This window comes from Sesamum indicum, linkage group LG5 (assembly GCF_026168435.1).
Source record: "Sesamum indicum cultivar Baizhima isolate 11 linkage group LG5, ASM2616843v1, whole genome shotgun sequence".
In the NCBI taxonomy this organism is placed as follows: Eukaryota; Viridiplantae; Streptophyta; class Magnoliopsida; order Lamiales; family Pedaliaceae; genus Sesamum; species Sesamum indicum.
In genome coordinates, this window is record NC_142661.1 from 6,209,401 (window position 1) to 6,281,489 (window position 72,089).

At 37.2% G+C, this 72,089-nt stretch overlaps 2 protein-coding genes across 2 annotated transcripts; both read left to right on the forward strand.

Annotated features, from left to right (window-relative positions):
• The first annotated feature begins 25,089 nt into the window (after nucleotides 1–25,089).
• On the forward strand, nucleotides 25,090–27,413 carry LOC105178976 (uncharacterized). The gene is made up of 2 exons (XM_088880315.1): nucleotides 25,090–25,393; nucleotides 25,756–27,413. Exons 1-2 carry the CDS (start codon nucleotides 25,090–25,092, stop codon nucleotides 27,411–27,413), a joined length of 1,962 nt encoding a protein of 653 aa, XP_088736441.1.
• Nucleotides 27,414–43,172: 15,759 nt separating this feature from the next.
• On the forward strand, nucleotides 43,173–45,496 carry LOC148788061 (uncharacterized). Its single transcript, XM_088880316.1, has 2 exons — nucleotides 43,173–43,476; nucleotides 43,839–45,496. Exons 1-2 carry the CDS (start codon nucleotides 43,173–43,175, stop codon nucleotides 45,494–45,496), a joined length of 1,962 nt encoding a protein of 653 aa, XP_088736442.1.
• The last annotated feature ends 26,593 nt before the right edge of the window (nucleotides 45,497–72,089 follow it).

The window sequence follows — 72,089 nt, forward strand, 5'->3', positions numbered from 1 at the left end:
TGCTAACCAAAGGATGAAATTATGTCTGGGGATCTTCAATGAACCTGATAGTAGTGAAGACCATCCTACTTTTGGTCCAGGTGGGCAGAAAAGTCTGTATAGTGATTGTGTGGTGAGTCGTCCCTCTGGGAATCTCCAGTTGATCCTGTCTTCCCCTCCGTGAATCTGAGGTAATGTGTAAATGATCTCCATACATTCCTAATCAGTTATAAAAGGCCACTGCCATTGTCCCTCATCAATAACTACTTGAATGTTTTGCACAGTTTTATTAAAGCAGGTTTGTTTCCCTTTTATACAAACTTGTAGTTATTATTATGCTTATCAAATTTACCACACAAATCCTTTGGTCTAGACCAACGTTTGGGTCAAGTTTCGTCGAATTCTGAAAACGTTCAAAATATAGTTGTTTTGCACAGTTTTATTAAAGCAAGTTTTATTCCCTTTTATACAAACTTGTAGTTATTATTACGCTTAACAAACTTACCACACAAATTCTTTGGACTAGACCGACATTTGGGTCAAGTTTCGTCGAATTCTGAGAACGTTCAAAATTTAGTTGTTTTGCACGGTTTTATTATAGCAAGTTTGTTACCCATTTATACAAACTTGTAATTATTATCACGCCTAGCAAATCTTCCACACAAATTCTTGGGTCTAGACCAATGTTTGGGTCAAGTTTCGTCAAATTCATAGAATATTCAATATTTAGTTGTTTTGCATGGTTTTATAAGAGCAAGTTTGTTTCCCTTTTATTCAAACTTGTAGTTATTATTACACTTAGAAAATTTACCACTCAAATTCTTTGGTCTAGACCAACGTTTGGATCAAGTTTCGTCGAATTCTAAAAACGTTCAAAATATGCCTGTTTTGCACGGTTTTATTAAAACAAGTTTGTTTTCCTTTTACACTAATTTGTAGTTATTATTACGCATACCAAATTTACCACACAAAGCCTTTGGTCTAGACCAACGTTTGGGTCAAGTTTCGTCGAATTTTGAAAACGTTCAAAATATAGTTGTTTTGCACAGTTTCATTAAAACAAGTTTGTTTCCCTTTTATACAAACTTGTAGTTATTATTATGCTTAGCAAATTTACCACACAAATCCTTTGGTCTAGACCAACGTTTGGGTCAAGTTTCGTCGAATTCTGAAAACGTTCAAAATATAGTTGTTTTGCATAGTTTTATTAATGCAAGTTTTATTCCCTTTTATACAAACATGTAGTTATTATTACGCTTAGCAAACTTACCACACAAATTCTTTGGTCTAGACCGATATTTGGGTCAAGTTTCGTCGAATTCTGATAACGTTCAAAATTTAGTTGTTTTGCACGGTTTTATTATAGAAAGTTTGTTACCCATTTATACAAACTTGTAATTATTATCACGCTTAGCAAATCTACCACATAAATTCTTGGGTCTAGACCAACGTTTGGGTCAAGTTTCGTCAAATTCATAGAATATTCAATATTTAGCTGTTTTGCAAGGTTTTATAAGAGCAAGTTTGTTTCCCTTTTATTCATACTTGTAGTTATTATTACACTTAGAAAATTTACCACTCAAATTCTTTGGTCTAGACCAACGTTTGGGTCAAGTTTCGTCGAATTCTAAAAACGTTCAAAATATAGCTATTTTGCACGATTTTTATAAAGCAAGTTTGTATATGGGTTATGTTTCGTCGAATTCTGAAAATATTCAAAATATAGCTGTTTTGCACGGTTTATTAAAGCAAGTTTGTTTTCCTTTTATACAAACTTGTAGTTATTATTACGCTTAGCAAATTTACCACAGAAATTCTTTGGTCTAGACCAACGTTTGGATAAAGTTTCGTCGAATTCTGAGAACGTTCAAAATTTAGTTGTTTTGCACGATTTTATTATAGCAAGTTTGTTACCCATTTATACAAACTTGTATTATTATCACGCTTAGCAAATCTACCACACAAATTCTTGGGTCTAGACCAACGTTTGGCTCAAGTTTCGTCGAATTCTGAAAACGTTCAAAATATAGTTGTTTTGCACAGTTTTAGGGTAAAGGTAAGTTTCATTAAATAAAAAGGAGTACAGTACAACAATCAAGTGGTGTCTCCCTCGACAGACCAAGGGATACGCCAAAGTCTATAGAGCGCACATGTGCTAATTGAACATGATAGATTAATACTAAGTATTCTCTATCTAACATCACCAACTATGCAGGTAGCTAATACACGTTCCAGCCGTTGGGTGTGTTCAAAGCGTCTCAGGTTCCTCTCTCGCCAGATGTGGTATATGCATGCACTAAGTAAGGCTCGATAAGCAATATTAACGATATGCTTTCCCCTCCACTTCCTCGACGCCCATTCCACGTCTCTTTTCCACTCGCGATTGGGCCAAGAGAATCGAATATGTTGGAGTACAGCTGCAAGGCATTTTCTGCTATATTGACATCGGAAGAACATGTGAGTGTGTGTCTCCGTTGTACCCTCATCACAAAGGATACATCCACCTAAGTGGGTCATCCAAGCTTTATCGGTAGTCGGTAGCTTCTCCTGAATTGCTAACCAAAGGATGAAATTATGTCTGGGGATCTTCAATGAACCTGATAGTAGTGAAGACCATCCTACTTTTGGTCCAGGTGGGCAGAAAAGTCTGTATAGTGATTGTGCGGTGAGTCGTCCCTCTGGGAATCTCCAGTTGATCCTGTCTTCCCCTCCGTGAATCTGAGGTAATGTGTAAATGATCTCCATACATTCCTAATCAGTTATAAAAGGCCACTGCCATTGTCCCTCATCAATAACTACTTGAATGTTTTGCACAGTTTTATTAAAGCAGGTTTGTTTCCCTTTTATACAAACTTGTAGTTATTATTATGCTTATCAAATTTACCACACAAATCCTTTGGTCTAGACCAACGTTTGGGTCAAGTTTCGTCGAATTCTGAAAACGTTCAAAATATAGTTGTTTTGCACAGTTTTATTAAAGCAAGTTTTATTCCCTTTTATACAAACTTGTAGTTATTATTACGCTTAACAAACTTACCACACAAATTCTTTGGACTAGACCGACATTTGGGTCAAGTTTCGTCGAATTCTGAGAACGTTCAAAATTTAGTTGTTTTGCACGGTTTTATTATAGCAAGTTTGTTACCCATTTATACAAACTTGTAATTATTATCATGCCTAGCAAATCTACCACACAAATTCTTGGGTCTAGACCAATGTTTGGGTCAAGTTTCATCAAATTCATAGAATATTCAATATTTAGTTGTTTTGCATGGTTTTATAAGAGCATGTTTGTTTCCCTTTTATTCAAACTTGTAGTTATTATTACACTTAGAAAATTTACCACTCAAATTCTTTGGTCTAGACCAACGTTTGGATCAAGTTTCGTCGAATTCTAAAAACGTTCAAAATATGCCTGTTTTGCACGGTTTTATTAAAACAAGTTTGTTTTCCTTTTACACTAATTTGTAGTTATTATTACGCATATCAAATTTACCACACAAAGCCTTTTGGTCTAGACCAACGTTTGGGTCAAGTTTCGTCGAATTCTAAAAACGTTCAAAATATAACTGTTCTGCACAGTTTTATTAAAACAAGTTTGTTTTCCTTTTATACAAACTTGTAGTTATCATTACGCTTACCAAATTTACCACACAAATCCTTTGGTCTAGACCAACGTTTGGGTCAAGTTTCGTGGAATTCTGAAAACGTTCAAAGTATAGTTGTTTTGCACAGTTTTATTAATGCAAGTTTTATTCCCTTTTATACAAACATGTAGTTATTATTACGCTTAGCAAACTTACCACACAAATTCTTTGGTCTAGACCGATATTTGGGTCAAGTTTCGTCGAATTCTGAGAACGTTCAAAATTTAGTTGTTTTGCACGGTTTTATTATAGAAAGTTTGTTACCCATTTATACAAACTTGTAATTATTATCACGCTTAGCAAATCTACCACATAAATTCTTGGGTCTAGACCAACGTTTGGGTCGAGTTTCGTCAAATTCATAGAATATTCAATATTTAGCTGTTTTGCATGGTTTTATAAGAGCAAGTTTGTTTCCCTTTTATTCATACTTGTAGTTATTATTACACTTAGAAAATTTACCACTCAAATTCTTTGGTCTAGACCAACGTTTGGGTCAAGTTTCGTCGAATTCTAAAAACGTTCAAAATATAGCTATTTTGCACGATTTTTATAAAGCAAGTTTGTATATGGGTTATGTTTCGTCGAATTCTGAAAATATTCAAAATATAGCTGTTTTGCACGGTTTATTAAAGCAAGATTGCTTTCCTTTTATACAAACTTGTAGTTATTATTACGCTTAGCAAATTTACCACAGAAATTCTTTGGTCTAGACCAACGTTTGGATAAAGTTTCGTCGAATTCTGAGAACGTTCAAAATTTAGTTGTTTTGCACGATTTTATTATAGCAAGTTTGTTACCCATTTATACAAACTTGTATTATTATCACGCTTAGCAAATCTACCACACAAATTCTTGGGTCTAGACCAACGTTTGGCTCAAGTTTCGTCGAATTCTGAAAACGTTCAAAATATAGTTGTTTTGCACAGTTTTAGGGTAAAGGTAAGTTTCATTAAATAAAAAGGAGTACAGTACAACAATCAAGTGGTGTCTCCCTCGACAGACCAAGGGATACGCCAAAGTCTATAGAGCGCACATGTGCTAATTGAACATGATAGATTAATACTAAGTATTCTCTATCTAACATCACCAACTATGCAGGTAGCTAATACACGTTCCGGCCGTTGGGTGTGTTCAAAGCGTCTCAGGTTCCTCTCTCGCCAGATGTGGTATACGCATGCACTAAGTAAGGCTCGATAAGCAATATTAACGATATGCTTTCCCCTCCACTTCCTCGACGCCCATTCCACGTCTCTTTTCCACTCGCGATTGGGCCAAGAGAATCGAATATGTTGGCGTACAGCTGCAAGGCATCTTCTGCTATATTGACATCGGAAGAACATGTGAGTGTGTGTCTCCGTTGTACCCTCATCACAAGGGATACATCCACCTAAGTGGGTCATCCAAGCTTTATCGGTAGTCGGTAGCTTCTCCTGAATTGCTAACCAAAGGATGAAATTATGTCTGGGGATCTTCAATGAACCTGATAGTAGTGAAGACCATCCTACTTTTGGTCCAGGTGGGCAGAAAAGTCTGTATAGTGATTGTGTGGTGAGTCGTCCCTCTGGGAATCTCCAGTTGATCCTGTCTTCCCCTCCGTGAATCTGAGGTAATGTGTAAACAATCTCCATACATTCCTAATCAGTTATAAAAGGCCACTGCCATTGTCCCTCATCAATAACTACTTGAATGTTTTGCACAGTTTTATTAAAGCAGGTTTGTTTCCCTTTTATACAAACTTGTAGTTATTATTATGCTTATCAAATTTACCACACAAATCCTTTGGTCTAGACCAACGTTTGGGTCAAGTTTCGTCGAATTCTGAAAACGTTCAAAATATAGTTGTTTTGCACAGTTTTATTAAAGCAAGTTTTATTCCCTTTTATACAAACTTGTAGTTATTATTATGTTTAACAAACTTACCACACAAATTCTTTGGACTAGACCGACATTTGGGTCAAGTTTCGTCGAATTCTGAGAACGTTCAAAATTTAGTTGTTTTGCACGGTTTTATTATAGCAAGTTTGTTACCCATTTATACAAACTTGTAATTATTATCACGCCTAGCAAATCTACCACACAAATTCTTGGGTCTAGACCAATGTTTGGGTCAAGTTTCGTCAAATTCATAGAATATTCAATATTTAGTTGTTTTGCATGGTTTTATAAGAGCAAGTTTGTTTCCCTTTTATTCAAACTTGTAGTTATTATTACACTTAGAAAATTTACCACTCAAATTCTTTGGTCTAGACCAACGTTTGGATCAAGTTTCGTCGAATTCTAAAAACGTTCAAAATATGCCTATTTTGCACGGTTTTATTAAAACAAGTTTGTTTTCCTTTTACACTAATTTGTAGTTATTATTACGCATACCAAATTTACCACACAAAGCCTTTTGGTCTAGACCAACGTTTGGGTCAAGTTTCGTCGAATTTTGAAAACGTTCAAAATATAGTTGTTTTGCACAGTTTTATCAAAACAAGTTTGTTTCCCTTTTATACAAACTTGTAGTTATTATTATGCTTAGCAAATTTACCACACAAATCCTTTGGTCTAGACCAACGTTTGGGTCAAGTTTCGTCGAATTCTGAAAACGTTCAAAATATAGTTGTTTTGCACAGTTTTATTCATGCAAGTTTTATTCCCTTTTATACAAACATGTAGTTATTATTACGCTTAGCAAACTTACCACACAAATTCTTTGGTCTAGACCGATATTTGGGTCAAGTTTCGTCGAATTCTGAGAACGTTCAAAATTTAGTTGTTTTGCACGGTTTTATTATAGAAAGTTTGTTACCCATTTATACAAACTTGTAATTATTATCACGCTTAGCAAATCTACCACATAAATTCTTGGGTCTAGACCAACGTTTGGGTCCAGTTTCGTCAAATTCATAGAATATTCAATATTTAGCTGTTTTGCATGGTTTTATAAGAGCAAGTTTGTTTCCCTTTTATTCATACTTGTAGTTATTATTACACTTAGAAAATTTACAACTCAAATTCTTTGGTCTAGACCAACGTTTGGGTCAAGTTTCGTCGAATTCGAAAAACGTTCAAAATATAGCTATTTTGCACGATTTTTATAAAGCAAGTTTGTATATGGGTTATGTTTGGTCGAATTCTGAAAATATTCAAAATATAGCGGTTTTGCACGGTTTATTAAAGCAAGTTTGTTTTCCTTTTATACAAACTTGTAGTTATTATTACGCTTAGCAAATTTACCACAGAAATTCTTTGGTCTAGACCAACGTTTGGATAAAGTTTCGTCGAATTCTGAGAACGTTCAAAATTTAGTTGTTTTGCACGATTTTATTATAGCAAGTTTGTTACCCATTTATAAAAACTTGTATTATTATCACGCTTAGCAAATCTACCACACAAATTCTTGGGTCTAGACTAACGTTTGGGTCAAGTTTCGTCGAATTCTGAAAACGTTCAAAATATAGTTGTTTTGCACAGTTTTATTAAAGCAGGTTTGTTTCCCTTTTATACAAACTTGTAGTTATTATTATGCTTAGCAAATTTACCAGACAAATCCTTGGGTCTAAACTAACGTTTGGGTCAAGTTTCGTCGAATTCTGAGAACGTTCAAAATTTAGTTGTTTTGCACGATTTTATTATAGCAAGTTTGTTACCCATTTATACAAACTTGTATTATTATCACGCTTAGCAAATCTACCACACAAATTCTTGGGTCTAGACCAACGTTTGGCTCAAGTTTCGTCGAATTCTGAAAACGTTCAAAATATAGTTGTTTTGCACAGTTTTAGGGTAAAGGTAAGTTTCATTAAATAAAAAGGAGTACAGTACAACAATCAAGTGGTGTCTCCCTCGACAGACCAAGGGATACGCCAAAGTCTATAGAGCGCACATGTGCTAATTGAACATGATAGATTAATACTAAGTATTCTCTATCTAACATCACCAACTATGCAGGTAGCTAATACACGTTCCGGCCGTTGGGTGTGTTCAAAGCGTCTCAGGTTCCTCTCTCGCCAGATGTGGTATACGCATGCACTAAGTAAGGCTCGATAAGCAATATTAACGATATGCTTTCCCCTCCACTTCCTCGACGCCCATTCCACGTCTCTTTTCCACTCGCGATTGGGCCAAGAGAATCGAATATGTTGGCGTACAGCTGCAAGGCATCTTCTGCTATATTGACATCGGAAGAACATGTGAGTGTGTGTCTCCGTTGTACCCTCATCACAAGGGATACATCCACCTAAGTGGGTCATCCAAGCTTTATCGGTAGTCGGTAGCTTCTCCTGAATTGCTAACCAAAGGATGAAATTATGTCTGGGGATTTTCAATGAACCTTATAGTAGTGAAGACCATCCTACTTTTGGTCCAGGTGGGCAGAAAAGTCTGTATAGTGATTGTGTGGTGAGTCGTCCCTCTGGGAATCTCCAGTTGATCCTGTCTTCCCCTCCGTGAATCTGAGGTAATGTGTAAACAATCTCCATACATTCCTAATCAGTTATAAAAGGCCACTGCCATTGTCCCTCATCAATAACTACTTGAATGTTTTGCACAGTTTTATTAAAGCAGGTTTGTTTCCCTTTTATACAAACTTGTAGTTATTATTATGCTTATCAAATTTACCACACAAATCCTTTGGTCTAGACCAACGTTTGGGTCAAGTTTCGTCGAATTCTGAAAACGTTCAAAATATAGTTGTTTTGCACAGTTTTATTAAAGCAAGTTTTATTCCCTTTTATACAAACTTGTAGTTATTATTACGCTTAACAAACTTACCACACAAATTCTTTGGACTAGACCGACATTTGGGTCAAGTTTCGTCGAATTCTGAGAACGTTCAAAATTTAGTTGTTTTGCACGGTTTTATTATAGCAAGTTTGTTACCCATTTATACAAACTTGTAATTATTATCACGCCTAGCAAATCTACCACACAAATTCTTGGGTCTAGACCAATGTTTGGGTCAAGTTTCGTCAAATTCATAGAATATTCAATATTTAGTTGTTTTGCATGGTTTTATAAGAGCAAGTTTGTTTCCCTTTTATTCAAACTTGTAGTTATTATTACACTTAGAAAATTTACCACTCAAATTCTTTGGTCTAGACCAACGTTTGGATCAAGTTTCGTCGAATTCTAAAAACGTTCAAAATATGTCTGTTTTGCACGGTTTTATTAAAACAAGTTTGTTTTCCTTTTACACTAATTTGTAGTTATTATTACGCATACCAAATTTACCACACAAAGCCTTTGGTCTAGACCAACGTTTGGGTCAAGTTTCGTCGAATTTTGAAAACGTTCAAAATATAGTTGTTTTGCACAGTTTTATTAAAACAAGTTTGTTTCCCTTTTATACAAACTTGTAGTTATTATTATGCTTAGCAAATTTACCACACAAATCCTTTGGTCTAGACCAACGTTTGGGTCAAGTTTCGTCGAATTCTGAAAACGTTCAAAATATAGTTGTTTTGCACAGTTTTATTAATGCAAGTTTTATTCCCTTTTATACAAACATGTAGTTATTATTACACTTAGCAAACTTACCACACAAATTCTTTGGTCTAGACCGATATTTGGGTCAAGTTTCGTCGAATTCTGAGAACGTTCAAAATTTAGTTGTTTTGCACGGTTTTATTATAGAAAGTTTGTTACCCATTTATACAAACTTGTAATTATTATCACGCTTAGCAAATCTACCACATAAATTCTTTGGTCTAGACCAACGTTTGGGTCCAGTTTCGTCAAATTCATAGAATATTCAATATTTAGCTGTTTTGCATGGTTTTATAAGAGCAAGTTTGTTTCCCTTTTATTCATACTTGTAGTTATTATTACACTTAGAAAATTTACCACTCAAATTCTTTGGTCTCGACCAACGTTTGGGTCAAGTTTCGTCGAATTCTAAAAACGTTCAAAATATAGCTATATTGCACGATTTTTATAAAGCAAGTTTGTATATGGGTTATGTTTCGTCGAATTCTGAAAATATTCATATAGCTGTTTTGCACGGTTTATTAAAGCAAGTTTGTTTTACTTTTATACAAACTTGTAGTTATTATTACGCTTAGCAAATTTACCACAGAAATTCTTTGGTCTAGACCAACGTTTGGATAAAGTTTCGTCGAATTCTGAGAACGTTCAAAATTTAGTTGTTTTGCACGATTTTATTATAGCAAGTTTGTTACCCATTTATAAAAACTTGTATTATTATCACGCTTAGCAAATCTACCACATAAATTCTTGGGTCTAGACCAACGTTTGGGTCAAGTTTCGTCGAATTCTGAAAACGTTCAAAATATAGTTATTTTGCACAGTTTTATTAAAGCAGGTTTGTTTCCCTTTTATACAAACTTGTAGTTATTATTATGCTTAGCAAATTTACCAGACAAATCCTTTGGTCTAAACTAACGTTTGGGTCAAGTTTCGTCGAGTTCTGAAAACGTTCAAAATATAGTTGTTTTGCACAGTTTTATTAAATCAAGTTTTATTCCCTTTTATAAAAACTTGTAGTTATTATTACGCTTAGCAAACTTACCACACAAATTCTTTGGTCTAGACCGACATTTGGGTCAAGTTTCGTCGAATTCTGAAAATGTTCAAAATATAGCTGTTTTGCACGGTTTATTAAAGCCAGATTGCTTTCCTTTTATACAAACTTGTAGTTATTATTACGCTTAGCAAATTTACCACAGAAATTCTTTGGTCTAGACCAACGTTTGGATAAAGTTTCGTCGAATTCTGAGAACGTTCAAAATTTAGTTGTTTTGCACGATTTTATTATAGCAAGTTTGTTACCCATTTATACAAACTTGTATTATTATCACGCTTAGCAAATCTACCACACAAATTCTTGGGTCTCGACCAACGTTTGGCTCAAGTTTCGTCGAATTCTAAAACGTTCAAAATATAGTTGTTTTGCACAGTTTTAGGGTAAAGGTAAGTTTCATTAAATAAAAAGGAGTACAGTACAACAATCAAGTGGTGTGTCCCTCGACAGACCAAGGGATACGCCAAAGTCTATAGAGCGCACATGTGCTAATTGAACATGATAGATTAATACTAAGTATTCTCTATCTAACATCACCAACTATGCAGGTAGCTAATAGACGTTCCGGCCGTTGGGTGTGTTCAAAGTGTCTCAGGTTCCTCTCTCGCCAGATGTGGTATATGCATGCACTAAGTAAGGCTCGATAAGCAATATTAACGATATGCTTTCCCCTCCACTTCCTCGACGCCCATTCCACGTCTCTTTTCCACTCGCGATTGGGCCAAGAGAATCGAATATGTTGGCGTACAGCTGCAAGGCATCTTCTGCTATATTGACATCGGAAGAACATGTGAGTGTGTGTCTCCGTTGTACCCTCATCACAAAGGATACATCCACCTAAGTGGGTCATCCAAGCTTTATCGGTAGTCGGTAGCTTCTCCTGAATTGCTAACCAAAGGATGAAATTATGTCTGGGGATCTTCAATGAACCTGATAGTAGTGAAGACCATCCTACTTTTGGTCCAGGTGGGTAGAAAAGTCTGTATAGTGATTGTGTGGTGAGTCGTCCCTCTGGGAATCTCCAGTTGATCCTGTCTTCCCCTCCGTGAATCTGAGGTAATGTGTAAATGATCTCCATACATTCCTAATCAGTTATAAAAGGCCACTGCCATTGTCCCTCATCAATAACTACTTGAATGTTTTGCACAGTTTTATTAAAGCAGGTTTGTTTCACTTTTATACAAACTTGTAGTTATTATTATGCTTAGCAAATTTACCACACAAATCCTTTGGTCTAGGCCAACGTTTAGGTCAAGTTTCGTCGAATTCTGAAAACGTTCAAAATATAGTTGTTTTGCACAGTTTTATTAAAGCAAGTTTTATTCCCTTTTATACAAACTTGTAGTTATTATTACGCTTAACAAACTTACCACACAAATTCTTTGGACTAGACCGACATTTGGGTCAAGTTTCGTCGAATTCTGAGAACGTTCAAAATTTAGTTGTTTTGCACGGTTTTATTATAGCAAGTTTGTTACCCATTTATACAAACTTGTAATTATTATCACGCCTAGCAAATCTACCACACAAATTCTTGGGTCTAGACCAATGTTTGGGTCAAGTTTCGTCAAATTCATAGAATATTCAATATTTAGTTGTTTTGCATGGTTTTATAAGAGCAAGTTTGTTTCCCTTTTATTCAAACTTGTAGTTATTATTACACTTAGAAAATTTACCACTCAAATTCTTTGGTCTAGACCAACGTTTGGATCAAGTTTCGTCGAATTCTAAAAACGTTCAAAATATGTCTGTTTTGCACGGTTTTATTAAAACAAGTTTGTTTTCCTTTTACACTAATTTGTAGTTATTATTACGCATACCAAATTTACCACACAAAGCCTTTGGTCTAGACCAACGTTTGGGTCAAGTTTCGTCGAATTTTGAAAACGTTCAAAACATAGTTGTTTTGCACAGTTTTATTAAAACAAGTTTGTTTCCCTTTTATACAAACTTGTAGTTATTATTATGCTTAGCAAATTTACCACACAAATCCTTTGGTCTAGACCAACGTTTGGGTCAAGTTTCGTCGAATTCTGAAAACGTTCAAAATATAGTTGTTTTGCACAGTTTTATTAATGCAAGTTTTATTCCCTTTTATACAAACATGTAGTTATTATTACGCTTAGCAAACTTACCACACAAATTCTTTGGTCTAGACCGATATTTGGGTCAAGTTTCGTCGAATTCTGAGAACGTTCAAAATTTAGTTGTTTTGCACGGTTTTATTATAGAAAGTTTGTTACCCATTTATACAAACTTGTAATTATTATCACGCTTAGCAAATCTACCACATAAATTCTTGGGTCTAGACCAACGTTTGGGTCCAGTTTCGTCAAATTCATAGAATATTCAATATTTAGCTGTTTTGCATGGTTTTATAAGAGCAAGTTTGTTTCCCTTTTATTCATACTTGTAGTTATTATGACACTTAGAAAATTTACCACTCAAATTCTTTGGTCTCGACCAACGTTTGGGTCAAGTTTCGTCGAATTCTAAAAACGTTCAAAATATAGCTATATTGCACGATTTTTATAAAGCAAGTTTGTATATGGGTTATGTTTCGTCGAATTCTGAAAATATTCAAAATATAGCTGTTTTGCACGGTTTATTAAAGCAAGTTTGTTTTCCTTTTATACAAACTTGTAGTTATTATTACGCTTAGCAAATTTACCACAGAAATTCTTTGGTCTAGACCAACGTTTGGATAAAGTTTCGTCGAATTCTGAGAACGTTCAAAATTTAGTTGTTTTGCACGATTTTATTATAGCAAGTTTGTTACCCATTTATAAAAACTTGTATTATTATCACGCTTAGCAAATCTACCACATAAATTCTTGGGTCTAGACCAACGTTTGGGTCAAGTTTCGTCGAATTCTGAAAACGTTCAAAATATAGTTGTTTTGCACAGTTTTATTAAAGCAGGTTTGTTTCCCTTTTATACAAACTTGTAGTTATTATTATGCTTAGCAAATTTACCAGACAAATCCTTTGGTCTAAACTAACGTTTGGGTCAAGTTTCGTCGAGTTCTGAAAACGTTCAAAATATAGTTGTTTTGCACAGTTTTATTAAATCAAGTTTTATTCCCTTTTATAAAAACTTGTAGTTATTATTACGCTTAGCAAACTTACCACACAAATTCTTTGGTCTAGACCGACATTTGGGTCAAGTTTCGTCGAATTCTGAAAATGTTCAAAATATAGCTGTTTTGCACGGTTTATTAAAGCCAGATTGCTTTCCTTTTATACAAACTTGTAGTTATTATTACGCTTAGCAAATTTACCACAAAAATTCTTTGGTCTAGACCAACGTTTGGATAAAGTTTCGTCGAATTCTGAGAACGTTCAAAATTTAGTTGTTTTGCACGATTTTATTATAGCAAGTTTGTTACCCATTTATACAAACTTGTATTATTATCACGCTTAGCAAATCTACCACACAAATTCTTGGGTCTAGACCAACGTTTGGCTCAAGTTTCGTCGAATTCTAAAACGTTCAAAATATAGTTGTTTTGCACAGTTTTAGGGTAAAGGTAAGTTTCATTAAATAAAAAGGAGTACAGTACAACAATCAAGTGGTGTGTCCCTCGACAGACCAAGGGATACGCCAAAGTCTATAGAGCGCACATGTGCTAATTGAACATGATAGATTAATACTAAGTATTCTCTATCTAACATCACCAACTATGCAGGTAGCTAATAGACGTTCCGGCCGTTGGGTGTGTTCAAAGTGTCTCAGGTTCCTCTCTCGCCAGATGTGGTATATGCATGCACTAAGTAAGGCTCGATAAGCAATATTAACGATATGCTTTCCCCTCCACTTCCTCGACGCCCATTCCACGTCTCTTTTCCACTCGCGATTGGGCCAAGAGAATCGAATATGTTGGCGTACAGCTGCAAGGCATCTTCTGCTATATTGACATCGGAAGAACATGTGAGTGTGTGTCTCCGTTGTACCCTCATCACAAAGGATACATCCACCTAAGTGGGTCATCCAAGCTTTATCGGTAGTCGGTAGCTTCTCCTGAATTGCTAACCAAAGGATGAAATTATGTCTGGGGATCTTCAATGAACCTGATAGTAGTGAAGACCATCCTACTTTTGGTCCAGGTGGGTAGAAAAGTCTGTATAGTGATTGTGTGGTGAGTCGTCCCTCTGGGAATCTCCAGTTGATCCTGTCTTCCCCTCCGTGAATCTGAGGTAATGTGTAAATGATCTCCATACATTCCTAATCAGTTATAAAAGGCCACTGCCATTGTCCCTCATCAATAACTACTTGAATGTTTTGCACAGTTTTATTAAAGCAGGTTTGTTTCACTTTTATACAAACTTGTAGTTATTATTATGCTTAGCAAATTTACCACACAAATCCTTTGGTCTAGGCCAACGTTTGGGTCAAGTTTCGTCGAATTCTGAAAACGTTCAAAATATAGTTGTTTTGCACAGTTTTATTAAAGCAAGTTTTATTCCCTTTTATACAAACTTGTAGTTATTATTACGCTTAACAAACTTACCACACAAATTCTTTAGACTAGACCGACATTTGGGTCAAGTTTCGTCGAATTCTGAGAACGTTCAAAATTTAGTTGTTTTGCACGGTTTTATTATAGCAAGTTTGTTACCCATTTATACAAACTTGTAATTATTATCACGCCTAGCAAATCTACCACACAAATTCTTGGGTCTAGACCAACGTTTGGGTCAAGTTTCGTCAAATTCATAGAATATTCAATATTTAGCTGTTTTGCATGGTTTTATAAGAGCAAGTTTGTTTCCCTTTTATTCAAACTTGTAGTTATTATTACACTTAGAAAATTTACCACTCAAATTCTTTGGTCTAGACCAACGTTTGGATCAAGTTTCGTCGAATTCTAAAAACGTTCAAAATATGGCTGTTTTGCACGGTTTTATTAAAACAAGTTTGTTTTCTTTTTACACTAATTTGTAGTTATTATTACGCATACCAAATTTACCACACAAATCCTTTGGTCTAGACCAACGTTTGGGTCAAGTTTCGTAGAATTTTGAAAACGTTCAAAATATAGTTGTTTTGCACAGTTTTATTAAAACAAGTTTGTTTCCCTTTTATACAAACTTGTAGTTATTATTATGCTTAGCAAATTTACCACACAAATCCTTTGGTCTAGACCAACGTTTGGGTCAAGTTTCGTCGAACTCTGAAAACGTTCAAAATATAGTTGTTTTGCACAGTTTTATTAAAGCAAGTTTTATTCCCTTTTATACAAACTTGTAGTTATTATTACGCTTAGCAAACTTACCACACAAATTCTTTGGTATAGACTGACATTTGGGTCAAGTTTCGTCGAATTCTGAAAACGTTCAAAATATAGCTGTTTTGCACGGTTTATTAAAGCAAGTTTGTTTCCCTTTTATACAAGCTTATAATTATTATTATGCTTAGCAAATTTACCACACAAATCCTTTGGTCTAGACCAACGTTTGGATCAAGTTTCGTCGAATTCTAAAAACGTTCAAAATATAGCTGTTTTGCACGATTTTTCTAAAGCAAGTTTGTATAAGGGTTAAGTTTCGTCGAATTCTGAAAATATTCAAAATATAGCTGTTTTGCACGGTTTATTAAGGCAAGTTTGTTTTCCTTTTATACAAACTTGTAGTTATTATTACATTTAGCAAATTTACCACAGAAATTCTTTGGTCTAGACCAACGTTTGGATCAAGTTTCGTCGAATTCTAAAAACGTTCAAAATATAACTGTTCTGCACGATTTTATTAAAACAAGTTTGTTTTCCTTTTATACAAACTTGTAGTTATCATTACGCTTACCAAATTTACCACACAAATCCTTTGGTCTAGACCAACGTTTGGGTCAAGTTTCGTCGAATTCTGAAAACGTTCAAAATATAGTTGTTTTGCACAGTTTTATTAATGCAAGTTTTATTCCCTTTTATACAAACATGTAGTTATTATTACGCTTAGCAAACTTACCACACAAATTCTTTGGTCTAGACTGATATTTGGGTCAAGTTTCGTCGAATTCTGAGAACGTTCAAAATTTAGTTGTTTTGCACGGTTTTATTATAGAAAGTTTGTTACCCATTTATACAAACTTGTAATTATTATCACGCTTAGCAAATCTACCACATAAATTCTTGGGTCTAGACCAACGTTTGGGTCGAGTTTCGTCAAATTCATAGAATATTCAATATTTAGCTGTTTTGCATGGTTTTATAAGAGCAAGTTTGTTTCCCTTTTATTCATACTTGTAGTTATTATTACACTTAGAAAATTTACCACTCAAATTCTTTGGTCTAGACCAACGTTTGGGTCAAGTTTCGTCGAATTCTAAAAACGTTCAAAATATAGCTATTTTGCACGATTTTTATAAAGCAAGTTTGTATATGGGTTATGTTTCATCGAATTCTGAAAATATTCAAAATATAGCTGTTTTGCACGGTTTATTAAAACAAGTTTGTTTTCCTTTTATACAAACTTGTAGTTATTATTACGCTTAGCAAATTTACCACAGAAATTCTTTGGTCTAGACCAACGTTTGGATAAAGTTTCGTCGAATTCTGAGAACGTTCAAAATTTAGTTGTTTTGCACGATTTTATTATAGCAAGTTTGTTACCCATTTATAAAAACTTGTATTATTATCACTCTTAGCAAATCTACCACACAAATTCTTGGGTCTAGACCAACGTTTGGCTCAAGTTTCGTCGAATTCTGAAAATGTTCAAAATATAGTTGTTTTGCACAGTTTTATTAAAGCAGGTTTGTTTCCCTTTTATACAAACTTGTAGTTATTATTATGCTTAGCAAATTTACCAGACAAATCCTTTGGTCTAAACTAACGTTTGGGTCAAGTTTCATCGAATTCTGAAAACGTTCAAAATATAGTTGTTTTGCACAGTTTTATTAAATCAAGTTTTATTCCCTTTTATACAAACTTGTAGTTATTATTACGCTTAGCAAACTTACTACACAAATTCTTTGGTCTAGACCGACATTTGGGTCAAGTTTCGTCGAATTCTGAAAACGTTCAAAATATAGTTGTTTTGCACGGTTTATTAAAGCAAGATTGTTTTCCTTTTATACAAACTTGTAGTTATTATTACGCTTAGCAAATTTACCACAGAAATTCTTTGGTCTAGACCAACGTTTGGATAAAGTTTCGTCGAATTCTGAGAACGTTCAAAATTTAGTTGTTTTGCACGATTTTATTATAGCAAGTTTGTTACCCATTTATACAAACTTGTATTATTATCACGCTTAGCAAATCTACCACACAAATTCTTGGGTCTAGACCAACGTTTGGCTCAAGTTTCGTCGAATTCTGAAAACGTACAAAATATAGTTGTTTTGCACAGTTTTAGGGTAAAGGTAAGTTTCATTAAATAAAAAGGAGTACAGTACAACAATCAAGTGGTGTCTCCCTCGACAGACCAAGGGATACGCCAAAGTCTATAGAGCGCACATGTGCTAATTGAACATGATAGATTAATACTAAGTATTCTCTATCTAACATCACCAACTATGCAGTTAGGTAATACACGTTCCGGCCGTTGGGTGTGTTCAAAGCGTCTCAGGTTCCTCTCTCGCCAGATGTGGTATATGCATGCACTAAGTAAGGCTCGATAAGCAATATTAACGATATGCTTTCCCCTCCACTTCCTCGACGCCCATTCCACGTCTCTTTTCCACTCGCGATTGGGCCAAGAGAATCGAATATGTTGGCGTACAACTGCAAGGCATCTTCTGCTATATTGACATCGGAAGAACATGTGAGTGTGTGTCTCCGTTGTACCCTCATCACAAAGGATACATCCACCTAAGTGGGTCATCCAAGCTTTATCGGTAGTCGGTAGCTTCTCCTGAATTGCTAACCAAAGGATGAAATTATGTCTGGGGATCTTCAATGAACCTGATAGTAGTGAAGACCATCCTACTTTTGGTCCAGGTGGGCAGAAAAGTCTGTATAGTGATTGTGTGGTGAGTCGTCCCTCTAGGAATCTCCAGTTGATCCTGTCTTCCCCTCCGTGAATCTGAGGTAATGTGTAAATGACCTCCATACATTCCTAATCAGTTATAAAAGGCCACTGCCATTGTCCCTCATCAATAACTACTTGAATGTTTTGCACAGTTTTATTAAAGCAGGTTTGTTTCCCTTTTATACAAACTTGTAGTTATTATTATGCTTAGCAAATTTACCACACAAATCCTTTGGTCTAGACCAACGTTTGGGTCAAGTTTCGTCGAATTTTGAAAACGTTCAAAATATAGTTGTTTTGCACAGTTTTATTAAAGCAAGTTTTATTCCCTTTTATACAAACTTGTAGTTATTATTACGCTTAACAAACTTACCACACAAATTCTTTGGTCTAGACCGACATTTGGGTCAAGTTTCGTCGAATTCTGAGAACGTTCAAAATTTAGTTGTTTTGCACGGTTTTATTATAGCAAGTTTGTTACCCATTTATACAAACTTGTAATTATTATCACGCCTAACAAATCTACCACACAAATTCTTGGGTCTAGACCAATGTTTGGGTCAAGTTTCGTCAAATTCATAGAATATTCAATATTTAGCTGTTTTGCATGGTTTTATAAGAGCAAGTTTGTTTCCCTTTTATTCAAACTTGTAGTTATTATTACACTTAGAAAATTTACCACTCAAATTCTTTGGTCTAGACCAACGTTTGGGTCAAGTTTCGTCGAATTCTAAAAACGTTCAAAATATAGCTATTTTGCACGATTTTTATAAAGCAAGTTTGTATATGGGTTATGTTTCGTCGAATTCTGAAAATATTCAAAATATAGCTGTTTTGCACGGTTATTAAAGCAAGTTTGTTTTCCTTTTATACAAACTTGTAGTTATTATTACGCTTAGCAAATTTACCACAGAAATTCTTTGGTCTAGACCAACGTTTGGATAAAGTTTCGTCGAATTCTGAGAACGTCCAAAATTTAGTTGTTTTGCACGATTTTATTATAGCAAGTTTGTTACCCATTTATAAAAACTTGTATTATTATCACGCTTAGCAAATCTACCACACAAATTCTTGGGTCTAGACCAACGTTTGGGTCAAGTTTCGTCGAATTCTGAAAACGTTCAAAATATAGTTGTTTTGCACAGTTTTATTAAAGCAGGTTTGTTTCCCTTTTATACAAACTTGTAGTTATTATTATGCTTAGCAAATTTACCAGACAAATCCTTTGGTCTAAACTAACGTTTGGGTCAAGTTTCGTCGAATTCTGAAAACGTTCAAAATATAGTTGTTTTGCACAGTTTTATTAAATCAAGTTTTATTCCGTTTTATACAAACTTGTAGTTATTATTACGCTTAGCAAACCTACCACACAAATTCTTTGGTCTAGACCGACATTTGGGTCAAGTTTCGTCGAATTCTGAAAACGTTCAAAATATAGCTGTTTTGCACGGTTTATTAAAGCAATATTGCTTTCCTTTTATACAAACTTGTAGTTATTATTACGCTTAGCAAATTTACCACAGAAATTCTTTGGTCTAGACCAACGTTTGGATAAAGTTTAGTCGAATTCTGAGAACGTTCAAAATTTAGTTGTTTTGCACGATTTTATTATAGCAAGTTTGTTACCCATTTATACAAACTTGTATTATTATCACGCTTAGCAAATCTACCACACAAATTCTTGGGTCTAGACCAACGTTTGGCTCAAGTTTCGTCGAATTCTGAAAACGTTCAAAATATAGTTGTTTTGCACAGTTTTAGGGTAAAGGTAAGATTCATTAAATAAAAAGGAGTATAGTACAACAATCAAGTGGTGTCTCCCTCGACAGACCAAGGGATACGCCAAAGTCTATAGAGCGCACATGTGCTAATTGAACATGATAGATTAATACTAAGTATTCTCTATCTAACATCATCAACTATGCAGGTAGCTAATACACGTTCCGGCCGTTGGGTGTGTTCAAAGCGACTCAGGTTCCTCTCTCGCCAGATGTGGTATATGCATGCACTAAGTAAGGCTCGATAAGCAATATTAACGATATGCTTTCCCCTCCACTTCTCGACGCCCATTCCATGTCTCTTTTCCACTCGCGATTGGGCCAAGAGAGTCGAATATGTTGGCGTGCAGCTGCAAGGCATCTTCTGCTATATTGACATCGGAAGAACATGTGAGTGTGTGTCTCCGTTGTACCCTCATCACAAAGGATACATCCACCTAAGTGGGTCATCCAAGCTTTATCGGTAGTCGGTAGCTTCTCCTGAATTGCTAACCAAAGGTGAAATTATGTCTGGGGGTCTTCAATGAACCTGATAGTAGTGAAGACAATCCTACTTTTGGTCCAGGTGGGCAGAAAAGTCTGTATAGTGATTGTGTGGTGAGTCGTCCCTCTGGGAATCTCCAGTTCATCCTGTCTTCCCCTCCGTGAATCTGAGGTAATGTGTAAATGATCTCCATACATTCCAAATCAGTTATAAAAGGCCACTGCCATTGTCCCTCATCAATAACTACTTGAATGTTTTGCACAGTTTTATTAAAGCAGGTTTGTTTCCCTTTTATACAAACTTGTAGTTATTATTATGCTTAACAAATTTACCACACAAATCCTTTGGTCTAGACCAACGTTTGGGTCAAGTTTCGTCGAATTCTGAAAACGTTCAAAATATAGTTGTTTTGCACAGTTTTATTAAAGCAAGTTTTATTCCCTTTTATACAAACTTGTAGTTATTATTACGCTTAACAAACTTACCACACAAATTCTTTGGTCTAGACCGACATTTGGGTCAAGTTTCGTCGAATTCTGAGAACGTTCAAAATTTAGTTGTTTTGCACGGTTTTATTATAGCAAGTTTGTTACCCATTTATACAAACTTGTAATTATTATCACGCCTAGCAAATCTACCACACAAATTCTTGGGTCTAGACCAACGTTTGGGTCAAGTTTCGTCAAATTCATAGAATATTCAATATTTAGCTGTTTTGCATGGTTTTATAAGAGCAAGTTTGTTTCCCTTTTATTCAAACTTGTAGTTATTATTACACTTAGAAAATTTACCACTCAAATTCTTTGGTCTAGACCAACGTTTGGATCAAGTTTCGTCGAATTCTAAAAACGTTCAAAATATAGCTATTTTGCACGATTTTTATAAAGCAAATTTGTATATGGGTTATGTTTCGTCGAATTCTGAAAATATTCAAAATATAGCTGTTTTGCACGGTTATTAAAGCAAGTTTGTTTTTCCTTTTATACAAACTTGTAGTTATTATTATGCTTAGCAAATTTACCACACAAATCCTTTGGTCTAGACCAACGTTTGGGTCAAGTTTCGTCGAATTTTGAAAACGTTCAAAATATAGTTGTTTTGCACAGTTTTATTAAAGCAAGTTTTATTCCCTTTTATACAAACTTGTAGTTATTATTACGCTTAACAAACTTACCACACAAATTTTTTGGTCTAGACCGACATTTGGGTCAAGTTTCGTCGAATTCTGAGAACGTTCAAAATTTAGTTGTTTTGCACGGTTTTATTATAGCAAGTTTGTTACCCATTTATACAAACTTGTAATTATTATCACGCCTAACAAATCTACCACACAAATTCTTGGGTCTAGACCAACGTTTGGGTCAAGTTTCGTCAAATTCATAGAATATTCAATATTTAGCTGTTTTGCATGGTTTTATAAGAGCAAGTTTGTTTCCCTTTTATTCAAACTTGTAGTTATTATTACACTTAGAAAATTTACCACTCAAATTCTTTGGTCTAGACCAACGTTTGGATCAAGTTTCGTCGAATTCTAAAAACGTTCAAAATATGGCTGTTTTGCACGGTTTTATTAAAACAAGTTTGTTTTCCTTTTACACTAATTTGTAGTTATTATTACGCATACCAAATTTACCACACAAATCCTTTGGTCTAGACCAACGTTTGGGTCAAGTTTCGTCGAATTTTGAAAACGTTCAAAATATAGTTGTTTTGCACAGTTTTATTAAAACAAGTTTGTTTCCCTTTTATACAAACTTGTAGTTATTATTATGCTTAGCAAATTTACCACACAAATCCTTTGGTCTAGACCAACGTTTGGGTCAAGTTTCGTCGAATTCTGAAAGCGTTCAAAATATAGTTGTTTTGCACAGTTTTATTAAAGCAAGTTTTATTCCCTTTTATACAAACTTGTAGTTATTATTACGCTTTGCAAACTTACCACACAAATTCTTTGGTATAGACCGACATTTGGGTCAAGTTTCATCGAATTCTGAAAACGTTCAAAATATAGCTGTTTTGCACGGTTTATTAAAGCAAGTTTGTTTCCCTTTTATACAAACTTGTAATTATTATTATGCTTAGCAAATTTACCACACAAATCCTTTGGTCTAGACCAACGTTTGGATCAAGTTTCGTCGAATTCTAAAAACGTTCAAAATATAGCTGTTTTGCACGATTTTTCTAAAGCAAGTTTGTATAAGGGTTAAGTTTCGTCGAATTCTGAAAATATTCAAAATATAGCTGTTTTGCACGGTTTATTAAGGCAAGTTTGTTTTCCTTTTATACAAAATTGTAGTTATTATTACATTTAGCCTAATTTACCACATAAATTCTTTGGTCTAGACCAACGTTTGGATCAAGTTTCGTCGAATTCTAAAAACGTTCAAAATATAACTGTTCTGCACGATTTTATTAAAACAAGTTTGTTTTCCTTTTATACAAACTTGTAGTTATCATTACGCTTACCAAATATACCACACAAATCCTTTGGTCTAGACCAACGTTTGGGTCAAGTTTCGTCGAATTCTGAAAACGTTCAAAATATAGTTGTTTTGCACAGTTTTATTAATGCAAGTTTTATTCCCTTTTATACAAACATGTAGTTATTATTACGCTTAGCAAACTTACCACACAAATTCTTTGGTCTAGACCGACATTTGGGTCAAGTTTCGTCGAATTCTGAGAACGTTCAAAATTTAGTTGTTTTGCACGGTTTTATTATAGAAAGTTTGTTACCCATTTATACAAACTTGTAATTATTATCACGCTTAGCAAATCTACCACATAAATTCTTGGGTCTAGACCAACGTTTGGGTCAAGTTTCGTTAAATTCATAGAATATTCAATATTTAGCTGTTTTGCATGGTTTTATAAGAGCAAGTTTGTTTCCCTGTTGTTTAACTTGTAGTTATTTGAAAAATAATGGATAGAAAAAATTCTCTCTCTAAAAACTCTCTCTCTAGCCTAACACACACTTACACACATCCACAAACACACACAACAGCCGATTCAAATCATCCAACCGCCGGCGACGATGATGGGACTCCGACCGACGAAGAAGTAGTGGATGGCCGGCGAAAGGCATCGGATTTATATCAGTTCTCCGGCGAAAATCGCGACTCTCACATGGAAACCGAAAAGTCGCCAATGAACGAGAATGGATCGGAGAAGATGACCGGCGAGTATACATACTGGAATTGAACAGAGATGATAAGGAGAATAACCTGATTGGGAAAGCAGCAGATCTAGCCGCTTGTTCGTCAACTTCAAAAACTAGACTTTCGCGCAGACGGGGAAGAAGAAAAGACGCCCATGGAAGATGAATCGATTCCGAACAGATTAGGCATGGCTGATGATGGTACTGAGAGATCTGAGGACGGCGAAACCATGCCAACCAAAAAAGATTCAAACTTGGCTGTTAACGATGGCGAACTGATGCGCCGCCCAAAACTAGGGTTTGGCGGCGCACCCTTGATGAACACCAATGGCGGACGACGACCAGGTACGTTTAATATGGGTGAGTTCATTCGGTTAGCACGCACTGTTATAGATACTGGTGATATTGAATCGCTAAAAGCACTAGAAGATTTGCAAACAAAATGGAAGACGCGATTTGGAAAGGAGAAAGATACGAACAGACTTCCGTCACCGAAGCCGATAACAGAACCTCCTCTGGTTCGAGGGATACGCAAAGCCATCAGGAACATTCGTCTTCCGGCGACAAGGATCCAAACTCAAGAAACAACTACTGCGATCAGGGATGGAATTTCTTCGACGGGATTTCGGTTTTCCGGCGAGATTGTTGACCGGACAGACACGGAAATGAGGAACAGACATGTTATCTTGGGTTCTGGTACTGTTCCGACCAAAACAGCAGATCTCCGGCCGATGACTGAGGGTAAAAACGCAGTTCCGGCGATGCTGACTTTTGCTGACGCAGGTGCTGACGTAAGCCCTGAATACCCTACTGATGTAAGCAATGACCTTGCTGCTGATGTCATCTCTGCTGACATGGGGCATGACATCATCTCTGCAATGGAAAAAAACAGCAATATTGGGAGAAAAACTGTACATGTTCCGTTATTTATTCGGAATATTCCATTGAATACTAATTCAAAAGGAATTGTTGATGATAAAATTGCCGATGCATTTAACAATTCATCTCGAAACACGTTAAATTACATAGCCCCAACGAGACAAAACGGGGAGATTATTGTTCGACCATCTTTAGAAAATATACGAGATGGGTAAAAAAGATGGCAAACTACGGCAGTAGGATACCTTTTGGGAAAAAGACCGTATTATTATCACTTGAAGGAATTTGCCCATTCCATTTGGCCGGCGTTACGAGAAGTCACTGCAACTGATAATGGCTTCTTCTTCTTTCAATTTAAATCTGAAATTGATATGGAGGAAATTATAGAAGGAGGACCGTGGCTATTCCAGGGACAACCGATAGTTTTACAAAAATGGGAACCTGGTATGGTTATGAGAAAATTGAAGCATACACAAGTGCCAGTATGGATAAAAATGAGACACCTCCCTATGGAATTCTGGACGACGGACGGATTGAGTATTGTAGCGAGTGGTGTGGGTAAGCCTTTATACCCTGATGCAATAACGAGGGCATGCACGAGACTGGATTTCGCTCGTGTATGCGTAATGATCGATGTTAATCAGACATTACCAAATCATATTATTATAATGACGCCAGATGAGGAGGGTGGGGAAACCCCATGCAAGATTGATATTGAGTATGAATGGCTCCCCCCTAAATGTACAGGATGCCTAACACTGGGTCACTCGGTGAAGGATTGCTCGATACAAAAAACTCAGAAACATACAAAGCCGCCGGTTAAAGTGTATGTACCTAAAACCACCATCCCTCCTCCACCTCCCAAGGAGCAACAAAAGAAACATAAGTTTGTAGTTGAGGTGGATAAAGTACAAAAGAAAAATCATGGTGTTGGACAGGAAGAACGAGAAACGTCATCAAATAAAGAGAAAGGTAAGGAAGTAGTTATCTATAATCCATTTGAGGCATTGAATTTACTTGATGACGCAGATGAAATTACTAGGGGTCCTAACACATGCAACCCCTCTAGTAGTGACCCATGTTGAACATAGCAGTATGGAACGTCCGGGGGCTGAATAAAAGAGACCATCAGCTCGCAGTAAAGGAGCTAGTCTCGAAATACAGGTTACATTTTATTGGCATATTAGAAACTCGTGTTCGTATCAATAATGCTTTGAATATTCAGTCGTTTTTGCTTCCTCATTGGAAATGGTTTGTTGATTATGCATCTGTGGGTAACCGTATTTGGGTAGCGTGGGATGCAAATATTGTTGATGTCCATATACTTGATTCAGGGAATCAATTTATGCATTGTCGTGTTATTACAAGGGCTGGTAGTGAATCGATCATTATTACTGTCGTTTATGCTGCCTCTGAGATGATTGATCGTAGGAACTTATGGACTACACTGGAAACATTGGCACATGAACACGCGGACGAGCCCTGGCTGGTAGGGGGTGACTTCAATGCAGTCAGGGATCTCAGTGAGGTCTGTGGTACGTCGGGAGATATAAGGGTGGCGATGGAGGAGTTTAATACGTGCCTACAGAATACTGCGCTTTTACCATTACCGATGCAGGGTGAATGGTACACATGGCATAACCGAAGTGCTGGCCCTCGCAACTTGTGGAAGCGACTTGATCGTCTACTAACCAATGATACATGGACTATGCGGTTTCCATCAGTGTTCTATCAATGCCTCACACCACGGACATCGGATCACTCGCCGATGGTGATTAATGGGGATAATCAGCAGCGATTTGGAGGTATGTTCCGGTTTGACAACTTCCTTACTCTCTCACCAGAGTTTATTCCTACCGTGCAGAGTATATGGCAACATCAAATAATGGGAGTGCCTATTTTCTCAGTCACCCGCAAACTCAAGGCACTCAAACCTCTTCTTCGAGAACAGAGGAGAAAAAAAGGGGATATCTCCCATAATGTTGAGCTGGCAAGGGGGTTCCTGGAGCAAGCCCAGGTATTGGTAAGCTCACACAGACAAGATGAGCTATTTCTTCTGTTGGAGCACTGCAGTCGGCTTGTGTATGCAAAGGCGGCCGAATTGGAGAAGATCATGCTACAACAGAGGGCAAAGATGGAATGGATGAAGGGTGGTGATCAGTGTTCCAGAGTATTCTTTCGTAAAATTGCCCAAAGACGGACAGCTAGACGAATCTTGCAAATTAATGATGCCCAAGGAATTACAATCACGGAACCAAATGCAGTCATACATGAATTTATCTCCTACTATCAGTCCTTGCTAGGGGGAGACAGGCGTCAGAGGGTGATGGACCTTCGGTTTCTTAGGCCTTGGGCGAGGCATATCATAACAACTGAGGAGGCAGGCCACCTACTGGAACCATTCAGTGCAGAGGATATAAAAAAAGCTGTTTTCGACATCGGCGAGGATAAAGCACCTGGACCTGATGGGTATTCATCAGGATTCTATAAAAACGCCTGGCCGGTGGTGGGACATGAGGTAACGAAGGCAGTCCTGGAGTTCTTTTCTACGGGGAAGCTTCTTAAGCAGATTAATAGCACAATATTGACGGTTATCCCCAAGGTACACTCTCCCACGTCTGTCGCAGATTTTCGCCCTATCTCCTGCTGTAACGTTCTTTATAAAATCATTGCTAAACTTATTGTCCAAAAATTGAGTGTGGTTTTGGACAAGATTATCAGCCCCTGCCAAGCAGCGTTTGTCCCTGGCCGGAGCATAGGGGACAATGTTATGTTAGCACAGGAACTCTTCACTGGTTATAATCAGACCCGACTCCCACCGAGATGTGCTTTGAAAGTTGATATCCGAAAGGCGTATGACACTGTCGAGTGGGATTTCTTGCTATCGGTGCTTCAGTTATTTGGCTTCCCAGAGATATTCAGTCGATGGATTGAGGAGTGTATCAGCTCACCATCCTTTCCGGTAGGGATGAACGGAAAGCCACATGGTTAGCGGGTGCCAGAGGGCTTCGACAGGGCGACCCCTTATCGCCATATCTATTCGTCCTTGTGATGGACGTTCTACACATGGGAATTCTACAGCTGATCGAGCAGGACATGAACTTCGCATTCCACTGGAAGTGTGCCGATCTTAGACTCTTCCAACTGGGGTTCGCTGATGACTTACTCCTATTCTGCCGAGCCAATACTGAATCTGTTCGGGTCTTCAAATCCGGATTAGATAGATTTGCTGATTGGTCGGGGCTAAGACTCAATGTTGAAAAAAGCCATATCATTATATCCCGTTCAGCCCAAAATATACGAGAGGAATTGCTTTCGGTGTTAGGGTTTCAGGAAGGCCACTTACCGATGAGGTATTTGGGTCTACCATTGATCTCTTCTCGATTAACTATCGCCGACTGCCAACCATTACTGAACAAGATCGATACACGTATCAATGGTTGGGAGGGATTGGCACTGTCATATGCGGGCAGGGTACAAATCATTAAATCTGTCCTTATGGCTCTGGGTGTCTATTGGGCTTCGGCATTTATTCTGCCAAAAAGGATCATTAAAGACATTGAGAAGAGATTGCGAGTCTTCTTATGGAGAGGTACGGGAAATAGTGGATACCCTAAAGTTGCATGGAAGGAGATTTGCAAACCAAAAGAGGAGGGAGGCCTTGGCCTTAAGGATATGAGTACCCTTAATCGAGCATTGATGTGCAAAAAGCTCAGTGAAGTCATCCGATGTGATAGGACTTCTATCTGGGTCGAGTGGTTGCGACATAGCCGCCTACGAGATGATTCAATATGGACTATCCCGGAGAATAGTGGGCCATGGGGATGGAGAAAAATTTTGCGATTGAGAGGTTGGTTACGCTCAGTGGTGGAATATCGTATTGGCAATGGGAATGAATTTTTCTTATGGAAGGATCCCTGGCATCACCTTGGGCCCCTCTTCGACAGATTTCCGCGGGGACCCAACAGTCTGGGATTGCATGAGTCTACCAAGTTGTGCTCGGTTATCTATGTGGGCCATTGGCACTGGCCATTGATTACGGACATGGAATATGTGGAGATTACACACGTGCTGCCTCGAATCCATGGGGGTACAGATCGTATTATATGGAAGGGTTCGAGTGGGAAACCCACCACCCAGGAGTTCTATCGGGCTATGATACCAGCAGGACCGAAAGTAGGTTGGATTTCACTACTTTCGGGTTCTTTGAAGATCCCGCGACATTTGTTTATCCTTTGGCTAGCTATCCTGGAGAAGCTAGCAACGACAGATAAACCATGGCTCTCCCATCTTGGGTGCTGCATGCTGTGCAATGAAGACATGGTGGAGTCACATAACCACCTGTTTTTCCACTGCAAATTCAGTAGAAGATGCCTCAGTAGTATTCGGCGCATTGTACGATTCCAGTGGCCTAATAGGGATTGGGTCAGAGATGTTGAATGGGGTGCAAGAAAATGGCGTGGGAAGCACATCATCAATATGTCCTACCGATGCCTGCTAGGATCTTGTGTTTACCATATTTGGAGGGAGAGAAACCTGAGACGGTTTGAACACGAGGAGAGACCACCGAGTGTAGTGGCCAACTTAATAGTAGAAGATGTTCGGCAACGTATACTCAGTATTAAGCTACCTAGCTCTATTAGCACATGTGCCTTGTATAGACTGTGGCGTATCCCTTGGCCTGTCGAGGGAAACGCCTAATGAGGGACATTGTTGTACTATACTTCTCTCTTTATTTTAATGAAAATTACACTTACCCCAAAAAAAAAAAAAGTTTGTTTCCCTTTTATTCATACTTGTAGTTATTATTACACTTAGAAAATTTACCACTCAAATTCTTTGGTCTAGACCAACGTTTGGGTCAAGTTTCGTCGAATTCTAAAAACGTTCAAAATATAGCTATTTTGCACGATTTTTATAAAGCAAGTTTGTATATGGGTTATGTTTCGTCGAATTCTGAAAATATTCAAAATATAGCTGTTTTGCACGGTTATTAAAGCAAGTTTGTTTTCCTTTTATACAAACTTGTAGTTATTATTACGCTTAGCAAATTTACCACAGAAATTCTTTGGTCTAGACCAACGTTTGGATAAAGTTTCGTCGAATTCTGAGAACGTTCAAAATTTAGTTGTTTTGCACGATTTTATTATAGCAAGTTTGTTACCCATTTATAAAAACTTGTATTATTATCACGCTTAGCAAATCTACCACACAAATTCTTGGGTCTAGACCAACGTTTGGGTCAAGTTTCGTCGAATTCTGAAAACGTTCAAAATATAGTTGTTTTGCACAGTTTTATTAAAGCAGGTTTGTTTCCCTTTTATACAAACTTGTAGTTATTATTATGCTTAGCAAATTTACCACACAAATCCTTTGGTCTAAACTAACGTTTGAGTCAAGTTTCGTCGAATTCTGAAAACGTTCAAAATATAGTTGTTTTGCACAGTTTTATCAAATCAAGTTTTATTCCCTTTTATACAAACTTGTAGTTATTATTACGCTTAGCAAACTTACCACACAAATTCTTTGGTCTAGACCGACATTTGGGTCAAGTTTCGTCGAATTCTGAAAACGTTCAAAATATAGCTGTTTTGCACGGTTTATTAAAGCAAGATTGTTTTCCTTTTATACAAACTTGTAGTTATTATTACGCTTAGCAAATTTACCACAGAAATTCTTTGGTCTAGACCAACGTTTGGATAAAGTTTCGTCGAATTCTGAGAACGTTCAAAATTTAGTTGTTTTGCATGATTTTATTATAGCAAGTTTGTTACCCATTTATACAAACTTGTATTATTATCACGCTTAGCAAATCTACCACACAAATTCTTGGGTCTAGACCAACGTTTGGCTCAAGTTTCGTCGAATTCTGAAAACGTTCAAAATATAGTTGTTTTGCACAGTTTTAGGGTAAAGGTAAGTTTCATTAAATAAAAAGGAGTACAGTACAACAATCAAGTGGTGTCTCCTCGACAGACCAAAGGATACGCCAAAGTCTATAGAGCGCACATGTGCTAATTGAACATGATAGATTAATACTATGTATTCTCTATCTAACATCACCAACTATGCAGGTAGCTAATACACGTTCCGGCCGTTGGGTGTGTTCAAAGCATCTCAGGTTCCTCTCTCGCCAGATGTGGTATATGTATGCACTAAGTAAGGCTCGATAAGCAATATTAACGATATGCTTTCCCCTCCACTTCCTCGACGCCCATTCCACGTCTCTTTTCCACTCGCGATTGGGCCAAGAGAATCGAATATGTTGGCGTACAGCTGCAAGGCATCTTCTGCTATATTGACATCGGAAGAGCATGTGAGTGTGTGTCTCCGTTGTACCCTCATCACAAAGGATACATCCACCTAAGTGGGTCATCCAAGCTTTATCGGTAGTCGGTAGCTTCTCCTGAATTGCTAACCAAAGGATGAAATTATGTCTGGGGATCTTCAATGAACCTGATAGTAGTGAAGACCATCCTACTTTTGGTCCAGGTGGGCATAAAAGTCTGTATAGTGATTGTGTGGTGAGTCGTCCCTCTGGGAATCTCCAGTTGATCCTGTCTTCCCCTCTGTGAATCTGAGGTAATGTGTAAATGATCTCCATACATTTCTAATCAGTTATAAAAGGCCACTGCCATTGTCCCTCATCAATAACTACTTGAATGTTTTGCACAGTTTTATTAAAGCAGGTTTGTTTCCCATTTATACAAACTTGTAGTTATTATTATGCTTAGCAAATTTACCACACAAATCCTTTGGTCTAGACCAACGTTTGGGTCAAGTTTCGTCGAATTCTGAAAACGTTCAAAATATAGTTGTTTTGCACAGTTTTATTAAAACAAGTTTTATTCCCTTTTATACAAACTTGTAGTTATTATTACGCTTAGCAAACTTACCACACAAATTCTTTGGTCTAGACCGACATTTGGGTCAAGTTTCGTTGAATTCTGAAAACGTTCAAAATATAGCTGTTTTGCACGGTTTATTAAAGCAAGTTTGTTTTCCTTTTATACAAACTTGTAGTTATTATTACGCTTAGCAAATTTACCACAGAAATTCTTTGGTCTAGACCAACGTTTGGATAATGTTTCGTCGAATTCTGAGAACGTTCAAAATTTAGTTATTTTGCACGTTTTTATTATAGCAAGTTTGTTACCCATTTATACAAACATGTATTATTATCACGCTTAGCAAATCTACCACACAAATTCTTGGGTCTAGACCAACGTTTGGCTCAAGTTTCGTCGAATTCTAAAAACGTTCAAAATATAGTTGTTTTGCACAGTTTTAGGGTAAAGGTAAGTTTCATTAAATAAAAAGGAGTATAGTACAACAATCAAGTGGTGTCTCCATCGACAGACCAAGGGATACGCCAAAGTTTATAGAGCGCACATGTGCTAATTGAACATGATAGATTAATACTAAGTATTCTCTATCTAACATCATCAACTATGCAGGTAGCTAATACACGTTCCGGCCGTTGGGTGTGTTCAAAGCGTCTCAGGTTCCTCTCTCGCCAGATGTGGTATATGCATGCACTAAGTAAGGCTCGATAAGCAATATTAACGATATGCTTTCCCCTCCACTTCTCGACGCCCATTCCACGTCTCTTTTCCACTCGCTATTGGGCCAAGAGAATCGAATATGTTGGCGTACAGCTGCAAGGCATCTTCTGCTATATTGACATCGGAAGAACATGTGAGTGTGTGTTTCTGTTGTACCCTCATCACAAAGGATACATCCACCTAAGTGGGTCATCCAAGCTTTATCGGCAGTCGGTAGCTTCTCCTGAATTGCTAACCAAAGGATGAAATTATGTCTGGGGATCTTCAATGAACCTGATAGTAGTGAAGACAATCCTACTTTTGGTCCAGGTGGGCAGAAAAGTCTGTATAGTGATTGTGTGGTGAGTTGTCCCTCTGGGAATCTCCAGTTCATCCTATCTTCCCCTCCGTGAATCTGAGGTAATGTGTAAATGATCTCCATACATTCCAAATCAGTTATAAAAGGCCACTGCCATTGTCCCTCATCAATAACTACTTGAATGTTTTGCACAGTTTTATTAAAGCAGGTTTGTATCCCTTTTATACAAACTTGTAGTTATTATTATGCTTAACAAATTTACGACACAAATCCTTTGGTCTAGACCAACGTTTGGGTCAAGTTTCGTCGAATTCTGAAAACGTTCAAAATATAGTTGTTTTGCACAGTTTTATCAAAGCAAGTTTTATTCCCTTTTATACAAACTTGTAGTTATTATTACGCTTAACAAACTTACCACACAAATTCTTTGGTCTAGACCGACATTTGGGTCAAGTTTCGTCGAATTCTGAGAACGTTCAAAATTTAGTTGTTTTGCACGGTTTTATTATAGCAAGTTTGTTACCCATTTATACAAACTTGTAATTATTATCACGCCTAGCAAATCTACCACACAAATTCTTGGGTCTAGACCAACGTTTGGGTCAAGTTTTGTCAAATTCATAGAATATTCAATATTTAGCTGTTTTGCATGGTTTTATAAGAGCAAGTTTGTTTCCCTTTTATTCAAACTTGTAGTTATTATTACACTTAGAAAATTTACCACTCAAATCTTTGGTCTAGACCAACGTTTTTGGGGGTAAATGTAATTTTCATTAATTAAAAAGAATAGTACAACAATCATGTGGATTCTCCCCCGACAGGCCAAGGGATGTGCCACAGTCTATATAGTGCATATGTACTAATTGACCATGAAAGATTAATACTAAGTATCCGCTGTCTAATGTCATCTAAGATACACAAAGCTAATACATGTGCCGGCCGATGGGTCTGCTCAAATCGTCTTAGGTTTCTCTCTCGCCAGATATGGTATATGCATGCACCAAGTAATGCTCGGTATGCTACATTAACAATATGTTTTCCCCTCCACTTCCTCGATGCCCATTCCACGTCTCTTGCCCATTCGCGATTGGGCCAAGCAAATTGGATCTGTTCACGAACAGCTGTAAGGCATCTTCTATTGAATCGACATCGGAAGAACAAGTGAGTGTGTGTCTCCGCAATATCATCGTTACAAAGGATGCATCCACCCAAATGATTTAACCATGGTTTGTCTGTCGTCGGTAGCTTTTCCTGAATGGCTAACCATAGGATGAAGGTATGTCGGGGGATCTTCAAGGAACCCGAAAGTAGTGAAGTCCAACCTACTTTCGGTCCAGGTGGACAGAAAAGCCGATACAGGGCTTGTGTGGTGGGTCGTCCCTCTGGAAACCGCCATTTGATCCTATCCTCCCCTCCATGGATCTGAGGCAGAGTATAGATGATCTCCATACATTCCATATCAGAAATAAAAGGCCACTGCCATTGCCCCTCATCAATGACTGCTTGGAGCTTGGTGGAAATCCCAAGTCCAATAAGGCTTGGTGCCCGTGGTAATCTAGAGATAAGTGGGCCCAATTGGTGCCATGGATCCTTCCACAAATAAAATGTCCTCCCATCTCCAATAATAAACTCCGTCATAGGTTGGATGGAGGTGCGGAGCCGGAGCAGCTTGCGCCATCCCCATGATCCTCCCTTCTCGTCAACTGTGCAAATAGAGGTATTTCGTAGTCGCCCATGCTGCAACCAGTCAACCCATATGGATGTTCGGTCACATCTGATAACATCACATAACTTCTTTGCCATTAATGCACGATTAAGGATTCCAATATCCTTAATTCCCTGGCCTCCTTCCATAATCGGTTTGCACACATCTTTCCACGCCACCTTGGCATAACCTGATGTAGAATTGCCTTTCCACAGAAATGTTCTAAGGCGTTTCTCTATTTGTTTAATAACAGCCTTTGGTAATATAAATGCAGATGCCCAGTACAAGCTCAGTGCTGATAATACAGACTTAATGATCTGTATGCGTCCAGCATAAGATAATGAAAGTCCCTCCCATCCATTAATGCGTGCATCAATTTTCAATAAAAGTGGTTGACAGTCTGATATGGATAATCTAGAAGAGTAAAGGGAGACCCAAGTACCTCATTGGTAGTTCGCCCTCCTGGAAGCCCATAGCTTCTAAAATCTGATTCTTCCATCCTTGCGCTGAGCGGGATATAATGACATGGCTCTTTTGAACATTCAACCGAAGCCCGGACCATTCTGCAAACCTGTCCAAACCCATCTTGAGGACATTGATTGATGCCAAGTCAGCTTTACTGAAGAGCAGGAGGTCATCTGCGAATCCCAATTGGAATACTTTGGCCGGCTCACATTTCCAATGATATTTGAACTGCCCATCTTGCTCAATGAGTTGTAAAAATCCCAAATGTAGGACTTCCATTACAAGAACAAAGAGATAGGGAGAAAGAGGGTCTCCTTGTCTTAGTCCTTGAGCTCCTGTAAAGAACCCATGATGGTTTCCATTGAGCCCAATCGAGAATGAAGTCGTTGTTACACATTCTTCAATCCATCTTGTAAATGTAGGTGGGAAATCAAATAGCTGCAAGACCGCTAATAGGAAATCCCACTCCACCGTGTCATAGGCCTTCCTTATATCAACTTTTAGTGCACAACGAGGGGGGAGTCTCGCCTGGTTATAACCCGTGAATAATTCCTGTGCCAACATTATATTGTCCCCAATGCTACGTCCTGGAATGAATGCTCCCTGACATGGGCTAATTATCTTGTCCAGAACCATACTCAAACGTTGGACCATTAGCTTTGTAATAATTTTGTATAATACATTACAGCACGATATAGGTCTAAAGTCGCCAACTGTTATAGGAGTATGTACCTTTGGAATTAGAGCCAATAGTGTAGAGTTGACTTGCTTAAGCAGTTTCCCGGTACTAAAGAAGTCCAGTACAGCCGTTGTAACTTCGTGTCCCACTACTGACCAGGCTGCTTTAAAGAAACCTGAGGAGAAACCATCAGGTCCCGGGGCCTTGTCCTCTGCAATGTCAAATACTGCCTGCTTCACATCTTCTGGGCTGAACGCCAATATTAATTGGCCTGCCTCCTCAGTAGTAAGTACATGTTGTGCCCACGGTCTAAGAAAGCGAATATCCAACGGTAGTTGTCGTCTGTTACCACCTAAGAGATTTTGGTAGTAACGGACAAATTCATTGGTAATCTCTCCTGAATCCGTGTGGGTGGTCCCATTATCATCATTGATCTGCATTATCCTCCTCGCCACCCTCCTCTGAGCAATTTTACGAAAGAAAATCCGGGAGCATTGGTCGCCTCCCTTCATCCATTGCATCTTGGCTCGTTGTTGCAACATGATTTGTTCGAGCTTCACCGCTTTTGCATAAACAAGGCGACAGCAGTGTTCCAGTTGTAAAAAAGCCTAATTCTATCTATCTAGGCTCACCAAGTGTTGTGCCTCGTCAAGAAATCCTTTGGCTAGGTGACATTAAGTGTCAAATCTCCTTTTTTCCTCCTTTGTTGTCTGAAGACTGGTTTCAAGGCTTTAAGTTTACGCGTTACCGCAAACATAGGAAACCCAATGACTGTTGGATTCCAAATATTCAGCACGCTGGGGATAAATTCAGGCGAGAGAGTTAGGTAGTTGTTAAAACGAAACATACCTCTAGTTTGATGCTGCCTGTCCCCATGAATTACTAGTGGCGAATGGTCAGAAGTCCGCGGCATAAGGCTGTGATAGTACGATGAAGGAAATCTCGCAAGCCACCTATCGTTAATGAGCATCCGATCCAATCTCTTCCATAGACTCCGTGGGCTTGTCTAGACCAACGTTTGGATCAAGTTTTGTCGAATTCTAAAAACGTTCAAAATATGGCTGTTTTGCACGATTTTATTAAAACAAGTTTGTTTTCCTTTTACACTAATTTGTAGTTATTATTACGCATACCAAATTTACCACACAAATCCTTTGGTCTAGACCAACGTTTGGGTCATGTTTCGTCGAATTTTGAAAACGTTCAAAATATAGTTGTTTTGCACAGTTTTATTAAAACAAGTTTGTTTCCCTTTTATACAAACTTGTAATTATTATTATGCTTAGCAAATTTACCACACAAATCCTTTGGTCTAGACCAACGTTTGGATCAAGTTTCGTCGAATTCTAAAAACGTTCAAAATATAGCTGTTTTGCACGATTTTTCTAAAACAAGTTTGTATAAGGGTTAAGTTTCGTCGAATTCTGAAAATATTCAAAATATAGCTGTTTTGCACGGTTTATTAAGGCAAGTTTGTTTTCCTTTTATACAAACTTGTAGTTATTATTACATTTAGCAAATTTACCACAGAAATTCTTTGGTCTAGACCAATGTTTGGATCAAATTTCGTCGAATTCTAAAAACGTTCAAAATATAACTGTTCTGCACGATTTTATTAAAACAAGTTTGTTTTCCTTTTATACAAACTTGTAGTTATCATTACGCTTACCAAATTTACCACACAAATCCTTTGGTCTAGACCAACGTTTGGGTCAAGTTTCGTCGAATTCTGAAAACGTTCAAAATATAGTTGTTTTGCACAGTTTTATTAATGCAAGTTTTATTCCCTTTTATACAAACATGTAGTTATTATTACGCTTAGCAAACTTACCACACAAATTCTTTGGTCTAGACCGACATTTGGGTCAAGTTTCGTCGAATTCTGAGAACGTTCAAAATTTAGTTGTTTTGCACGGTTTTATTATAGAAAGTTTGTTACCCATTTATACAAACTTGTAATTATTATCACGCTTAGCAAATCTACCACATAAATTCTTGGGTCTAGACAAACGTTTGGGTCAAGTTTCGTCAAATTCATAGAATATTCAATATTTAGCTGTTTTGCATGGTTTTATAAGAGCAAGTTTGTTTCCCTTTTATTCATACTTGTAGTTATTATTACACTTAGAAAATTTACCACTCAAATTCTTTGGTCTAGACCAACGTTTGGGTCAAGTTTCGTCGAATTCTAAAAACGTTCAAAATATAGCTATTTTGCACGATTTTTATAAAGCAAGTTTGTATATGGGTTATGTTTCGTCGAATTCTGAAAATATTCAAAATATAGCTGTTTTGCACGGTTATTAAAGCAAGTTTGTTTTCCTTTTATAAAAACTTGTAGTTATTATTACGCTTAGCAAATTTACCACAGAAATTCTTTGGTCTAGACCAACGTTTGGATAAAGTTTCGTCGAATTCTGAGAACGTCCAAAATTTAGTTGTTTTGCACGATTTTATTATAGCAAGTTTGTTACCCATTTATAAAAACTTGTATTATTATCACGCTTAGCAAATCTACCACACAAATTCTTGGGTCTAGACCAACGTTTGGGTCAAGTTTCGTCGAATTCTGAAAACGTTCAAAATATAGTTGTTTTGCACAGTTTTATTAAAGCAGGTTTGTTTCCCTTTTATACAAACTTGTAGTTATTATTATGCTTAGCAAATTTACCAGACAAATCCTTTGGTCTAAACTAACGTTTGGGTCAAGTTTCGTCGAATTCTGAAAACGTTCAAAATATAGTTGTTTTGCACAGTTTTATTAAATCAAGTTTTATTCCGTTTTATACAAACTTGTAGTTATTATTACGCTTAGCAAACCTACCACACAAATTCTTTGGTCTAGACCGACATTTGGGTCAAGTTTCGTCGAATTCTGAAAACGTTCAAAATATAGCTGTTTTGCACGGTTTATTAAAGCAATATTGCTTTCCTTTTATACAAACTTGTAGTTATTATTACGCTTAGCAAATTTACCACAGAAATTCTTTGGTCTAGACCAACGTTTGGATAAAGTTTAGTCGAATTCTGAGAACGTTCAAAATTTAGTTGTTTTGCACGATTTTATTATAGCAAGTTTGTTACCCATTTATACAAACTTGTATTATTATCACGCTTAGCAAATCTACCACACAAATTCTTGGGTCTAGACCAACGTTTGGCTCAAGTTTCGTCGAATTCTGAAAACGTTCAAAATATAGTTGTTTTGCACAGTTTTAGGGTAAAGGTAAGATTCATTAAATAAAAAGGAGTATAGTACAACAATCAAGTGGTGTCTCCCTCGACAGACCAAGGGATACGCCAAAGTCTATAGAGCGCACATGTGCTAATTGAACATGATAGATTAATACTAAGTATTCTCTATCTAACATCATCAACTATGCAGGTAGCTAATACACGTTCCGGCCGTTGGGTGTGTTCAAAGCGACTCAGGTTCCTCTCTCGCCAGATGTGGTATATGCATGCACTAAGTAAGGCTCGATAAGCAATATTAACGATATGCTTTCCCCTCCACTTCTCGACGCCCATTCCATGTCTCTTTTCCACTCGCGATTGGGCCAAGAGAGTCGAATATGTTGGCGTGCAGCTGCAAGGCATCTTCTGCTATATTGACATCGGAAGAACATGTGAGTGTGTGTCTCCGTTGTACCCTCATCACAAAGGATACATCCACCTAAGTGGGTCATCCAAGCTTTATCGGTAGTCGGTAGCTTCTCCTGAATTGCTAACCAAAGGTGAAATTATGTCTGGGGGTCTTCAATGAACCTGATAGTAGTGAAGACAATCCTACTTTTGGTCCAGGTGGGCAGAAAAGTCTGTATAGTGATTGTGTGGTGAGTCGTCCCTCTGGGAATCTCCAGTTCATCCTGTCTTCCCCTCCGTGAATCTGAGGTAATGTGTAAATGATCTCCATACATTCCAAATCAGTTATAAAAGGCCACTGCCATTGTCCCTCATCAATAACTACTTGAATGTTTTGCACAGTTTTATTAAAGCAGGTTTGTTTCCCTTTTATACAAACTTGTAGTTATTATTATGCTTAACAAATTTACCACACAAATCCTTTGGTCTAGACCAACGTTTGGGTCAAGTTTCGTCGAATTCTGAAAACGTTCAAAATATAGTTGTTTTGCACAGTTTTATTAAAGCAAGTTTTATTCCCTTTTATACAAACTTGTAGTTATTATTACGCTTAACAAACTTACCACACAAATTCTTTGGTCTAGACCGACATTTGGGTCAAGTTTCGTCGAATTCTGAGAACGTTCAAAATTTAGTTGTTTTGCACGGTTTTATTATAGCAAGTTTGTTACCCATTTATACAAACTTGTAATTATTATCACGCCTAGCAAATCTACCACACAAATTCTTGGGTCTAGACCAACGTTTGGGTCAAGTTTCGTCAAATTCATAGAATATTCAATATTTAGCTGTTTTGCATGGTTTTATAAGAGCAAGTTTGTTTCCCTTTTATTCAAACTTGTAGTTATTATTACACTTAGAAAATTTACCACTCAAATTCTTTGGTCTAGACCAACGTTTGGATCAAGTTTCGTCGAATTCTAAAAACGTTCAAAATATAGCTATTTTGCACGATTTTTATAAAGCAAATTTGTATATGGGTTATGTTTCGTCGAATTCTGAAAATATTCAAAATATAGCTGTTTTGCACGGTTATTAAAGCAAGTTTGTTTTCCTTTTATACAAACTTGTAGTTATTATTATGCTTAGCAAATTTACCACACAAATCCTTTGGTCTAGACCAACGTTTGGGTCAAGTTTCGTCGAATTTTGAAAACGTTCAAAATATAGTTGTTTTGCACAGTTTTATTAAAGCAAGTTTTATTCCCTTTTATACAAACTTGTAGTTATTATTACGCTTAACAAACTTACCACACAAATTCTTTGGTCTAGATCGACATTTGGGTCAAGTTTCGTCGAATTCTGAGAACGTTCAAAATTTAGTTGTTTTGCATGGTTTTATTATAGCAAGTTTGTTACCCATTTATACAAACTTGTAATTATTATCACGCCTAACAAATCTACCACACAAATTCTTGGGTCTAGACCAACGTTTGGGTCAAGTTTCGTCAAATTCATAGAATATTCAATATTTAGCTGTTTTGCATGGTTTTATAAGAGCAAGTTTGTTTCCCTTTTATTCAAACTTGTAGTTATTATTACACTTAGAAAATTTACCACTCAAATTCTTTGGTCTAGACCAACGTTTGGATCAAGTTTCGTCGAATTCTAAAAACGTTCAAAATATGGCTGTTTTGCACGGTTTTATTAAAACAAGTTTGTTTTCCTTTTACACTAATTTGTAGTTATTATTACGCATACCAAATTTACCACACAAATCCTTTGGTCTAGACCAACGTTTGGGTCAAGTTTCGTCGAATTTTGAAAACGTTCAAAATATAGTTGTTTTGCACAGTTTTATTAAAACAAGTTTGTTTCCCTTTTATACAAACTTGTAGTTATTATTATGCTTAGCAAATTTACCACACAAATCCTTTGGTCTAGACCAACGTTTGGGTCAAGTTTCGTCGAATTCTGAAAACGTTCAAAATATAGTTGTTTTGCACAGTTTTATTAAAGCAAGTTTTATTCCCTTTTATACAAACTTGTAGTTATTATTACGCTTTGCAAACTTACCACACAAATTCTTTGGTATAGACCGACATTTGGGTCAAGTTTCATCGAATTCTGAAAACGTTCAAAATATAGCTGTTTTGCACGGTTTATTAAAGCAAGTTTGTTTCCCTTTTATACAAACTTGTAATTATTATTATGCTTAGCAAATTTACCACACAAATCCTTTGGTCTAGACCAACGTTTGGGTCAAGTTTCGTCGAATTCTGAAAACGTTCAAAATATAGTTGTTTTGCACAGTTTTATTAATGCAAGTTTTATTCCCTTTTATACAAACATGTAGTTATTATTACGCTTAGCAAACTTACCACACAAATTCTTTGGTCTAGACCGACATTTGGGTCAAGTTTCGTCGAATTCTGAGAACGTTCAAAATTTAGTTGTTTTGCACGGTTTTATTATAGAAAGTTTGTTACCCATTTATACAAACTTGTAATTATTATCACGCTTAGCAAATCTACCACATAAATTCTTGGGTCTAGACCAACGTTTGGGTCAAGTTTCGTTAAATTCATAGAATATTCAATATTTAGCTGTTTTGCATGGTTTTATAAGAGCAAGTTTGTTTCCCTGTTGTTTAACTTGTAGTTATTTGAAAAATAATGGATAGAAAAAATTCTCTCTCTAAAAACTCTCTCTCTAGCCTAACACACACTTACACACATCCACAAACACACACAACAGCCGATTCAAATCATCCAACCGCCGGCGACGATGATGGGACTCCGACCGACGAAGAAGTAGTGGATGGCCGGCGAAAGGCATCGGATTTATATCAGTTCTCCGGCGAAAATCGCGACTCTCACATGGAAACCGAAAAGTCGCCAATGAACGAGAATGGATCGGAGAAGATGACCGGCGAGTATACATACTGGAATTGAACAGAGATGATAAGGAGAATAACCTGATTGGGAAAGCAGCAGATCTAGCCGCTTGTTCGTCAACTTCAAAAACTAGACTTTCGCGCAGACGGGGAAGAAGAAAAGACGCCCATGGAAGATGAATCGATTCCGAACAGATTAGGCATGGCTGATGATGGTACTGAGAGATCTGAGGACGGCGAAACCATGCCAACCAAAAAAGATTCAAACTTGGCTGTTAACGATGGCGAACTGATGCGCCGCCCAAAACTAGGGTTTGGCGGCGCACCCTTGATGAACACCAATGGCGGACGACGACCAGGTACGTTTAATATGGGTGAGTTCATTCGGTTAGCACGCACTGTTATAGATACTGGTGATATTGAATCGCTAAAAGCACTAGAAGATTTGCAAACAAAATGGAAGACGCGATTTGGAAAGGAGAAAGATACGAACAGACTTCCGTCACCGAAGCCGATAACAGAACCTCCTCTGGTTCGAGGGATACGCAAAGCCATCAGGAACATTCGTCTTCCGGCGACAAGGATCCAAACTCAAGAAACAACTACTGCGATCAGGGATGGAATTTCTTCGACGGGATTTCGGTTTTCCGGCGAGATTGTTGACCGGACAGACACGGAAATGAGGAACAGACATGTTATCTTGGGTTCTGGTACTGTTCCGACCAAAACAGCAGATCTCCGGCCGATGACTGAGGGTAAAAACGCAGTTCCGGCGATGCTGACTTTTGCTGACGCAGGTGCTGACGTAAGCCCTGAATACCCTACTGATGTAAGCAATGACCTTGCTGCTGATGTCATCTCTGCTGACATGGGGCATGACATCATCTCTGCAATGGAAAAAAACAGCAATATTGGGAGAAAAACTGTACATGTTCCGTTATTTATTCGGAATATTCCATTGAATACTAATTCAAAAGGAATTGTTGATGATAAAATTGCCGATGCATTTAACAATTCATCTCGAAACACGTTAAATTACATAGCCCCAACGAGACAAAACGGGGAGATTATTGTTCGACCATCTTTAGAAAATATACGAGATGGGTAAAAAAGATGGCAAACTACGGCAGTAGGATACCTTTTGGGAAAAAGACCGTATTATTATCACTTGAAGGAATTTGCCCATTCCATTTGGCCGGCGTTACGAGAAGTCACTGCAACTGATAATGGCTTCTTCTTCTTTCAATTTAAATCTGAAATTGATATGGAGGAAATTATAGAAGGAGGACCGTGGCTATTCCAGGGACAACCGATAGTTTTACAAAAATGGGAACCTGGTATGGTTATGAGAAAATTGAAGCATACACAAGTGCCAGTATGGATAAAAATGAGACACCTCCCTATGGAATTCTGGACGACGGACGGATTGAGTATTGTAGCGAGTGGTGTGGGTAAGCCTTTATACCCTGATGCAATAACGAGGGCATGCACGAGACTGGATTTCGCTCGTGTATGCGTAATGATCGATGTTAATCAGACATTACCAAATCATATTATTATAATGACGCCAGATGAGGAGGGTGGGGAAACCCCATGCAAGATTGATATTGAGTATGAATGGCTCCCCCCTAAATGTACAGGATGCCTAACACTGGGTCACTCGGTGAAGGATTGCTCGATACAAAAAACTCAGAAACATACAAAGCCGCCGGTTAAAGTGTATGTACCTAAAACCACCATCCCTCCTCCACCTCCCAAGGAGCAACAAAAGAAACATAAGTTTGTAGTTGAGGTGGATAAAGTACAAAAGAAAAATCATGGTGTTGGACAGGAAGAACGAGAAACGTCATCAAATAAAGAGAAAGGTAAGGAAGTAGTTATCTATAATCCATTTGAGGCATTGAATTTACTTGATGACGCAGATGAAATTACTAGGGGTCCTAACACATGCAACCCCTCTAGTAGTGACCCATGTTGAACATAGCAGTATGGAACGTCCGGGGGCTGAATAAAAGAGACCATCAGCTCGCAGTAAAGGAGCTAGTCTCGAAATACAGGTTACATTTTATTGGCATATTAGAAACTCGTGTTCGTATCAATAATGCTTTGAATATTCAGTCGTTTTTGCTTCCTCATTGGAAATGGTTTGTTGATTATGCATCTGTGGGTAACCGTATTTGGGTAGCGTGGGATGCAAATATTGTTGATGTCCATATACTTGATTCAGGGAATCAATTTATGCATTGTCGTGTTATTACAAGGGCTGGTAGTGAATCGATCATTATTACTGTCGTTTATGGTGCCTCTGAGATGATTGATCGTAGGAACTTATGGACTACACTGGAAACATTGGCACATGAACACGCGGACGAGCCCTGGCTGGTAGGGGGTGACTTCAATGCAGTCAGGGATCTCAGTGAGGTCTGTGGTACGTCGGGAGATATAAGGGTGGCGATGGAGGAGTTTAATACGTGCCTACAGAATACTGCGCTTTTACCATTACCGATGCAGGGTGAATGGTACACATGGCATAACCGAAGTGCTGGCCCTCGCAACTTGTGGAAGCGACTTGATCGTCTACTAACCAATGATACATGGACTATGCGGTTTCCATCAGTGTTCTATCAATGCCTCACACCACGGACATCGGATCACTCGCCGATGGTGATTAATGGGGATAATCAGCAGCGATTTGGAGGTATGTTCCGGTTTGACAACTTCCTTACTCTCTCACCAGAGTTTATTCCTACCGTGCAGAGTATATGGCAACATCAAATAATGGGAGTGCCTATTTTCTCAGTCACCCGCAAACTCAAGGCACTCAAACCTCTTCTTCGAGAACAGAGGAGAAAAAAAGGGGATATCTCCCATAATGTTGAGCTGGCAAGGGGGTTCCTGGAGCAAGCCCAGGTATTGGTAAGCTCACACAGACAAGATGAGCTATTTCTTCTGTTGGAGCACTGCAGTCGGCTTGTGTATGCAAAGGCGGCCGAATTGGAGAAGATCATGCTACAACAGAGGGCAAAGATGGAATGGATGAAGGGTGGTGATCAGTGTTCCAGAGTATTCTTTCGTAAAATTGCCCAAAGACGGACAGCTAGACGAATCTTGCAAATTAATGATGCCCAAGGAATTACAATCACGGAACCAAATGCAGTCATACATGAATTTATCTCCTACTATCAGTCCTTGCTAGGGGGAGACAGGCGTCAGAGGGTGATGGACCTTCGGTTTCTTAGGCCTTGGGCGAGGCATATCATAACAACTGAGGAGGCAGGCCACCTACTGGAACCATTCAGTGCAGAGGATATAAAAAAAGCTGTTTTCGACATCGGCGAGGATAAAGCACCTGGACCTGATGGGTATTCATCAGGATTCTATAAAAACGCCTGGCCGGTGGTGGGACATGAGGTAACGAAGGCAGTCCTGGAGTTCTTTTCTACGGGGAAGCTTCTTAAGCAGATTAATAGCACAATATTGACGGTTATCCCCAAGGTACACTCTCCCACGTCTGTCGCAGATTTTCGCCCTATCTCCTGCTGTAACGTTCTTTATAAAATCATTGCTAAACTTATTGTCCAAAAATTGAGTGTGGTTTTGGACAAGATTATCAGCCCCTGCCAAGCAGCGTTTGTCCCTGGCCGGAGCATAGGGGACAATGTTATGTTAGCACAGGAACTCTTCACTGGTTATAATCAGACCCGACTCCCACCGAGATGTGCTTTGAAAGTTGATATCCGAAAGGCGTATGACACTGTCGAGTGGGATTTCTTGCTATCGGTGCTTCAGTTATTTGGCTTCCCAGAGATATTCAGTCGATGGATTGAGGAGTGTATCAGCTCACCATCCTTTCCGGTAGGGATGAACGGAAAGCCACATGGTTAGCGGGTGCCAGAGGGCTTCGACAGGGCGACCCCTTATCGCCATATCTATTCGTCCTTGTGATGGAGGTTCTACACATGGGAATTCTACAGCTGATCGAGAAGGACATGAACTTCGCATTCCACTGGAAGTGTGCCGATCTTAGACTCTTCCAACTGGGGTTCGCTGATGACTTACTCCTATTCTGCCGAGCCAATACTGAATCTGTTCGGGTCTTCAAATCCGGATTGGATAGATTTGCTGATTGGTCTGGGCTAAGACTCAATGTTGAAAAAAGCCATATCATTATATCCCGTTCAGCCCAAAATATACGAGAGGAATTGCTTTCGGTGTTAGGGTTTCAGGAAGGCCACTTACCGATGAGGTATTTGGGTCTACCATTGATCTCTTCTCGATTAACTATCGCCGACTGCCAACCATTACTGAACAAGATCGATACACGTATCAATGCTTGGGAGGGATTGGCACTGTCATATGCGGGCAGGGTACAAATCATTAAATCTGTCCTTATGGCTCTGGGTGTCTATTGGGCTTCGGCATTTATTCTGCCAAAAAGGATCATTAAAGACATTGAGAAGAGATTGCGAGTCTTCTTATGGAGAGGTACGGGAAATAGTGGATACCCTAAAGTTGCATGGAAGGAGATTTGCAAACCAAAAGAGGAGGGAGGCCTTGGCCTTAAGGATATGAGTACCCTTAATCGAGCATTGATGTGCAAAAAGCTCAGTGAAGTCATCCGATGTGATAGGACTTCTATCTGGGTCGAGTGGTTGCGACATAGCCGCCTACGAGATGATTCAATATGGACTATCCCGGAGAATAGTGGGCCATGGGGATGGAGAAAAATTTTGCGATTGAGAGGTTGGTTACGCTCAGTGGTGGAATATCGTATTGGCAATGGGAATGAATTTTTCTTATGGAAGGATCCCTGGCATCACCTTGGGCCCCTCTTCGACAGATTTCCGCGGGGACCCAACAGTCTGGGATTGCATGAGTCTACCAAGTTGTGCTCGGTTATCTATGTGGGCCATTGGCACTGGCCATTGATTACGGACATGGAATATGTGGAGATTACACACGTGCTGCCTCGAATCCATGGGGGTACAGATCGTATTATATGGAAGGGTTCGAGTGGGAAACCCACCACCCAGGAGTTCTATCGGGCTATGATACCAGCAGGACCGAAAGTAGGTTGGATTTCACTACTTTCGGGTTCTTTGAAGATCCCGCGACATTTGTTTATCCTTTGGCTAGCTATCCTGGAGAAGCTAGCAACGACAGATAAACCATGGCTCTCCCATCTTGGGTGCTGCATGCTGTGCAATGAAGACATGGTGGAGTCACATAACCACCTGTTTTTCCACTGCAAATTCAGTAGAAGATGCCTCAGTAGTATTCGGCGCATTGTACGATTCCAGTGGCCTAATAGGGATTGGGTCAGAGATGTTGAATGGGGTGCAAGAAAATGGCGTGGGAAGCACATCATCAATATGTCCTACCGATGCCTGCTAGGATCTTGTGTTTACCATATTTGGAGGGAGAGAAACCGGAGACGGTTTGAACACGAGGAGAGACCACCGAGTGTAGTGGCCAACTTAATAGTAGAAGATGTTCGGCAACGTATACTCAGTATTAAGCTACCTAGCTCTATTAGCACATGTGCCTTGTATAGACTGTGGCGTATCCCTTGGCCTGTCGAGGGAAACGCCTAATGAGGGACATTGTTGTACTATACTTCTCTCTTTATTTTAATGAAAATTACACTTACCCCAAAAAAAAAAAAAGTTTGTTTCCCTTTTATTCATACTTGTAGTTATTATTACACTTAGAAAATTTACCACTCAAATTCTTTGGTCTAGACCAACGTTTGGGTCAAGTTTCGTCGAATTCTAAAAACGTTCAAAATATAGCTATTTTGCACGATTTTTATAAAGCAAGTTTGTATATGGGTTATGTTTCGTCGAATTCTGAAAATATTCAAAATATAGCTGTTTTGCACGGTTATTAAAGCAAGTTTGTTTTCCTTTTATACAAACTTGTAGTTATTATTACGCTTAGCAAATTTACCACAGAAATTCTTTGGTCTAGACCAACGTTTGGATAAAGTTTCGTCGAATTCTGAGAACGTTCAAAATTTAGTTGTTTTGCACGATTTTATTATAGCAAGTTTGTTACCCATTTATAAAAACTTGTATTATTATCACGCTTAGCAAATCTACCACACAAATTCTTGGGTCTAGACCAACGTTTGGGTCAAGTTTCGTCGAATTCTGAAAACGTTCAAAATATAGTTGTTTTGCACAGTTTTATTAAAGCAGGTTTGTTTCCCTTTTATACAAACTTGTAGTTATTATTATGCTTAGCAAATTTACCACACAAATCCTTTGGTCTAAACTAACGTTTGAGTCAAGTTTCGTCGAATTCTGAAAACGTTCAAAATATAGTTGTTTTGCACAGTTTTATCAAATCAAGTTTTATTCCCTTTTATACAAACTTGTAGTTATTATTACGCTTAGCAAACTTACCACACAAATTCTTTGGTCTAGACCGACATTTGGGTCAAGTTTCGTCGAATTCTGAAAACGTTCAAAATATAGCTGTTTTGCACGGTTTATTAAAGCAAGATTGTTTTCCTTTTATACAAACTTGTAGTTATTATTACGCTTAGCAAATTTACCACAGAAATTCTTTGGTCTAGACCAACGTTTGGATAAAGTTTCGTCGAATTCTGAGAACGTTCAAAATTTAGTTGTTTTGCACGATTTTATTATAGCAAGTTTGTTACCCATTTATACAAACTTGTATTATTATCACGCTTAGCAAATCTACCACACAAATTCTTGGGTCTAGACCAACGTTTGGCTCAAGTTTCGTCGAATTCTGAAAACGTTCAAAATATAGTTGTTTTGCACAGTTTTAGGGTAAAGGTAAGTTTCATTAAATAAAAAGGAGTACAGTACAACAATCAAGTGGTGTCTCCTCGACAGACCAAAGGATACGCCAAAGTCTATAGAGCGCACATGTGCTAATTGAACATGATAGATTAATACTATGTATTCTCTATCTAACATCACCAACTATGCAGGTAGCTAATACACGTTCCGGCCGTTGGGTGTGTTCAAAGCATCTCAGGTTCCTCTCTCGCCAGATGTGGTATATGTATGCACTAAGTAAGGCTCGATAAGCAATATTAACGATATGCTTTCCCCTCCACTTCCTCGACGCCCATTCCACGTCTCTTTTCCACTCGCGATTGGGCCAAGAGAATCGAATATGTTGGCGTACAGCTGCAAGGCATCTTCTGCTATATTGACATCGGAAGAGCATGTGAGTGTGTGTCTCCGTTGTACCCTCATCACAAAGGATACATCCACCTAAGTGGGTCATCCAAGCTTTATCGGTAGTCGGTAGCTTCTCCTGAATTGCTAACCAAAGGATGAAATTATGTCTGGGGATCTTCAATGAACCTGATAGTAGTGAAGACCATCCTACTTTTGGTCCAGGTGGGCATAAAAGTCTGTATAGTGATTGTGTGGTGAGTCGTCCCTCTGGGAATCTCCAGTTGATCCTGTCTTCCCCTCTGTGAATCTGAGGTAATGTGTAAATGATCTCCATACATTTCTAATCAGTTATAAAAGGCCACTGCCATTGTCCCTCATCAATAACTACTTGAATGTTTTGCACAGTTTTATTAAAGCAGGTTTGTTTCCCATTTATACAAACTTGTAGTTATTATTATGCTTAGCAAATTTACCACACAAATCCTTTGGTCTAGACCAACGTTTGGGTCAAGTTTCGTCGAATTCTGAAAACGTTCAAAATATAGTTGTTTTGCACAGTTTTATTAAAACAAGTTTTATTCCCTTTTATACAAACTTGTAGTTATTATTACGCTTAGCAAACTTACCACACAAATTCTTTGGTCTAGACCGACATTTGGGTCAAGTTTCGTTGAATTCTGAAAACGTTCAAAATATAGCTGTTTTGCACGGTTTATTAAAGCAAGTTTGTTTTCCTTTTATACAAACTTGTAGTTATTATTACGCTTAGCAAATTTACCACAGAAATTCTTTGGTCTAGACCAACGTTTGGATAAAGTTTCGTCGAATTCTGAGAACGTTCAAAATTTAGTTATTTTGCACGTTTTTATTATAGCAAGTTTGTTACCCATTTATACAAACTTGTATTATTATCACGCTTAGCAAATCTACCACACAAATTCTTGGGTCTAGACCAACGTTTGGCTCAAGTTTCGTCGAATTCTAAAAACGTTCAAAATATAGTTGTTTTGCACAGTTTTAGGGTAAAGGTAAGTTTCATTAAATAAAAAGGAGTATAGTACAACAATCAAGTGGTGTCTCCATCGACAGACCAAGGGATACGCCAAAGTTTATAGAGCGCACATGTGCTAATTGAACATGATAGATTAATACTAAGTATTCTCTATCTAACATCATCAACTATGCAGGTAGCTAATACACGTTCCGGCCGTTGGGTGTGTTCAAAGCGTCTCAGGTTCCTCTCTCGCCAGATGTGGTATATGCATGCACTAAGTAAGGCTCGATAAGCAATATTAACGATATGCTTTCCCCTCCACTTCTCGACGCCCATTCCACGTCTCTTTTCCACTCGCGATTGGGCCAAGAGAATCGAATATGTTGGCGTACAGCTGCAAGGCATCTTCTGCTATATTGACATCGGAAGAACATGTGAGTGTGTGTTTCCGTTGTACCCTCATCACAAAGGATACATCCACCTAAGTGGGTCATCCAAGCTTTATCGGCAGTCGGTAGCTTCTCCTGAATTGCTAACCAAAGGATGAAATTATGTCTGGGGATCTTCAATGAACCTGATAGTAGTGAAGACAATCCTACTTTTGGTCCAGGTGGGCAGAAAAGTCTGTATAGTGATTGTGTGGTGAGTTGTCCCTCTGGGAATCTCCAGTTCATCCTATCTTCCCCTCCGTGAATCTGAGGTAATGTGTAAATGATCTCCATACATTCCAAATCAGTTATAAAAGGCCACTGCCATTGTCCCTCATCAATAACTACTTGAATGTTTTGCACAGTTTTATTAAAGCAGGTTTGTTTCCCTTTTATACAAACTTGTAGTTATTATTATGCTTAACAAATTTACGACACAAATCCTTTGGTCTAGACCAACGTTTGGGTCAAGTTTCGTCGAATTCTGAAAACGTTCAAAATATAGTTGTTTTGCACAGAATTATCAAAGCAAGTTTTATTCCCTTTTATACAAACTTGTAGTTATTATTACGCTTAACAAACTTACCACACAAATTCTTTGGTCTAGACCGACATTTGGGTCAAGTTTCGTCGAATTCTGAGAACGTTCAAAATTTAGTTGTTTTGCACGGTTTTATTATAGCAAGTTTGTTACCCATTTATACAAACTTGTAATTATTATCACGCCTAGCAAATCTACCACACAAATTCTTGGGTCTAGACCAACGTTTGGGTCAAGTTTTGTCAAATTCATAGAATATTCAATATTTAGCTGTTTTGCATGGTTTTATAAGAGCAAGTTTGTTTCCCTTTTATTCAAACTTGTAGTTATTATTACACTTAGAAAATTTACCACTCAAATCTTTGGTCTAGACCAACGTTTTTGGGGGTAAATGTAATTTTCATTAATTAAAAAGAATAGTACAACAATCATGTGGATTCTCCCCCGACAGGCCAAGGGATGTGCCACAGTCTATATAGTGCATATGTACTAATTGACCATGAAAGATTAATACTAAGTATCCGCTGTCTAATGTCATCTAAGATACACAAAGCTAATACATGTGCCGGCCGATGGGTCTGCTCAAATCGTCTTAGGTTTCTCTCTCGCCAGATATGGTATATGCATGCACCAAGTAATGCTCGGTATGCTACATTAACAATATGTTTTCCCCTCCACTTCCTCGATGCCCATTCCACGTCTCTTGCCCATTCGCGATTGGGCCAAGCAAATTGGATCTGTTCACGAACAGCTGTAAGGCATCTTCTATTGAATCGACATCGGAAGAACAAGTGAGTGTGTGTCTCCGCAATATCATCGTTACAAAGGATGCATCCACCCAAATGATTTAACCATGGTTTGTCTGTCGTCGGTAGCTTTTCCTGAATGGCTAACCATAGGATGAAGGTATGTCGGGGGATCTTCAAGGAACCCGAAAGTAGTGAAGTCCAACCTACTTTCGGTCCAGGTGGACAGAAAAGCCGATACAGGGCTTGTGTGGTGGGTCGTCCCTCTGGAAACCGCCATTTGATCCTATCCTCCCCTCCATGGATTTGAGGCAGAGTATAGATGATCTCCATACATTCCATATCAGAAATAAAAGGCCACTGCCATTGCCCCTCATCAATGACTGCTTGGAGCTTGGTGGAAATCCCAAGTCCAATAAGGCTTGGTGCCCGTGGTAATCTAGAGATAAGTGGGCCCAATTGGTGCCATGGATCCTTCCACAAATAAAATGTCCTCCCATCTCCAATAATAAACTCCGTCATAGGTTGGATGGAGGTGCGGAGCCGGAGCAGCTTGCGCCATCCCCATGATCCTCCCTTCTCGTCAACTGTGCAAATAGAGGTATTTCGTAGTCGCCCATGCTGCAACCAGTCAACCCATATGGATGTTCGGTCACATCTGATAACATCACATAACTTCTTTGCCATTAATGCACGATTAAGGATTCCAATATCCTTAATTCCCTGGCCTCCTTCCATAATCGGTTTGCACACATCTTTCCACGCCACCTTGGCATAACCTGATGTAGAATTGCCTTTCCACAGAAATGTTCTAAGGCGTTTCTCTATTTGTTTAATAACAGCCTTTGGTAATATAAATGCAGATGCCCAGTACAAGCTCAGTGCTGATAATACAGACTTAATGATCTGTATGCGTCCAGCATAAGATAATGAAAGTCCCTCCCATCCATTAATGCGTGCATCAATTTTCAATAAAAGTGGTTGACAGTCTGATATGGATAATCTAGAAGAGTAAAGGGAGACCCAAGTACCTCATTGGTAGTTCGCCCTCCTGGAAGCCCATAGCTTCTAAAATCTGATTCTTCCATCCTTGCGCTGAGCGGGATATAATGACATGGCTCTTTTGAACATTCAACCGAAGCCCGGACCATTCTGCAAACCTGTCCAAACCCATCTTGAGGACATTGATTGATGCCAAGTCAGCTTTACTGAAGAGCAGGAGGTCATCTGCGAATCCCAATTGGAATACTTTGGCCGGCTCACATTTCCAATGATATTTGAACTGCCCATCTTGCTCAATGAGTTGTAAAAATCCCAAATGTAGGACTTCCATTACAAGAACAAAGAGATAGGGAGAAAGAGGGTCTCCTTGTCTTAGTCCTTGAGCTCCTGTAAAGAACCCATGATGGTTTCCATTGAGCCCAATCGAGAATGAAGTCGTTGTTACACATTCTTCAATCCATCTTGTAAATGTAGGTGGGAAATCAAATAGCTGCAAGACCGCTAATAGGAAATCCCACTCCACCGTGTCATAGGCCTTCCTTATATCAACTTTTAGTGCACAACGAGGGGGGAGTCTCGCCTGGTTATAACCCGTGAATAATTCCTGTGCCAACATTATATTGTCCCCAATGCTACGTCCTGGAATGAATGCTCCCTGACATGGGCTAATTATCTTGTCCAGAACCATACTCAAACGTTGGACCATTAGCTTTGTAATAATTTTGTATAATACATTACAGCACGATATAGGTCTAAAGTCGCCAACTGTTATAGGAGTATGTACCTTTGGAATTAGAGCCAATAGTGTAGAGTTGACTTGCTTAAGCAGTTTCCCGGTACTAAAGAAGTCCAGTACAGCCGTTGTAACTTCGTGTCCCACTACTGACCAGGCTGCTTTAAAGAAACCTGAGGAGAAACCATCAGGTCCCGGGGCCTTGTCCTCTGCAATGTCAAATACTGCCTGCTTCACATCTTCTGGGCTGAACGCCAATATTAATTGGCCTGCCTCCTCAGTAGTAAGTACATGTTGTGCCCACGGTCTAAGAAAGCGAATATCCAACGGTAGTTGTCGTCTGTTACCACCTAAGAGATTTTGGTAGTAACGGACAAATTCATTGGTAATCTCTCCTGAATCCGTGTGGGTGGTCCCATTATCATCATTGATCTGCATTATCCTCCTCGCCACCCTCCTCTGAGCAATTTTACGAAAGAAAATCCGGGAGCATTGGTCGCCTCCCTTCATCCATTGCATCTTGGCTCGTTGTTGCAACGTGATTTGTTCGAGCTTCACCGCTTTTGCATAAACAAGGCGACAGCAGTGTTCCAGTTGTAAAAAAGCCTAATTCTATCTATCTAGGCTCACCAAGTGTTGTGCCTCGTCAAGAAATCCTTTGGCTAGGTGACATTAAGTGTCAAATCTCCTTTTTTCCTCCTTTGTTGTCTGAAGACTGGTTTCAAGGCTTTAAGTTTACGCGTTACCGCAAACATAGGAAACCCAATGACTGTTGGATTCCAAATATTCAACACGCTGGGGATAAATTCAGGTGAGAGAGTTAGGTAGTTGTTAAAACGAAACATACCTCTAGTTTGATGCTGCCTGTCCCCATGAATTACTAGTGGCGAATGGTCAGAAGTCCGCGGCATAAGGCTGTGATAGTACGATGAAGGAAATCTCGCAAGCCACCTATCGTTAATGAGCATCCGATCCAATCTCTTCCATAGACTCCGTGGGCTTGTCTAGACCAACGTTTGGATCAAGTTTTGTCGAATTCTAAAAACGTTCAAAATATGGCTGTTTTGCACGATTTTATTAAAACAAGTTTGTTTTCCTTTTACACTAATTTGTAGTTATTATTACGCATACCAAATTTACCACACAAATCCTTTGGTCTAGACCAACGTTTGGGTCATGTTTCGTCGAATTTTGAAAACGTTCAAAATATAGTTGTTTTGCACAGTTTTATTAAAACAAGTTTGTTTCCCTTTTATACAAACTTGTAATTATTATTATGCTTAGCAAATTTACCACACAAATCCTTTGGTCTAGACCAACGTTTGGATCAAGTTTCGTCGAATTCTAAAAACGTTCAAAATATAGCTGTTTTGCACGATTTTTCTAAAACAAGTTTGTATAAGGGTTAAGTTTCGTCGAATTCTGAAAATATTCAAAATATAGCTGTTTTGCACGGTTTATTAAGGCAAGTTTGTTTTCCTTTTATACAAACTTGTAGTTATTATTACATTTAGCAAATTTACCACAGAAATTCTTTGGTCTAGACCAATGTTTGGATCAAATTTCGTCGAATTCTAAAAACGTTCAAAATATAACTGTTCTGCACGATTTTATTAAAACAAGTTTGTTTTCCTTTTATACAAACTTGTAGTTATCATTACGCTTACCAAATTTACCACACAAATCCTTTGGTCTAGACCAACGTTTGGGTCAAGTTTCGTCGAATTCTGAAAACGTTCAAAACATAGTTGTTTTGCACAGTTTTATTAATGCAAGTTTTATTCCCTTTTATACAAACATGTAGTTATTATTACGCTTAGCAAACTTACCACACAAATTCTTTGGTCTAGACCGACATTTGGGTCAAGTTTCGTCGAATTCTGAGAACGTTCAAAATTTAGTTGTTTTGCACGGTTTTATTATAGAAAGTTTGTTACCCATTTATACAAACTTGTAATTATTATCACGCTTAGCAAATCTACCACATAAATTCTTGGGTCTAGACAAATGTTTGGGTCAAGTTTCGTCAAATTCATAGAATATTCAATATTTAGCTGTTTTGCATGATTTTATAAGAGCAAGTTTGTTTCCCTTTTATTCATACTTGTAGTTATTATTACACTTAGAAAATTTACCACTCAAATTCTTTGGTCTAGACCAACGTTTGGGTCAAGTTTCGTCGAATTCTAAAAACGTTCAAAATATAGCTATTTTGCACGATTTTTATAAAGCAAGTTTGTATATGGGTTATGTTTCGTCGAATTCTGAAAATATTCAAAATATAGCTGTTTTGCACGGTTATTAAAGCAAGTTTATTTTCCTTTTATACAAACTTGTAGTTATTATTACGCTTAGCAAATTTACCACAGAAATTCTTTGGTCTAGACCAACGTTTGGATAAAGTTTCGTCGAATTCTGAGAACGTCCAAAATTTAGTTGTTTTGCACGATTTTATTATAGCAAGTTTGTTACCCATTTATAAAAACTTGTATTATTATCACGCTTAGCAAATCTACCACACAAATTCTTGGGTCTAGACCAACGTTTGGGTCAAGTTTCGTCGAATTCTGAAAACGTTCAAAATATAGTTGTTTTGCACAGTTTTATTAAAGCAGGTTTGTTTCCCTTTTATACAAACTTGTAGTTATTATTATGCTTAGCAAATTTACCAGACAAATCCTTTGGTCTAAACTAACGTTTGGGTCAAGTTTCGTCGAATTCTGAAAACGTTCAAAATATAGTTGTTTTGCACAGTTTTATTAAATCAAGTTTTATTCCGTTTTATACAAACTTGTAGTTATTATTACGCTTAGCAAACCTACCACACAAATTCTTTGGTCTAGACCGACATTTGGGTCAAGTTTCGTCGAATTCTGAAAACGTTCAAAATATAGCTGTTTTGCACGGTTTATTAAAGCAATATTGCTTTCCTTTTATACAAACTTGTAGTTATTATTACGCTTAGCAAATTTACCACAGAAATTCTTTGGTCTAGACCAACGTTTGGATAAAGTTTCGTCGAATTCTGAGAACGTTCAAAATTTAGTTGTTTTGCACGATTTTATTATAGCAAGTTTGTTACCCATTTATACAAACTTGTATTATTATCACGCTTAGCAAATCTACCACACAAATTCTTGGGTCTAGACCAACGTTTGGCTCAAGTTTCGTCGAATTCTGAAAACGTTCAAAATATAGTTGTTTTGCACAGTTTTAGGGTAAAGGTAAGATTCATTAAATAAAAAGGAGTATAGTACAACAATCAAGTGGTGTCTCCCTCGACAGACCAAGGGATACGCCAAAGTCTATAGAGCGCACATGTGCTAATTGAACATGATAGATTAATACTAAGTATTCTCTATCTAACATCATCAACTATGCAGGTAGCTAATACACGTTCCGGCCGTTGGGTGTGTTCAAAGCGACTCAGGTTCCTCTCTCGCCAGATGTGGTATATGCATGCACTAAGTAAGGCTCGATAAGCAATATTAACGATATGCTTTCCCCTCCACTTCTCGACGCCCATTCCATGTCTCTTTTCCACTCGCGATTGGGCCAAGAGAGTCGAATATGTTGGCGTGCAGCTGCAAGGCATCTTCTGCTATATTGACATCGGAAGAACATGTGAGTGTGTGTCTCCGTTGTACCCTCATCACAAAGGATACATCCACCTAAGTGGGTCATCCAAGCTTTATCGGTAGTCGGTAGCTTCTCCTGAATTGCTAACCAAAGGTGAAATTATGTCTGGGGGTCTTCAATGAACCTGATAGTAGTGAAGACAATCCTACTTTTGGTCCAGGTGGGCAGAAAAGTCTGTATAGTGATTGTGTGGTGAGTCGTCCCTCTGGGAATCTCCAGTTCATCCTGTCTTCCCCTCCGTGAATCTGAGGTAATGTGTAAATGATCTCCATACATTCCAAATCAGTTATAAAAGGCCACTGCCATTGTCCCTCATCAATAACTACTTGAATGTTTTGCACAGTTTTATTAAAGCAGGTTTGTTTCCCTTTTATACAAACTTGTAGTTATTATTACGCTTAACAAACTTACCACACAAATTCTTTGGTCTAGACCGACATTTGGGTCAAGTTTCGTCGAATTCTGAGAACGTTCAAAATTTAGTTGTTTTGCACGGTTTTATTATAGCAAGTTTGTTATCCATTTATACAAACTTGTAATTATTATCACGCCTAGCAAATCTACCACACAAATTCTTGGGTCTAGACCAACGTTTGGGCCAAGTTTCGTCAAATTCATAGAATATTCAATATTTAGCTGTTTTGCATGGTTTTATAAGAGCAAGTTTGTTTCCCTTTTATTCAAACTTGTAGTTATTATTACACTTAGAAAATTTACCACTCAAATTCTTTGGTCTAGACCAACGTTTGGATCAAGTTTCGTCGAATTCTAAAAACGTTCAAAATATAGCTATTTTGCACGATTTTTATAAAGCAAATTTGTATATGGGTTATGTTTCGTCGAATTCTGAAAATATTCAAAATATAGCTGTTTTGCACGGTTATTAAAGCAAGTTTGTTTTCCTTTTATACAAACTTGTAGTTATTATTACGCTTAGCAAATTTACCACAGAAATTCTTTGGTCTAGACCAACGTTTGGATAAAGTTTCGTCGAATTCTGAGAACGTTCAAAATTTAGTTGTTTTGCACGATTTTATTATAGCAAGTTTGTTACCCATTTATAAAAACTTGTATTATTATCACGCTTAGCAAATCTACCACACAAATTCTTGGGTCTAGAACGACGTTTGGGTCAAGTTTCGTCGAATTCTAAAAACGTTCAAAATATAGTTGTTTTGCACAGTTTTATTAAAGCAGGTTTGTTTCCTTTTATACAAACTTTTAGTTATTATTAGGCTTAGCAAATTTACCACACAAATCCTTTGGTCTAAACTAACGTTTGGGTCAAGTTTCGTCGAATTCTGAAAACGTTCAAAATATAGTTGTTTTGCACAGTTTTATTAAATCAAGTTTTATTCCGTTTTATACAAACTTGTAGTTATTATTACGCTTAGCAAACTTACCACACAAATTCTTTGGTCTAGACCGACATTTGGGTCAAGTTTCGTCGAATTCTGAAAACGTTCAAAATATAGCTGTTTTGCACGGTTTATTAAAGCAAGATTGTTTTCCTTTTATACAAACTTGTAGTTATTATTACGCTTAGCAAATTTACCACAGAAATTCTTTGGTCTAGACCAACGTTTGGATTAAGTTTCGTCGAATTCTGAGAACGTTCAAAATTTAGTTGTTTTGCACGATTTTATTATAGCAAGTTTGTTACCCATTTATACAAACTTGTATTATTATCATGCTTAGCAAATCTACCACACAAATTCTTGGGTCTAGACCAACGTTTGGCTCAAGTTTCGTCGAATTCTGAAAACGTTCAAAATATAGTTGTTTTGCACAGTTTTAGGGTAAAGGTAAGTTTCATTAAATAAAAAGGAGTATAGTACTACAATCAAGTGGTGTCTCCCTCGACAGACCAAGAGATACGCCAAAGTCTATAGAGCGCACATGTGCTAATTGAACATGATAGATTAATACTATGTATTCTCTATCTAACATCATCAACTATGCAGGTAGCTAATACACGTTCCGGCCGTTGGGTGTGTTCAAAAGCGTCTTAGGTTCCTCTCTCGCCAGATGTGGTATATGCATGCACTAAGTAAGGCTCGATAAGCAATATTAACGATATGCTTTCCCCTCCACTTCTCGACGCCCATTCCACGTCTCTTTTCCACTCGCGATTGGGCCAAGAGAATCGAATATGTTGGCGTACAGCTGCAAGGCATCTTCTGCTATATTGACATCGGAAGAACATGTGAGTGTGTGTCTCCGTTGTACCCTCATCACAAAGGATACATCCACCTAAGTGGGTCATCCAAGCTTTATCGGTAGTCGGTAGCTTCTCCTGAATTGTTAACCAAAGGATGAAATTATGTCTGGGGATCTTCAATGAACCTGATAGTAGTGAAGACAATCCTACTTTTGGTCCAGGTGGGCAGAAAAGTCTGTATAGTGATTGTGTGGTGAGTCGTCCCTCTGGGAATCTCCAGTTCATCCTGTCTTCCCCTCCGTGAATCTGAGGTAATGTGTAAATGATTTCTATACATTCCAAATCAGTTATAAAAGGCCACTGCCATTGTCCCTCATCAATAACTACTTGAATGTTTTGCACAGTTTTATTAAAGCAGGTTTGTTTCCCTTTTATACAAACTTGTAGTTATTATTATGCTTAACAAATTTACCACACAAATCCTTTGGTCTAGACCAACGTTTGGGTCAAGTTTCGTCGAATTCTGAAAACGTTCAAAATATAGTTGTTTTGCACAGTTTTATTAAAGCAAGTTTTATTCCCTTTTATACAAACTTGTAGTTATTACGCTTAACAAACTTACCACACAAATTCTTTGGTCTAGACCGACATTTGGGTCAAGTTTCGTCGAATTCTGAGAACGTTCAAAATTTAGTTGTTTTGCACGGTTTTATTATAGCAAGTTTGTTACCCATTTATACAAACTTGTAATTATTATCACGCCTAGCAAATCTACCACACAAATTCTTGGGTCTAGACCAACGTTTGGGTCAAGTTTCGTCAAATTCATAGAATATTCAATATTTAGCTGTTTTGCATGGTTTTATAAGAGCAAGTTTGTTTCCCTTTTATTCTAACTTGTAGTTATTATTACACTTAGAAAATTTACCACTCAAATTCTTTGGTCTAGACCAACGTTTGGATCAAGTTTCGTCGAATTCTAAAAACGTTCAAAATATGGCTGTTTTGCACGGTTTTATTAAAACAAGTTTGTTTTCCTTTTACACTAATTTGTAGTTATTATTACGCATACCAAATTTACCACACAAATCCTTTGGTCTAGACCAACGTTTGGGTCATGTTTCGTCGAATTTTGAAAACGTTCAAAATATAGTTGTTTTGCACAGTTTTATTAAAACAAGTTTGTTTCCCTTTTATACAAACTTGTAATTATTATTATGCTTAGCAAATTTACCACACAAATCCTTTGGTCTAGACCAGCGTTTGGATCAAGTTTCGTCGAATTCTAAAAACGTTCAAAATATAGCTGTTTTGCACGATTTTTCTAAAGCAAGTTTGTATAAGGGTTAAATTTCGTCGAATTCTGAAAATATTCAAAATATAGCTGTTTTGCACGGTTTATTAAGGCAAGTTTGTTTTCCTTTTATACAAACTTGTAGTTATTATTACATTTAGCAAATTTACCACAGAAATTCTTTGGTCTAGACCAACGTTTGGATCAAGTTTCGTCGAATTCTAAAAACGTTCAAAATATAACTGTTCTGCACGATTTTATTAAAACAAGTTTGTTTTCCTTTTATACAAACTTGTAGTTATCATTACGCTTACCAAATTTACCACACAAATCCTTTGGTCTAGACCAACGTTTGGGTCAAGTTTCGTCGAATTCTGAAAACGTTCAAAATATAGTTGTTTTGCACAATTTTATTAATGCAAGTTTTATTCCCTTTTATACAAACATGTAGTTATTATTACGCTTAGCAAACTTACCACACAAATTCTTTGGTCTAGACCGACATTTGGGTCAAGTTTCGTCGAATTCTGAGAACGTTCAAAATTTAGTTGTTTGGCACGGTTTTATTATAGAAAGTTTGTTACCCATTTATACAAACTTGTAATTATTATCACGCTTAGCAAATCTACCACATAAATTCTTGGGTCTAGACCAACGTTTGGGTCATGTTTCGTCAAATTCATAGAATATTCAATATTTAGCTGTTTTGCATGGTTTTATAAGAGCAAGTTTGTTTCCCTTTTATTCATACTTGTAGTTATTATTACACTTAGAAAATTTACCACTCAAATTCTTTGGTCTAGACCAACGTTTGGGTCAAGTTTCGTCGAATTCTAAAAACGTTCAAAATATAGCTATTTTGCACGATTTTTATAAAGCAAGTTTGTATATGGGTTATGTTTCGTCGAATTCTGAAAATATTCAAAATATAGCTGTTTTGCACGGTTTATTAAAGCAAGTTTGTTTTCCTTTTATACAAACTTGTAGTTATTATTACGCTTAGCAAATTTACCACAGGAATTCTTTGGTCTATACCAACGTTTGGATAAAGTTTCGTCGAATTCTGAGAACGTTCAAAATTTAGTTGTTTTGCACGATTTTATTATAGCAAGTTTGTTACCCATTTATACAAACTTGTATTATTATCACGCTTAGCAAATCTACCACACAAATTCTTGGGTCTAGACCAACGTTTGGGTCAAGTTTCGTCGAATTCTGAAAACGTTCAAAATATAGTTGTTTTGCACAGTTTTATTAAAGCAGGTTTGTTTCCCTTTTATACAAACTTGTAGTTATTATTATGCTTAGCAAATTTACCACACAAATCCTTTGGTCTAGACTAACGTTTGGGTCAAGTTTCGTCGAATTCTGAAAACGTTCAAAATATAGTTGTTTTGCACAGTTTTATTAAATCAAGTTTTATTCGCTTTTATACAAACTTGTAGTTATTATTACGCTTAGCAAACTTACCACACAAATTCTTTGGTCTAGACCGACATTTGGGTCAAGTTTCGTCGAATTCTGAAAACGTTCAAAATATAGGTGTTTTGCACGGTTTATTAAAGCAAGTTTCTTTTCCTTTTATACAAACTTGTAGTTATTATTACGCTTAGCAAATTTACCACAGAAATTCTTTGGTCTAGACCAACGTTTGGATAAAGTTTCGTCGAATTCTGAGAATGTTCAAAATTTAGTTGTTTTGCACGATTTTATTATAGCAAGTTTGTTACCCATTTATACAAACTTGTATTATTATCACGCTTAGCAAATCTACCACACAAATTCTTGGGTCTAGACCAACGTTTGGCTCAAGTTTCGTCGAATTCTGAAAACGTTCAAAATATAGTTGTTTTGCACAGTTTTAGGGTAAAGGTAAGTTTCATTAAATAAAAAGGAGTATAGTACAACAATCAAGTGGTGTCTCCCTCGACAGACCAAGGGATACGCCAAAGTCTATAGAGCACACATGTGCTAATTGAACATGATAGATTAATACTAAGTATTCTCTATCTAACATCACCAACTATGCAGGTAGCTAATACACGTTCCGGCCGTTGGGTGTGTTCAAAGCGTCTCAGGTTCCTCTCTCGCCAGATGTGGTATATGCATGCACTAAGTAAGGCTCGATAAGCAATATTAACGATATGCTTTCCCCTCCACTTCCTCGACGCCCATTCCACGTCTCTTTTCCACTCGCGATTGGGCCAAGAGAATCGAATATGTTGGCGTACAGCTGCAAGGCATCTTCTGCTATATTGACATCGGAAGAACATGTGAGTGTGTGTCTCCGTTGTATCCTCATCACAAAGGATACATCCACCTAAGTGGGTCATCCAAGCTTTATCGGTAGTCGGTAGCTTCTCCTGAATTGCTAACCAAAGGATGAAATTATGTCTGGGGATCTTCAATGAACCTGATAGTAGTGAAGACCATCCTACTTTTGGTCCAGGTGGGCAGAAAAGTCTGTATAGTGATTGTGTGGTGAGTCGTCCCTCTGGGAATCTCCAGTTGATCCTGTCTTCCCCTCCGTGAATCTGAGGTAATGTGTAAATGATCTCCATACATTCCAAATCAGTTATAAAAGGCCACTGCCATTGTCCCTCATCAATAACTACTTGAATGTTTTGCATAGTTTTATTAAAGCAGGTTTGTTTCCCTTTTATACAAACTTTTTTTGGGTAAATGTAAATTTCATTAATAAAGAGTAATGGTACAGTACAACATGGGATTATCAACTGGTTTCTCCCTCTACCCAAGGGATACGCCATAATCTATACAATGCTCGTGTACTGACTGACGATGCTAAATCAACGCTAAGAATCCTCTGTCTGACGTCATTGATGATTAGTATGCTCAATGTGGCCGGTGTCCGCTCAGTAAGATCAAATCTCCTCAAGTTCCTCTCCTTCCATATGTGGTAGACACACGCTGCCAGTAGTGTACGGTAAGCTCTATTAATAATGTGCTTACCTCTCCATTTCCGTGTCGGCCATTCAATATCTGTTGCCCAATCTCTATTGGGCCAGTGAAAGCGAATCCTTCTGCGAATCTCATAAAGGCACTAACTACAAACTTGTAGTTATTATTATGCTTAGCAAATTTACCACACAAATCCTTTGGTCTAGACCAACGTTTGGGTCAAGTTTCGTCGAATTCTGAAAACGTTCAAAATATAGTTGTTTTGCACAGTTTTATTAAAGCAAGTTTTATTCCCTTTTATACAAACTTGTAGTTATTATTACGCTTAGAAAACTTACCACACAAATTCTTTGGTCTAGACCGACATTTGGGTCAAGTTTCGGCGAATTCTGAAAACGTTCAAAATATAGTTGTTTTGCACGGTTTATTAAAGCAAGTTTGTTTTCCTTTTATACAAACTTGTAGTTATTATTACGCTTAGCAACTTTACCACAGAAATTCTTTGGTCTAGACCAACGTTTGGATAAAGTTTCGTCGAATTCTGAGAACGTTCAAAATTTAGTTGTTTTGCACGATTTTATTATAGCAAGTTTGTTACCCATTTATACAAACTTGTATTATTATCACGCTTAGCAAATCTACCACACAAATTCTTGGGTCTAGACCAACGTTTGGGTCAAGTTTCGTCGAATTCTGAAAACGTTCAAAATATAGTTGTTTTGCACAGTTTTATTAAAGCAGGTTTGTTTCCCTTTTATACAAACTTGTAGTTATTATTATGCTTAGCAAATTTACCACACAAATTCTTTGGTCTAGACTAACGTTTGGGTCAAGTTTCGTCGAATTCTGAAAACGTTCAAAATATAGTTGTTTTGCACAGTTTTATTAAATCAAGTTTTATTCCCTGTTATACAAACTTGTAGTTATTATTACGCTTAGCAAACTTACCACACAAATTCTTTGGTCTAGACCGACATTTGGGTCAAGTTTCATCGAATTCTGAAAACGTTCAAAATATAGGTGTTTTGCACGGTTTATTAAAGCAAGTTTCTTTTCCTTTTATACAAACTTGTAGTTATTATTACGCTTAGCAAATTTACCACAGAAATTCTTTGGTCTAGACCAACGTTTGGATAAGTTTCGTCGAATTCTGAGAACGTTCAAAATTTAGTTGTTTTTCACGATTTTATTATAGCAAGTTTGTTACCCATTTATACAAACTTGTATTATTATCACGCTTAGCAAATCCACCATACAAATTCTTGGGTCTAGACCAACTTTTGGCTCAAGTTTCGTCGAATTCTGAAAACGTTCAAAATATAGTTGTTTTGCACAGTTTTAGGGTAAAGGTATGTTTCATTAAATAAAAAGGAGTATAGTACAACAATCAAGTGGTGTCTCCCTCGACAGACCAAGGGATACGCCAAAGTCTATAGAGCGCACATGTGCTAATTGAACATGATAGATTAATACTAAGTATTCTCTATCTAACATCACCAACTATGCAAGTAGCTAATACACGTTCTGGCCGTTGGGTGTGTTCAAAGCGTCTCAGGTTCCTCTCTCGCCAGATGTGGTATATGCATGCACTAAGTAAGGCTCGATAAGCAATATTAACGATATGCTTTCCCCTCCACTTCCTCGACGCCCATTCCACGTCTCTTTTCCACTCGCGATTGGGCCAAGAGAATCGAATATGTTGGCGTACAGCTGCAAGGCATCTTCTGCTATATTGACATCGGAAGAACATGTGAGTGTGTGTCTCCGTTGTACCCTCTTCACAAAGGATACATCCACCTAAGTGGGTCATCCAAGCTTTATCGGTAGTCGGTAGCTTCTCCTGAATTGCTAACCAAAGGATGAAATTATGTCTGGGGATCTTCAATGAACCTGATAGTAGTGAAGACCATCCTACTTTTGGTCCAGGTGGGCAGAAAAGTCTGTATAGTGATTGTGTGGTGAGTCGTCCCTCTGGGAATCTCCAGTTGATCCTGTCTTCCCCTCCGTGAATCTGAGGTAATGTGTAAATGATCTCCATACATTCCAAATCAGTTATAAAAGGCCACTGCCATTGTCCCTCATCAATAACTACTTGAATGTTTTGCACAATTTTATTAAAGCAGGTTTGTTTCCCTTTTATACAAACTTGTAGTTATTATTATGCTTAGCAAATTTACCACACAAATCCTTTGGTCTAGACCAACGTTTGGGTCAAGTTTCGTCGAATTCTGAAAACGTTCAAAATATAGTTGTTTTGCACAGTTTTATTAAAGCAAGTTTTATTCCCTTTTATACAAACTTGTAGTTATTATTACGCTTAGCAAACTTACCCCACAAATTCTTTGGTCTAGACCAACATTTGGGTCAAGTTTCGTCGAATTCTGAAAACGTTCAAAATATAGCTGTTTTGCACGGTTTATTAAAGCAAGTTTGTTTTCCTTTTATACAAACTTGTAGTTATTATTACGCTTAGCAAATTTACCACAGAAATTCTTTGGTCTAGACCAACGTTTGGATAAAGTTTCGTCGAATTCTGAGAACGTTCAAAATTTAGTTGTTTTGCACGATTTTATTATAGCAAGTTTGTTACCCATTTATACAAACTTGTATTATTATCACGCTTAGCAAATCTACCACACAAATTCTTGGTCTAGACCAACGTTTGGGTCAAGTTTCGTCGAATTCTGAAAACGTTCAAAATATAGTTGTTTTGCACAGTTTTATTAAAGCAGGTTTGTTTCCCTTTTATACAAACTTGTAGTTATTATTATGCTTAGCAAATTTACCACACAAATCCTTTGGTCTAGACTAACGTTTGGGTCAAGTTTCATCGAATTCTGAAAACGTTCAAAATATAGTTGTTTTGCACAGTTTTATTAAATCAAGTTTTATTCCCTTTTATACAAACTTGTAGTTATTATTACGCTTAGCAAACTTACCACACAAATTCTTTGGTCTAGACCGACATTTGGGTCAAGTTTCGTCGAATTCTGAAAACGTTCAAAATATAGGTGTTTTGCACGGTTTATTAAAGCAAGTTTCTTTTCCTTTTATACAAACTTGTAGTTATTATTACGCTTAGCAAATTTACCACAGAAATTCTTTGGTCTAGACCAACGTTTGGATAAAGTTTCGTCGAATTCTGAGAACGTTCAAAATTTAGTTGTTTTGCACGATTTTATTATAGCAAGTTTGTTACCCATTTATACAAACTTGTATTATTATCACGCTTAACAAATCAACCTCACAAATTCTTGGGTCTAGACCAACGTTTGGCTCAAGTTTCGTCGAATTCTGAAAACGTTCAAAATATAGTTGTTTTGCACAGTTTTATTAAAGCAGGTTTGTTTCCCTTTTATACAAACTTGTAGTTATTATTATGCTTAGCAAATTTACCACTCAAATCCTTTGGTCTAGACTAACGTTTGGGTCAAGTTTCGTCGAATTCTGAAAACGTTCAAAATATAGTTGTTTTGCACAGTTTTATTAAATCTAACTTGTAGTTTTATTACGCTTAGCAAATTTACCACACAAATTCTTGGGTGTCGACCAACGTTTGGGTAAAGTTTGGTCTCTGAGAACATTCAAAATTTAGCGGTTTTGAACGGTTTTATTAAAGCCAAGTTTGTTTCGCTTTGATACAAACTTGTACTTATTATTACGCTTAGCAAATTTATCAAACAAATTCTATGGTAGAGACTAATGCTTGGGTCAATTTTCGTCGAATTATGAGAACGTTCAGAATTTAGCTATTTTGCACGATTTTATTAAAGCAAAGTTTGTTTCCCATTTATATGAACTTGTAGTTATTATTTCGCTTAGCAAATTTAACTCACAAATTCTTGGTTGTAGACCAATGTTTGTGTCAAATTTCGTTCAAAATTTAGCGGTTTTGCACGGTTTTATTAAAGCAAAGTTTGTTTCCCTTTTATACAAGCTTGTGATTTTATTACACTTAGCAAAGTTACCGCACAAATTCTTGGGTGTAAACCAACGTTTGGGTCAAGTTTCGTCGAATTCTGAGAATGTTCAAAATTTAGCTGTTTTGCATGATTTGATTAAAGCAAAGTATTTTTTCCCTTTGATACAAACTCGTAGTTATTATTATGCCTATAAAATATATCACACAGCTCCTAGTGTCTAGACCAACGTTTCGGTTAAGTTACGTCGAATTCTGATAATGTTCAAAATTTAGCTGTTTTATACAGTCTTATTAAAGATAAGTTTGTTTCCCTTTTATACAAACTTGTAGTTATTACTACGCTTAGCAAATTTACCAGACAAATTCTTGGGTCTAGACCAACGTTTGGGTCAAGTTTCGTCGAATTTTGAGAACATTCAAACTTTAAATGTTTTGCACGGTTTTATTAAAGCAAAATTTGTTTCCCTTTTATACGAGTTTGTGTTTTTTATTACGCTTAGCAAATTTACCACACAAATTCTTGGGTCTAGACCAACGTTTGGGTCAAGTTTCGTCGAATTCTGACAACGTTCAAAATTTAGCTATTTTGCACGGTTTTATTAAAGCAAAGTTTGTTTTCCCTTTGATACAAACATGTAGTTATTACTATGCCTAGAAAATTTATCACACAGATCCTAGTGTCTAGTCCAACGTTTCGGTCAACTTTCGTCGAATTCTGAAAATGCTCAAAATTTTGATGTTTTATACAGTTTTATTAAATTAAAGTTTGTTTCCCATTTATACAAACTTGTAGTTATTATTACGCTTAGCAAATTTACCAGACAAATTCTTGGGTCTAGACCAACGCTTGGGTCAAGATTCGTCGAATTCTGAGAACGTTCAAAATTTAGCTGTTTTCCACGGTTTTATTGAAGCAAATTTTGTTTTCCTTTTATACAAACTTGTAGTTATTACTAAACTTACAAAAATTCTTGGGTCTAGAAAAACGTTTGGGTTAAGTTTCGTCGAATTCTGAGAACGTTCATAATTAGCTGTTGTGTACAGTTTTAATAATGCAAAGTTTGTTCCCATTTATACAAACTTGTAGTTTTATTACGCTTAGCAAATTTACCACACAAATTCTTGGGTCTCGACCAACATTTGGGTAAAGTTTGGTCTCTGAGAACATTCAAAATTTAGCGGTTTTGAACGGTTTTATTAAAGCCAAGTTTGTTTCGCTTTGATACAAACTTGTACTTATTATTACGCTTAGCAAATTTATCAAACAAATTCTATGGTCTAGACTAATGCTTGGGTCAATTTTCGTCGAATTGTGAGAACGTTCAGAATTTAGCTATTTTGCACGGTTTTATTAAAGCAAAGTTTGTTTCCCATTTATATGAACTTGTAGTTATTATTTCGCTTAGCAAATTTAACACACAAATTCTTGGTTGTAGACCAATGTTTGTGTCAAATTTCGTTCAAAATTTAGCGGTTTTGCACGGTTTTATTAAAGCAAAGTTTGTTTCCCTTTTATACAAGCTTGTGATTTTATTACACTTAGCAAATTTACCACACAAATTCTTGGGTCTAAACCAACGTTTGGGTCAAGTTTCGTCGAATTCTGAGAATGTTCAAAATTTAGCTGTTTTGCATGATTTTATTGAAGCAAAGTATTTTTTCCCTTTGATACAAACTCGTAGTTATTATTATGCCTGTAAAATATATCACACAGCTCCTAGTGTCTAGACCAACGTTTCGGTTAAGTTACGTCGAATTCTGATAATGTTCAAAATTTAGCTGTTTTATACAGTCTTTTTAAAGATAAGTTTGTTTGCCTTTTATACAAACTTGTAGTTATTACTACGCTTAGCAAATTTACCAGACAAATTCTTGGGTCTAGACCAACGTTTGGGTCAAGTTTCGTCGAATTTTGAGAACATTCAAACTTTAAATGTTTTGCACGGTTTTATTAAAGCAAAGTTTGTTTCCCTTTTATACGAGCTTGTGTTTTTTATTACGCTTAGCAAATTTACCACACAAATTCTTGGGTCTAGACCAACGTTTGGGTCAAGTTTCGTCGAATTCTGACAACGTTCAAAATTTAGCTATTTTGCACGGTTTTATTAAAGCAAAGTTTGTTTTCCCTTTGATACAAACATGTAGTTATTACTATGCCTAGAAAATTTATCACACAGATCCTAGTGTCTAGTCCAACGTTTCGGTCAACTTTCGTCGAATTCTGAAAATGCTCAAAATTTTGATGTTTTATACGGTTTTATTAAATTAAAGTTTGTTTCCCATTTATACAAACTTGTAGTTATTATTACGCTTAGCAAATTTACCAGACAAATTCTTGGGTCTAGACCAACGCTTGGGTCAAGATTCGTCGAATTCTGAGAACGTTCAAAATTTAGCTGTTTTCCACGGTTTTATTGAATCAAATTTTGTTTTCCTTTTATACAAACTTGTAGTTATTACTAAACTTACAAAAATTCTTGGGTCTAGAAAAACGTTTGGGTTAAGTTTCGTCGAATTCTGAGAACGTTCATAATTAGCTGTTGTGTACGGTTTTAATAATGCAAAGTTTGTTCCCATTTATACAAACTTGTAGTTTTATTACGCTTAGCAAATTTACCACACAAATTCTTGGGTGTCGACCAACGTTTGGGTAAAGTTTGGTCTCTGAGAACATTCAAAATTTAGCGGTTTTGAACGGTTTATTAAAGCCAAGTTTGTTTCGCTTTGATACAAACTTGTACTTATTATTACGCTTAGCAAATTTATCAAACAAATTCTATGGTCTAGACTAATGCTTGGGTCAATTTTCGTCGAATTGTGAGAACGTTCAGAATTTAGCTATTTTGCACGGTTTTATTAAAGCAAAGTTTGTTTCCCATTTATATGAACTTGTAGTTATTATTTCGCTTAGCAAATTTAACTCACAAATTCTTGGTTGTAGACCAATGTTTGTGTCAAATTTCGTTCAAAATTTAGCGGTTTTGCACGGTTTTATTAAAGCAAAGTTTGTTTCCCTTTTATACAAGCTTGTGATTTTATTACACTTAGCAAATTTACCACACAAATTCTTGGGTCTAAACCAACGTTTGGGTCAAGTTTCGTCGAATTCTGAGAATGTTCAAAATTTAGCTGTTTTGCATGATTTTATTAAAGCAAAGTATTTTTTCCCTTTGATACAAACTCATAGTTATTATTATGCCTATAAAATATATCACACAGCTCCTAGTGTCTAGACCAACGTTTCGGTTAAGTTACGTCGAATTCTGATAATGTTCAAAATTTAGCTGTTTTATACAGTCTTATTAAAGATAAGTTTGTTTCCCTTTTATACAAACTTGTAGTTATTACTACGCTTAGCAAATTTACCAGACAAATTCTTGGGTCTAGACCAACGTTTGGGTCAAGTTTCGTCGAATTTTGAGAACATTCAAACTTGTTTTGCACGGTTTTATTAAAGCAAAGTTTGTTTCCCTTTTATACGAGCTTGTGTTTTTTATTACGCTAAGCAAATTTACCACACAAATTCTTGGGTTTAGACCAACGTTTGGGTCAAGTTTCGTCGAATTCTGACAATGTTCAAAATTTAGCTATTTTGCACGGTTTTATTAAAGCCAAGTTTGTTTTCCCTTTGATACAAACATGTAGTTATTACTATGCCTAGAAAATTTATCACACAGATCCTAGTGTCTAGTCCAACGTTTCGGTCAACTTTCGTCGAATTCTGAAAATGCTCAAAATTTTGATGTTTTATACGGTTTTATTAAAGTAAAGTTTGTTTCCCATTTATACAAACTTGTAATTATTATTACGCTTAGCAAAATTACCAGACAAATTCTTGGGTCTAGACCAACGCTTGGGTCAAGATTCGTCGAATTCTGAGAACGTTCAAAATTTAGCTGTTTTCCACGGTTTTATTGAAGCAAATTTTGTTTTCCTTTTATACAAACTTGTAGTTATTACTAAACTTACAAAAATTCTTGGGTCTAGAAAAACGTTTGGGTCAAGTTTCGTCGAATTCTGAGAACGTTCATAATTAGCTGTTGTGTACGGTTTTAATAATGCAAAGTTTGTTCCCATTTATACAAACTTGTAGTTTTATTATGCTTAGCAAATTTACCACACAAATTCTTGGGTCTCGACCAACGTTTGGGTAAAGTTTGGTCTCTGAGAACATTCAAAATTTAGCGGTTTTGAACGGTTTTATTAAAGCCAAGTTTGTTTCGCTTTGATACAAACTTGTACTTATTATTACGCTTAGCAAATTTATCAAACAAATTCTATGGTCTAGACTAATGCTTGGGTCAATTTTCGTCGAATTGTGAGAACGTTCAGAATTTAGCTATTTTGCACGGTTTTATTAAAGCAAAGTTTGTTTCCCATTTATATGAACTTGTAGTTATTATTTCGCTTAGCAAATTTAACTCACAAATTCTTGGTTGTAGACCAATGTTTGTGTCAAATTTCGTTCAAAATTTAGCGGTTTTGCACGGTTTTATTAAAGCAAAGTTTGTTTCCCTTTTATACAAGCTTGTGATTTTATTACACTTAGCAAATTTACCACACAAATTCTTGGGTGTAAACCAACGTTTGGGTCAAGTTTCGTCGAATTCTGAGAATGTTCAAAATTTAGCTGTTTTGCATGATTTTATTAAAGCAAAGTATTTTTTCCCTTTGATACAAACTCGTAGTTATTATTATGCCTATAAAATATATCACACAGCTCCTAGTGTCTAGACCAACGTTTCGGTTAAGTTACGTCGAATTCTGATAATGTTCAAAATTTAGCTGTTTTATACAGTCTTATTAAAGATAAGTTTGTTTCCCTTTTATACAAACTTGTAGTTATTACTACGCTTAGCAAATTTACCAGACAAATTCTTGGGTCTAGACCAACGTTTGGGTCAAGTTTCGTCGAATTATGAGAACATTCAAACTT

Excerpts from the sequence above, each read along its gene's own strand:
- LOC105178976 (XM_088880315.1), top strand. The coding sequence starts at position 25,090 with ATGACGCCAGATGAGGAGGGTGGGGAAACCCCATGCAAGATTGATATT. Across the intron at positions 25,394-25,755 it reads GTCATCAAATAAAGAGAAAG|GGAATCAATTTATGCATTGT; the intron begins GTAAGGAAGTAG and ends TACTTGATTCAG.
- LOC148788061 (XM_088880316.1), top strand. The coding sequence starts at position 43,173 with ATGACGCCAGATGAGGAGGGTGGGGAAACCCCATGCAAGATTGATATT. Across the intron at positions 43,477-43,838 it reads GTCATCAAATAAAGAGAAAG|GGAATCAATTTATGCATTGT; the intron begins GTAAGGAAGTAG and ends TACTTGATTCAG.